The sequence below is a fragment of the Oncorhynchus kisutch genome, linkage group LG11 (genome assembly GCF_002021735.2).
Source record: "Oncorhynchus kisutch isolate 150728-3 linkage group LG11, Okis_V2, whole genome shotgun sequence".
Taxonomy (NCBI): Eukaryota; Metazoa; Chordata; class Actinopteri; order Salmoniformes; family Salmonidae; genus Oncorhynchus; species Oncorhynchus kisutch.
Window position 1 is genome coordinate 41124245 of NC_034184.2, and position 72089 is coordinate 41196333.

A 72089-nucleotide genomic window follows, 5' to 3' on the forward strand; every position below is an offset into this window, starting at 1 on the left:
TTCCGTGGCCTCCAATTGCTCTTAAATACAAGTAAAACTAAATGCATGCTCTTCAACCGATCGCTACCTGCACCTACCCGCCTGTCCAACATCACTACTCTGGACGGCTCTGACTTAGAATACGTGGACAACTACAAATACTTAGGTGTCTGGTTAGACTGTAAACTCTCCTTCCAGACCCATATCAAACATCTCCAATCCAAAGTTAAATCTAGAATTGGCTTCCTATTTCGCAACAAAGCATCCTTCACTCATGCTGCCAAACATACCCTTGTAAAACTGACCATCCTACCAATCCTCGACTTTGGCGATGTCATTTACAAAATAGCCTCCAATACCCTACTCAACAAATTGGATGCAGTCTATCACAGTGCAATCCGTTTTATCACCAAAGCCCCATATACTACCCACCATTGCGACCTGTACGCTCTCGTTGGCTGGCCCTCGCTTCATACTCGTCGCCAAACCCACTGGCTCCATGTCATCTACAAGACCCTGCTAGGTAAAGTCCCCCCTTATCTCAGCTCGCTGGTCACCATAGCATCTCCCACCTGTAGCACACGCTCCAGCAGGTATATCTCTCTAGTCACCCCCAAAACCAATTCTTTCTTTGGCCGCCTCTCCTTCCAGTTCTCTGCTGCCAATGACTGGAACGAACTACAAAAATCTCTGAAACTGGAAACACTTATCTCCCTCACTAGCTTTAAGCACCAACTGTCAGAGCAGCTCACAGATTACTGCACCTGTACATAGCCCACCTATAATTTAGCCCAAACAACTACCTCTTTCCCAACTGTATTTAATTTTAATTTATTTATTTATTTTGCTCCTTTGCACCCCATTATTTTTTATTTCTACTTTGCACATTCTTCCATTGCAAAACTACCATTCCAGTATTTTACTTGCTATATTGTATTTACTTTGCCATCATGGCCTTTTTTGCCTTTACCTCCCTTCTCACCTCACATTGTATATAGACTTGTTTATACTGCATTATTGACTGTATGTTTGTTTTTACTCCATGTGTAACTCTGTGTCGTTTTATCTGTCGAACTGCTTTGCTTTATCTTGGCCAGGTCGCAATTGTAAATGAGAACTTGTTCTCAACTTGCCTACCTGGTTAAATAAAGGTAAAATAAATAAATAAATAAATTACCACGTGCCCGTCCTCCCCAATTAAGGTGCCACCAATCTCCTGTGACATGAATGTGTCTACAACATTGTTGTATATATTCTGAGAACATGGTAACCACCTTCTGGGTATGTTCTGTTTGACATTAAAGGGAATGTTCTAACTCCAATGGCAAAATACACTAAAAAGGTTCTCAGAAGGTTTTTGCTAACATAGATAGAATGTTCCCCTATCTATCTAATGGGAAAATTGGGCACTCAAACATTAGGGGAACATCACGGGTAACATTACAAAAATGTTCTTTCTGCCTCTTTCTGTTAGTTGGGTTTCTGACTGTCTGCCTGTAGGGCTCCTGCTCTGTAATAGCTTACAGCTGGAAAGAAAGAGAGGGGGAGGAAGGGAAAATGAGATAGGGAAAGTGAGCAAGGCAGTGAGAAAGGAGGGGGAGGGTGAAAGCAGAACTATGGTGCAGACAGCGAATCACATGAGCTGGGATATGTTTACAAACTGAGCTGAGGAGGTGTGCTCACTAGCCCCATTGTGAGGAAGAGGGACAGAGAGCAGAGCGAGAGAAAAAGATACGAGAGGGACGAGAGGAGAGCGGCTTCCTGGGTTAAAATGATCAGTGTTAGGCTAATTTTCGCTGTCTCCTTTTTCACCCCCTCTTTGTCCGTTTTGGAAAAAGGGGAGCAGATGGTTGGGCCTGACAGAGCAGACAGCACAACGCAAGTGCAGGCAAAATAGCTGCTTTTACAGGAACACTGGGCACTGCAGGGAACCATTCAAGTTCTTCCTTCGTTTCCCATAATTAGCAGGTTTTCACAGCAAGAGAGGAAATCTATGTCGAGACGAGTATTCAAGGAAGGCGGAGGCAGAGAGAGAGAGAGAGAGAGGGAGAGGAAAACAGGACTTCAGGGGAGGGAGGGATAAGCCCTGTGACAATGTTTTGAAGGGGAGACAAAGCAAAGCAGCGACTGCACTCAGCTGGATAGATTGAGTTAGCTGCATGGGAGTTCTCTCTCCATTTGGAATATTAACAATAACATTGATGTGTCTTTAACCTGCGAGGGTATGATGTTTATCCCATAATATAAACACGGCTATGCTCTGGAAATCCCTTTGTTTATTTGAAGAGAGGAGCCATTGCAATACGGATATATTTGATTCTGTTGCCTTTAGTACCGTTTCACACTTTTTAGCATAATTTTGGATTTTAAAAGTAGCTATCAATTCCTGATGATATTGTTGCTTGATTATTCACATAATGACAAATCATCACAAAGAAGAGTGTGGATTTCAACAATGAGTGAGTTGTTTTTGTCATGTTTTACTGGAAAACAGAGCCTCATCCATAGGAGACCTTCTTGGGGAACTGAGAATGTTTATCACAATGGGATTGACTCATAGCCTACAAATAAACGTCATTTTCATTGGGGACACAGAAGAGGTTGGACTCACATCATTGTCTGGAAGACAGTGACTTTTTTGGGGGACAAGGTTGTGAACCCAGACACAGTGACTAGAGGCTGTGAGTAACTTCAGACGTTTTTGACCCCCATCCACTGATTCCCTGGGTCCCTCTGGCTTTCTTGAGGCTGATTTCACCCAGTCCAGTGGTGTCATGGTGAGTACCTTCTTCCTATGTGTAGTGTTGTAATAATGACCTTTGTGTTTGTGGTGTAACAATGTGTTGTCTCGTTACAAATTGATTTGCATTTGAGTGGGTATGACTTGTATGGTCCTGTCTGTTTTGTTGTGTGCCTTTCCCTTCGATGCTAGGCCCTAGACACTCTCCCAGACAGCATGTGTTCACAGTGGCCTACCTCTTAGACCTCGACTGTCAATGATTCACTAACATCCTACTAAGATTACAGATGCCCATTCCCTCACCCAAACCCAGCACCCCACCCCCCTCAGAGACAGATCTGGTGGAATGGCCCTTCTGGCCAGACCCGCACACAGGCAGAAGTTTCCTTTGACCCAGGAAGTACTCTACTTATTGTGAGACTATGGGTGGCATTAGACGTTAAGGTTGATCACCATTCTCTCCATAGGCAGTGCTGCTGGTAATGGTCTGAAACGGCTGCATTGACTGAAAGGACCAAATTCCAATTCCCCATCTCCCACTCACGCCCACAAAACGACACACACACACACACACACACACACACACACACACACACACACACACACACACACACACACACACACACACACACACACACATACACACACACATCCCCAGGCCGACAAACAAGCGTAACACATTCAAGTACAACAATATACTGCATATTATACTACAGTGGTATTCAAAATCGGGATTAGGAGCAACACATTTAAGAGTACAAATTATGGTATGGGACAACATACAAACGTTTAAAAATATATATTTCATTGAGTAAATGTATTTATTGGTTTCTTTTCATTTTGGTAAGAGATTAACATGCAATGAATTGAAGGTTATTTGTTAATGTAAAAATCCAAATGTACCGATTTTAAGGTTTTGTCATTAGATTTCTTGTTGTCATTGTGGAGTGCCTCATTGCTGGGGTGGCCTTTAGATATGGTACTCACGCACACCTGTCAAACACACACGCACAGGCCTTACTGGGGGAGCTGGTCCAACAACCACTCCCACTGAGAGCTCACTTTTCAGTAGAAGTAACGCAGTATATTTTGAAAAGTTCATGCAGCTCAATGAAGTTCAACAATGGAAGTAGTGTTACATTGATACAGTACGTAAAACAAGAAGCTGCTGTGCTGAGTGGCTAACAGTATGCAATATGCATGTCCACCCTGCCTTAGGCACGCACACGCAATGAGATGAGCCCAGAGACCAGTACCGGCCAGACATACGATGCACAGCCCACTTCACAGTAAATAACGCATTTATGCTAATAGGACATTCCAAATTTCATTTGATTTAGTCTGCTTCATATGTAAAACATATTCTGTGCACTTAGTAGATGAACACGCAGAGATACAGCACAATGTTTTGAAATGCCACATACCAATTTCTTGAATGTAAAACATCCTCCCTACATTGTAAATGAAACACACACGTCACTGAAACGTGCTTCAGAATCCATTATTGAGGATGACGTACATACTGAATCCCTTTTTGTCTTTTGCCTGTGATGACAGACGGGCCTGTAGAGTTTGGTCAAGTAAACTCAAGGCTCTCTGTCTTCCTCCTCTCAGGATGTCTGTGCGGTTTAGGGTCGCAGAGCTCAGACCCATACTGCAAGATGACATCGGAAGACATCTACCACCTGCCCCTCAACATGTACGTCATCATTCTGGGCATCGGCCTCTTCATCTTCATGCTCAGCCTGATCTTCTGCTGCTACATGTTCAGGTGAGGCTTAGGGGAGAGTGGGGTAAGTTTAGCCATTTTTTTTACATTCAGAAACACTCCGTCAAGGGAGCTATAGTATTCTTTCTAACAAAGATATCAACATATATTTCATGATGTTGTTTATCCCTGGAAATAATCAGAATTCATGTAAACATGACATCGCAGCGCTAGCTGTGCCACCAGAGACTCTGGGTTCGCGCCCAGGCTCTGTCGCAGCCGGCCGCGACCGGGAGGTCCGTGGAGCGATGCACAATTGGCCTAGCGTCGTCCGGGTTAGGGGGGGCTTGGCCGGTAGGGATATCCTTGTCTCATCGCGCACCAGCGACTCCTGTGGCGGGCCGGGTGAAGTGCACGCTAACCAAGGTCGCCAGGTGCACAGTGTTTCCTCTGACACATTGGTGTGGCTGGCTTCCGGGTTGGATGCACGCTGTGTTAAGAAGCAGTGCGGTTTGGTTGGGTTGTGTTTCGGAGGACGCATGACTTTTGACCTTCGTCTCTCCCGAGCCCGTACGGGAGTTGTAGCGATGAGACAAGATAGTAATTACTAACAATTGGATACCACGAAGAAGGGGGTAAAATAAAAATAAAAATAAATATACTTTGGTTTAGATACAAGCATTATGAAACCTCTAACACCTTTCAATTGGGGAACCCTGCTGCGCTAGGTGATCGCTGCTGTGCAGTAGGGGAGAGTGGTGTAAGTTTTGCCAAAGGGGTAAATTGACTTGGTGAAAATCTGTTTTTTGGACCTAACTTGCTTAGCACTTTTTCCATGAGGTTTCTTCCTTCACAGACTCCTACACTACCAGTCAAAAATTTTAGAACACCTACTCATTCAAGGGTCTTTCATAATTTTTTTAAAACGATTTTCTACATTGTAGAATAATAGTAAAGACATCAAAACTATGAAATAACACATATGGAATCATGTAGTAACCAAAAAAGTGTATTTGAGATTCTTCAAATAGCCATAATTTGCCTTGATAACAGGTCAAATATTACATTTTGTGTATGGTTTCCTAGAAAGGTGACTCAACTTACCCCTTACCCAAAATGTATACCACTCTCCCCTACTGCACAGCAGCGGTCACCTAGCGCAGCAGGGTTCCCCAACTGAAAGGTGATTTTATTTGGCCCCCAAGTTTTTTGAGCAAGAATATAATAATGTTATTGTATACAAATGTAAGCAAGTTTTGAAATTATTTTCTATTCAAATATTATACTGAACAAAAATATAAATGCAACATGTAAAGTGTTTGTCCCATGTTTCATGAGCTGAAATAAAATTTTAGAAAATATTCCAAATTCTCTAAAATGTGTGCTCCAGGTGGGTTTACACCTGTTAGTCAACATTTCTCCTTTGTCAAGATAATCCATCCACCTGACAGGTGTGACATATCAAGAAGCTGATTAAACAGCATGATTACTCAGGTGCACCTTGTGCTGGGGACAATAGCCACTCTAAAATGTGCAGTTTTGTCACACAACACAATGCCACAAATGTCTCAAATTTTGAGGGTATGTGTAATTGTCATGCTGACTGCAGGAATGTCCACCAGAGCTGTAGCCAGAGAATTTCAGGTTAATTTCTCGACCATAAGCCGCCTCCAACGTCGTATTAGAGAATTTGGCAGTGCGTCCAACCGGCCTCACAACCACAGACCACGCACCACGCCAGCCCAGGACCTCCACATCCAGCTATTTTACCTGCAGGATCATTTATATTTTTGTTCAGTATATATCTGTTTGGGTTTTTTGTCAAATTGAAGTTTTGTTTGTAATTATTCCGGCCCCCTGACCATCCGCACAAGAATCTAGTTGATGATCAAGGAGTTATGGGCTTGTTAATCACAATAACCCATAGTCAGCTATAGCATTCTTTATAGATCAGGGCCTGGTTTCTCAAAAGCATCTTTAAGCTAAGTTCATCATTAGAACCTTTGTAGGAGCATCGTTAATTGTCAGAGCTGTTTTCTGGCCAAATCTGAGGCGTCTTCTTTTAGACTGACTTGTTGTCGAGAACCAAAAAAACATACTCAAATCTGCTCCTGATGAGGTGTTTTGCAGCTGTAGCACAGCCAAGTGTAGGCACATTGTGACTTGCATTTGGCATACTGTTCATGGGTTGCATGTTTCGTCACAATACTGTTTTGAACGTTCACATTGGACTGATGCCCGACTGAGCGTTCCACTCAATGCATCGTCAATGAGCGCTGATGAAGATTTCATCAAATGTGCATTATAGTAGGATGGAAATACAATGCATTCTAAATAAAAAATAATTATCAGGAAAACCTTTTGTCATGATTTTGATGTCGCCAGATTGACTTTAGACTTTAGATTGAGGGGAGGCCACCGGATTTTAGCTAGCTAACGTTAGCATTGCTAGCTATTTTTGACAAACTTTGCGAGCTAATGACAACATTGCTATCCGTCTAAAGTAAATTTGATGACATGATAATGCTGTCAAAGTTGTTTCCTATGAAATATTTGAATACTTTAGCAATGTCATCTTATTTCCAGGAACTATAGTGGAATTTAGACGAAACAGTAGTTAGCCTCCATCCAGAATGACTGTGCTTCTTCTTCTCTAAAGTTTTATGGCAGACTACACCGAGTGGTGGCAATACTCGGGGGGGTCCCGAGATAATAGAAAAATAAATCAAACAACCATCCCACTCTTTCAGTCACATTCAAATCAATCCCTACACAGGCTCAGGTGTCTGTGATGACGAGCATTCATCGACAGGATTCCTCGTCTCTGCAGAAAAGTCGCACTCACGATGATGCCTATTTACTCCGATTTCCTCTCCGTTTGCGCTGTGCAATTGATAACCAAAGCAATTAACGTTACAAAGTCCACCTTCTTAACGTGCAACATGTCAGGGTCCCTCTGCTGTCAAGGAACATCATCTTGTGTCTCTACTCCTACTACCATTACCTCATCAACTTCCCTCCTTTCTTCCACACTTCTCAATGCCTCCGGATAGGAGACATTCTGGACAGACTTCATTCTTGCCACCTGTCTCCTTCACCCTAACAGGACACTTCAGAAATTCGGGTGAATGTTCACCACCACAATTGCCGCATTTAGGCTCAGTTGACATAATACTCCTCCCGTCTACATACACTTGACACATTTATCACACTGCATGGGTTTGGGCACGGAGGCTCTCACAGGGAATCTCATGTAACCTAAATACAAGTGAGAAGGGAGAGACACTTCATCAAAAAACAATAGAATGGATGGAGTGGGCTTCCGCACTCCATCTACCGTAAAGGTCAGTCGTTGTGCACCAACCACTTGATCCTATTCTTCACATATATCCTTTTCATTTACTTCTAAAGCCATCCCAGGGATAACACCCTTGATAGGTGCCCTGCTTCAAAGATCCAGACACACGACACATTCCAATCCGACATCTTGAGGCGCAAAGCACGCTGCTTCTTTTCCGTAGAACACAAAAAAACAAAGCCCACTTCTCGTTATTCTCATCGACGCCATCAACGCATCCACAATTTAAATAGAGACTCCCAGAACGGATCTCCCAGGTAACAAAATTGATCCAAAACCCTTATTCCAACCAAAAAATACTCAGACCTAGGTTTGGATTTACTAGTTTTCACTACCACTTTACTTCTCGTTTCCTTTTACATTCGCCACTGTAATCCAATTCTACTCATTCTCGTCTCCACTCGACAAGCCATCTAATTCAAACAGAACATCTGCTTCCATGACTGTGCTTATCACCACTTCAGGGCACCACTATACCGGCACCGCCGGTAGAGGGCGGCTTGAACGTTCATACCAATGGCATGACGTGACCGTGTGACGGAGGTGCAACCTATGAATAGTGGTCTCCATGACAACACATCAGGCATGATGGGACATATGATCGAAAGATGAAAAGTAATGGGACAAGCATTCATAACATAACAATATGGAATTATGAAGTGTCAACTATAAACAGATTGTGTATATCAGTCAATGTTAATCATTTTTGAATATGCCTTTTTTCAGGTTAAGGCGACAAGGCACAAGGGAGCAATATGGATATAATGAGGTAATTTCGTATTAATACAAAATCTCTCAAACGTGGTAAATTTCACAATTGATAGATAAGTGACTGATTTGTTTCTTGATATCTTTGGATTGCCAGTTGTTGTTCCTAAAATCGATCTCTATTATATTAATTTAAAAAGGTGTTATTTTGCTGCACTTTTATGGTAGAAAAGATTTCCCTCTGTCATAAATTCATCTTTGTCTCTAGGTTGTTTTGAAAGGAGCAGGAAAGAAACTGAGTCTTCTTGGAGTAAGTTGATTTTGTTGTTCCAGCTATGCTCTTTGCAAATAAAAAATTTTCTGCAGGGGAATAGAATTTAGGCCTCAGCATCAGAGGTTTAGGGTGGGGAGTGAGAGATTTCTTTCCTTCCAAGGATAGTGTTAACGTGATCTCTTTCCCATCCTACAGCAGACCTGTGCCGTGTGCTTAGAAGAGTTCAAAAGCAGAGACGAGCTTGGAGTGTGTCCCTGCTCACATGCCTTCCACAAGAAGTAAGGCCCCTCCCACAGTTCTGGCTTTGATGGCGTGAAGTGAACAGCTGAAGGCATACACAGGGAAGAAGCGATCAAAAGCATTTAAAAAAAAAACAGAGACAAAAGCCTTGACAAAGCCCTCTAGGTCTAGTATGAAAGTGACAGGCATTTAGGGTCTGTGTGACTTTCAGTCATTTGACTATACGCACCGGTTTACCCCTAAGGAAAGACCCCTATGACACTGTTTGCAGACTGTTTGCTTGAGATGATAGACTACCATCTGTTTCTCCCTGGACCAGGGTAGAATAGTATAACGACCTCTCCCACAGGATATGTTTGGCATGTTAGTAGCCAATGGGCGTATATAGTAATATACAGGGCAGTGTGTACTGTTGAACCTTCCCTGAATTGCGTCTTTCTCTCTCATGCATCCTTGCTCACTCTGTATGCCTGTCTGCCTCTCTCTCTCTCTCTCTCTCTCTCTCTCTCTCTCTCTCTCTCTCTCTTTCCCACTTTCTCTCGCTCTCCTACTCATCTCTCCTTTTCTTCTACACATCTCCATGTCTGTCTGTAATATAATATGTTCCCCTCTCTACCCCTACCCAGGTGTCTGTTAAAATGGCTGGAGATCCGCAGTGTCTGCCCCATGTGTAACAAACCCATCTGCCGTTTGCAGCCAGACCCCACACAGGGAGCAGAGAGGCCCCAGAGCCCAATGGAGGTGTGAGATGAGCGAGGGCACACATTACAGCACCTCAACACCCCTAATTACAGTTCCAACCTGCCTCATCCCACTCCACTCCGCCGGACCCCTAAAAATCACACCCTGGTCCAGTTGAAATGAATCAGGTATCCCATCCTGACGTCTTCCATATACCCCCATCCTAGAGTTCTGACAAACTCTACTCTAGTTTTGAAGGTGTTAGACGCCTAAAGGTGTGTGTGAGATGAGACTTTGAAGTGGAACTCATAGAACAATATTGGAGAACAAACTGAATGGTTTTTTTTAAATCTAAAAGGCAGGGGATGGATGAAAAGACCCTGTCCCATGACCACCGGCCAACCCCTACAGAAGAAATAGTGGGTACTGAAAAAGAGTTAGGATGCTGTGCATTGGGCCCTACTTTCCCAAATCATAGTCAATAACACGCCATCCCATGTTGACAAGTAAAGATAGGGTGTCCTGATTGGTCGATGAGTAACATGGGGCCTGGATGGAGGGAACACACACATACCATGCCCACAGCTACCATCATGGGCCTATGAGGTATTCAGCTATGACATAGGGTGCAGGGACCCTGTCACTAAATAACACGTCAGGGTCATTCTTAACTTATTGCCATTTGGGCATGGTATTTTGGAAGAAATTAACTTCATTTTTGTTTGTTTTTATTTAAATGTACAGTATATGGGTACACCTTACTATTCAAAATAAACTTTTATTGCAGCTTAATGACTTTAAATATCAAGGATGGTAATGACTCATTTTAGGTAATTGAGTATTTTCTTAAATGGAGAGCACAGATGCTCAAATGTACTTAACCCTAAAGGGATATGATTAATCTTTTAATCACAATGTAATTTCCCTTACATTTTTAAATTGAGTAATACCAATGACAATTTTTATTTAGACACCAAGTCATCAATGGAATCCTCAAAATGATGACATGTTAAAAGGGTGTGATTAGCTAAGAGCTTTCTTTAATATAGACCCATCCCCTGATAACAGTTTGCAGCTGGAGGGGATGCTCAAGGTCCTTGTATATTTTTTGTGTAATGAGTCATTTCAAAAATCTGGGGTAATTGCATCAGATGCCCGATTAGCTTCTGGGGGAAGATGTATGAGAAAAGACACTTTAAACAATGCATTAAATATACAGTTTTGCAGTAGAAATTGATTTATCTATATTTTATCAATGATAAAAAGTACAATATAAACAAAAACATGTATGATGTGTAACTATTTGTTATTTTAAAGTGTTTTTCATTGTTGTAAAGCCAGGGGATGCACATGACATTGCAATTCAAGAATGACCCATCCAATTAAATATATAGTCTAAATTATTTCTAAGATTGTTTTGTATTATAACTGGCTTTCAATAAAGTGTATTGTTTCAGTGATATGTGACATGATGTTATTCATTCTGAAACATTAACCATGCAAATGTTATTCAGTTGGGGCATAGTTATAACCCTTTCAAGTATCTGCATTTACATAGAAAAAAACATTATTTAACTAGGCAAATCAGTTAAGAACAAATCCTTATTTACAAAGACGGCCAAACCCGGGGGACGCTGGGCCAATTGAGCGCCGCCCTATGGGACTCCCAATCACTGCTGGATGTGATATAGCCTTAGTGACTCTCTTGCACTGAGATGCAGTGCCTTAGACTGCTGCACCACTCGGGAGTCCATTTGCATGCACCATTTCGGAAAAGAATAGTTAGCAATGGATGAGCCACCAGTCAAGAAGATTTTAAAAAATGAGGAAATTGAGGAAATTTCCAAATTGAGTGCAAAGGATTTTAATTAAGGTTCTTTGCAACTGCCCAAGCTCCACCCCTGGCAAAGTAGCTGGAAAATGTGAGTGCTTTCAGCTTAGATGTCTTTAACTTCATCACAGTAATTATGGGTCATGAAGGTGTATTCCATGTGTTAAGACTTTGTTTGGTGCTATCATGATCATGGCAGTAGAGTAGAGTGACAGCTGTAAACAGACAGGCAAAGAGAGAGAGAGAGAGAGAAAGCGGCCAGAAACAAAGCCAATATTGTGAACAGCAAAAATAGCCAATGCAGCCGCATGGCTACATTTATGAACTCCACTGGGGCAATCACATGTGGTAGAGAGAATCCCCTGGTCACCTATAGAGACCTGCCAAGAGGGAGGATGTTAAGTGCCACATGAATTTCAATTCATGACTTTGAACACCTTGAAATGCATTGGTTGTAAGAAATGTAGTATATAAATCAAGTTTGATTTGATGGATGACATTACAGCTGTAGAATAATTAATCAACTGAAATTGAGCAATTAAATTGATTAAATATTGTGCAATTTTTCCATACTTTTAATTGATAATTTGGGATTTTATCACTTGACATATCATTTAGTGGGAAGGATCATATAAATCAAGTCTGTGTGAATACATGTACCACCCAGCATAAATAAATACTGTTCCTTTGAAGATTTGTCTCTGGTCATGCAACTACACAGGCTGGATGTCTAAGCCATGTCAATTCTGATTGTCAATAGAGTCATTCTCCTCAATGACAACATTATATAACTGAGATATCACTCATCGAAGTATGGTATCTGGGGTAATCTGGTTAATGATTATATCATTAACTAAGTGGCTCTTTTCTTGTAGAATGTTGATAGCTGTATAGAACATTGCATTGCTACAATGCTCAAACTTAACTTAATAGCTACACTCACCGACACAGGATAAACTGTATCCCTCATGCTGGCACTGACCAAACCAGTAAGTTGCCCCTCACTATGGCTGCACATCTCCACATGGCCAGACTTATAGTGGTCTTCTTCCCTTTTAATGAGTTTATGCTCATCCTTGAAAAATGCCATAAGGTGTGAAATAGACACAAGTCGACATACTGTAGGCTAAGTAAAACTAAAGATTTTTTGATCTGCTGCTCTGCTATCTAGATAACTAAAGTGTAGTCAATGGCTAGCTAAAATAGAGAATGGAGACAGAAGACCTTTGTGGTTTGGACACGGGTCTCTGATCATGCTGGTGAACAGTAGTTGACAGTGGCGCCTAGAGATGATGTGCAGGAGCTTCCTGCAGGAATTTGTAGTCTTGCTGAGATTTTCTCTGTTACTGATTAGCATTTAACATTTTTGAAAGGCTCATTTAATGATAGAACTCACCTTGTCTGAGAGAGTCTTACAATGCTTTCAAAACGTCACGCCAACACGAAACACAGACAGTATATCAAGTAGTTCTAAAATCTCAAATGCAAAAAAGAAGAAGAAAGGGGTGGAACCATTACCAGGTTTTACTGCTAGATTTAATGGGTATTATGACGCGTCCACTGTGCCTGCCTTTAAAATGTCTTCAGCGTAGGCAACCTGCATCGCAGAAACCCCACCCCCAAACTACTTCCCGCAGCTATGTAATTGTATAAAGTGGAGATTGATTCATTTAATTTGGACTTTTCATGCCAACTTTTTTTTTAATTAACAAAGTTTTTAACTGTGTATGTTACTGGTTATTATTACAGTATAATAACTGTATTATAAATTGCAAATATTACGTTAAGTTACAAACCACCCAGCTAGCACAGCTTCCAAGGAACATTTACTTCCTTGGAAGCTGTGGAAACGTGCGTTTTTGGTTTCCCATTGATTCTGGGAACGAAGCCATACATTCCCTGACTGGTAAAACTGAAAGTTTAAAAAAAATGTTCTGATAAAAAGAAGTGAAAATTTTGCCTGTTCTGGGAACGTTCATTTTTAGGTTGCAGGGAGGTTCTGAGAAGCTTTTTGAATAACTTCCTTAAAACTTTAATTGAATGTTTCAATAAGACAATAAGTACACCAACTACAGTACAATACCTCTCTTGCCAATTGGCCTGGACCCGATCCATCACGACTGGTCTGCTGACGTAATTCGGCCGCTGTGCTCTCAATCGGCCTCTGCTTCGTGGACGTTGGTGATGATCCATCTGCTCTCCCCGGCCCGCTAGCTTCCTGAACGCCGTGTCTCCCTCTCGCCTAGCGTAGTAATTGACTACCGAACGGCTCCCTGTTTGATCAATTGCTGCTCATTGGACCCTATGAACAATCGACTACACAGCTGATGCCTGCCTGACTGTTCATTAACAGTTCATTTTGTTTATCTGTCGGCCCCAGCCTCGAACTCAGTGTGTAGCTAACTGACCCTCTCTGCCCATTCATCGCCATTTACCCGTTGTTGTTGTCCTAGCTGTTTACCCGTTGTTGTCTCACCCGCTCTCCCAATACTGTTGTTAAGGGCAGCTCTCATTGTTTTATTTTACTGCAGAGCCCCTAGTCCTGCTCAACATGCCTCAGATAGCTTCCAAAATCTGGTTTCCGAGCTGGTCATGGGTGCACCTCAGCCACACTCAAGATCCTAAACGATATAACCGCCATCGATAAAAGAAAATGAATGTGGCTTCACAACATTTTCAGATTTGAAGAAAATGACGGAAAACATGCAGCCGAAGGCGGAAGAGAGCGGATACAAATTCATTGGTTTAGCTATGACAATTGTTAAGAAAATGTTGAGCAATGAAATAAAGTAATGACTTTCAAATAAGTTACATTACACGTTATATTGGCTGACATTTTGTTAGCTATGCTAGCCTTACGAACCGCATAGCATATCATTACAGTAGTTGCTTGTATGTACCGGTGTGTTATCTTGCTATCGAACTTGCCAGTATATTAACTATATGCTATCTAACTAACTACCCAACGTTTATTGACTTGATTATTCACATAATTCGTAGCTTAGCAGAGATCAGCACAGCAAGGCTGCTGGCAAACATGTGGCGAGCTGGCATATCCCCCAACAATTTTGATTCGGTTTGATAAAAAATATTGACACAAAAGCATTGAAAATAGGGACAAAGTACTGTTGTTTAAAGTACTGTTGATTTGCCTCATGATTTGTCAACTCATGCACAATGAATCTGTTCTTAAGTCTGATCAACTGTAGCCTACTGATAACAACCACAGCTGCAGGTATCCTAGCGAAGCCTATGCAGCCCTGTTGTGCTGATCTCTGCAACATGGGTAGATGGAAATTGCCACATAATGCTACAAATGAAGAAACATCTCCTATATGTATGTTCTACTATCTCGAAATTTCAAGATACTATCTTACATTTTTTTAGTTAGTATCTTAACATTTTAACATAGTATCTTAAAATGTCAACATAGTATCTAAAAATGTTGAGATAGTATACCACACATAAAAGCAATTAGAATTTTTTTGTTGTTGAATTTTTACCCCTTTTTCTCCCCAATTTCGTGGTATCCAATTGTTGTAGTAGCTACTATCTTGTCTCATCGCTACAACTCCCGTACGGGCTCGGGAGAGACGAAGGTTGAAAGTCATGCGTCCTCCGATACACAACCCAACCAAGCCGCACTGCTTCTTAACACAGCGTGCATCCAACCCGGAAGCCAGCCGCACCAATGCACCGGAGGAAACACCGTGCACCTGGCCACCTTGGTTAGCGCACACTGCACCCAGGCCGCCACAGGAGTCGCTGGTGCACGATGAGACAAGGACACCCCTACCGACCAAGCCCTCCCTAACCCGGGCGACGCTAGGCCAATTGTGCGTCGCCCCACGGACCTCCCGGTCGCGGCCGGTTCCGACAGAGCCTGGGCGCGAACCCAGGGACTCTGATGGCACAGCTGGCGCTGCAGTACAGCGCCCTTAACCACTGCGCCACCCGGGAGGCCCCTCATAAAAGCAATTTTCAATATGAATCAACAAGAACAAATAGAATAGCTGATAGGCAGTGGACAGGCCAGGTGCATCACTGTGCATGAAAGAACAGTGAAGATATGAAACAAACACACAGCTCAAAAAACTACTCTATTGATCTTGTTTAAGGACAATACAATTATCCTACCTAGACTATAGTAACCTACAACACCACATGCAATTAATTAGTAAAACATTATACTCTAGGCTGCAGTGAAAATGTCATTTGAATAACGATGCAAAAGCCCTGTGACTTGAATGTTTCATTCGATTTAGATCAGTTGTGGGTCTACACTCGACAGTTTATAATGTCTATAAAGGCACAGTAGCAGGCCAGTCTGGCTGTATTTGTTCTTCTGATACTGAATCGGCTGTCTGTTTCAGATCATCATTCTTCCAAGTCTTCCAATAATAATGTGGCCACATACACTCCTGGCAGAAACGTTGATTAATGTGCACTGTCCCTGTAAAAATAAAATAAACTCAAACTCAACCCAGTTATTCAGGAAATTGTAGCCTGCCAAATTGTCAGGGAGAGGCTGTATATCAGCCTACACTCCAAATGTTCTGCTTCAAAACCATTATCACACTGTGTGTGACTGAGAACTAGAGAGGAGCCTTGGCCTAGGCTACTGTTGATTACCAAGATGGAGGCCTTTTTCATTCAAGTAAAACAAAAGTTAGAGGAAAGAGTAGGTGTATACCTACAGTGAAAAGCCTACAAGAGGAATGTGCTCCATGTGGACACGTTTTAATATTGTAGTGGACTAAGATGAGAAGAACTTTGACTACTGGCTACTGTTGGCACCTTTTTAAAAAATATTTATTTTTATTTTTTATTAACAACAAATCAATACATAAAGCACATGAGGGAACACAAGCATACATAGATTACAAACAATGGACAATCGCGCTAGGGGGTACAATATCACATTACAATTACACAAGGACCTTAAGGGACATGCATATACTTACAATTCTAACAGCTTTTTTGTTAGTAGAGCATTTAACCGTCTTAAAATACAGTTCAATTTATTTTTGTAGGGTACGAAAATGTGGTTTTCTGTTTGTAAATTTACATTTGTGTATATGAAATTTGGCCAAAAGAATAATGAAATTAATTACATAAAAATGATTCCTCTTATTTCTATTGTATGTAAAGAATCCAAACAGTACATCTCTCCACAATAGTGTAAAATCTTCATAAATGTGTTCAATTATAAACCTACTGATGTCTTGCCACAGTTTTCTTACATGCATACAATGCCAAAAAATATGCACAACTGTTTCTGGGTGGTCATTACAAAAGGAGCAATTTGAGTTGATGTTTTCCTTAAACTTCTTCATATAGTGGTTGGCAGGATAATATTTATGAATAATTTTAAAGGAAACTTCCTTAATTTTGTTAACAAGTAGGTATGTGTGTGGCAACATCCAAACTTTTTTCCAACAGACATGATCAATAAATCCATTCCAATAAGGCATGACATAAGGTATAGATACAACATCCTGCTGAAACAAGGATCGTATCGCTCTGTTGTTGAATGGACCAAAAGAGAAACAAATCTTTCCTACTGATGAGTCAACAGGGTCAATAGAAGGTAGGCTCTGAGGGTCAGGTCTTGACATGTTCCTGAATAACATAGCAACACCTGAGGGAATGGCATCTAAAACAATTGCAAAATCTTTAGGTGTTACAGGGACCTTGTAAAGTGATAAGAATTCTTTATAACTGAGTAAAAGACCCTCTGCATTTACCAGTTGGCTCACCAATAGGATATTATTTCTGAACCAATATTCTAAAAACAGAGAGGTATTTTTATACAATATATCCCGATTATTCCATATATAATATCTGTGTGGAGAAAAATTGTGTTTATAAATTAAGGACCATGACAAGAAAACCTGCCGATGAAAAGCAGAAAGTTTCACTGGAACTTTGTCAATATTATAATTGCAAAACAACATGAAGTTAAGGCCACCAAAAGTAGAGAAGACATGATGAGGAATAAAATTCCAGATAGAAGTGGGTCTTCTTAGGAATTGTTTTATCCAATTGATCTTGAAAGTATTATTTAAAGTAGTAAAATCCAGAAAATTCAGTCCACCATTCTCATAAGTGTTCATTACAACAGTTTTTGGGTTGTGCCATGGCGGAGATCTTTGTGGGCTATACTCGGCCCTGTCTCAGGAATGTAAGTTGGTGGTTGAAGATATCCCTCTGTGCTTTGGCAAAGTGGGTGGGGTTATATCCTTCCTGTTTGGCCCTGTCCGGGGGTGTCCTCGGATGGGTCCACAGTGTCTCCTGACCCCTCCTGTCTCAGCCTCCAGTATTTATGCTGCAGTAGTTTATGTGTCAGGGGGCTAGGGTCAGTTTGTTATATCTGGAGTACTTCTCCTGTCCTATTCGGTGTCCTATGTGAATCTAAGTGTGCGTTCTCTAATTCTCTCCTTCTCTCTCTCGGAGGACCTGAGCCCTAGGACCATGCCCCAGGATTACCTGACATGATGACTCCTTGCTGTCCCCAGTCCACCTGGCCGTGCTGCTGCTCCAGTTTCAACTGTTCTGCCTTCTTATTATTCGAACATGCTGATCATTTATGAACATTTGAACATCTTGGCCATGTTCTGTTTTAATCTCCACCCGGCACAGCCAGAAGAGGACTGGCCACCCCACATATGCTCTCTCTAATTCTCTCTTTTTTTCTCTCTCTCGGAGGACCTGAGCCCTAGGACCATGCCCCAGGACTACCTGACATGATGACTCCTTGCTGTCCCCAGTCCACCTGGCCGTGCTGCTGCTCCAGTTTCAACTGTTCTGCCTTCTTATTATTCGAACATGCTGATCATTTATGAACATTTGAACATCTTGGCCATGTTCTGTTATAATCTCCACCCGGCACAGCCAGAAGAGGACTGGCCACCCCACATAGCCTGGTTCCTCTCTAGGTTTCTTCCTAGGTTTTGGCCTTTCTAGGGAGTTTTTCCTAGCCACCGTGCTTCTACACCTGCATTGCTTGCTGTTTGGGGTTTTAGGCTGGGTTTCTGTACAGCACTTTGAGATATCAGCTGATGTACGAAGGGCTATATAAATACATTTGATTTGATTTTCCTAATGTAATGGGTACGGTTTCTCCAAAGAAAGTTGAAAAGCATCTGGTCTATCTCCTTGCTTATTTTACGGTCAAGATATAAAGATAGAGCACCATATGTTAGCCTTCCACAAGCTTCCCACAATAAGTTGGTTGAATTTTGGCCCATTCCTCCTGACAGAGCTGGTGTAACTGAGTCAGGTTTTTAGGCCTCCTTGCTCACACGCTTTTTCAGTTCTGCCCACAGATTATCTATGGGATTAAGGTCAGGGCTTTGTGATGGCCACTTCAATACCTTGACTTTGTTGTCCTTAAGCCATTTTGCCACAATTTTGGAAGTATGCTTGGGGTCATTGACCATTTGGAAGACCCATTTGTGACCAAGCTTTAACTGCTTTAATTGGCCTTTCTAGGGAGTTTTTCCTAGCCACCGTGCTTCTACACCTGCATTGCTTGCTGTTTGGGGTTTTAGGCTGGGTTTCTGTACAGCACTTTGAGATATCAGCTGATGTACGAAGGGCTATATAAATACATTTGATTTGATTTTCCTAATGTAATGGGTACGGTTTCTCCAAAGAAAGTTGAAAAGCATCTGGTCTATCTCCTTGCTTATTTTACGGTCAAGATATAAAGATAGAGCACCATATGTTAGTCTAGAAATACCTTCAGCCTTGGTTATTAGGACTCTACCTTTTAAAGATAAGTCCCTCTGTAGCCATTGATTTAGTTTCTTCTGTGTTTTTTTAATAAGAGGGTTAAAATTTAGTAAGCCTCTAGACTTCTGATCCTTTGTAATGGTTATGCCTAAATATGTAAGTTCTTCTTTTACTGGAATACCATAATATGAAGGTGTCACACAATCTTTGACAGCCATGAGTTCACATTTCTTAATGTTAAGATATAGACCAGACGCTTTGGAAAAGGATTGTATCACATTGATCGATATGGGAATTTGGTTAGCGTCTTTCAGAAAAAGTGTAATATCGTCAGCCAGCTGGCTTATAATAATTTCTTTACCAGCTATGGAAATACCTTGTACAGAACTATTATTTAAAGAATTTGCAAGAAGTTGGGTGATTAATAAAAACAGGTACGGAGAGATAGGACAACCTTGCCTAATTCCTCTCTTTAACTCAAATCTAGGTGAGGTGCCATATTTCAATTTGATAGAGCTGTTACCATTTGCATAGAGAGTCTTAATAGCCTTACAGAAAAAATCCCCAAAGCCAAGTCTCTCAAGGGAGTGGAAGAGAAACTGATGCTCTACTGTGTCAAATGCTTTATAAAAATCAAAAAATAATATGAAGCTATCCTCAGTTATTAGGTCTGAGTAGTCAAGTATGTCTAATACTAGTCTGTTACTACATTGTTAGAAATGTTCCTCATGAAGCCAGACTGTGTTTCATCAATGATTGCATCCAGGACTTCTTTAATTATTTTTGCAAGTAGTGAGGCTAATATCTTATAGTCATTATTAAGAAGACAAATTGGACGCCAGTTATCGATGAGCAGCACTTCTTTTTTAGGCTTAGGTATCAGTGTTATTAACCCCTGACTCATTGTAGGAGGGAGAACATTGTTTTAATACTCTCTAAAAAGACTTCAAATGGGAAGGGAGCTACTTATTCAGAAAATAATTTGTAAAATTCTGATGTAATTCCATCAACACCTGGTGATTTATTGTTCTTTAGATGTTTGATAGACTCTATAATCTCTTCAACTTTGATGGGTTCATCAAAGTGAACATTATTCAGTGAGTTAAAAAACGTATCTGTGGATTCCTGACAGTACGTAGAGCTATACAATTTTCTGTAAAAATTGCTGCAGTATTTAGCGATTAATTTTTGGTCATCTGTAATAACACCATCAATGTTTACTTATGGATAGTGTTATTTTTAGAGTGAAATTTCTCAAGTCTAAAGAAATAGGATGAATTCTGTTCTCCCTCCTCAATCCATTTTTTCCTAGATCTAATAAAGGCTCCTTCTGCTTTTAATTTATATATATTATCCAGTTTATTTTGTAACTCAATTAGTTCCATCTTCTCCTCCCCCAAGAGGTCAGCTGGGGACCTCTGAGAAAGGGAAGTTATCTTAATGATCACCTTTTCCTCCGCAGCTCTTCTGGTCTTAGCAAGATTACTACCATATTTTCTAAGATATTTGGACACCTCAAATTTAAAGAGCTCCCAGTTCTTGCAATAAGATTTTTCTTCACAAGCCCTTTCCCAAAAGTGTGAGAGCAGATCTTTAACCTCAAATGTAACTATATCATTATTTAATAATGAGCTATTTAGCTTCCAGTAGGATGCTCTACCAAGGTTCGTATCAGGGGTAAATATTTTGATATCAATGTAAATAGCCTTATGGTCTGTGAGGGGAGTAGTACAAATATTTGTAGTAACACACTCACTATCAATACATTTGGATATAAGCCAAATATCTATTCTGGATTGTCTGGAGCCTGTTTTGTTACTCCAAGTGAATGATCTTTCGGCCGGACACCTCTCTCTCCATATATCAGTAAGATCAAACTTTTCCATAAAAAGTATTAAACCCAAATTCTGATTGGTTGGCCTACCTGGGGGCCATCTATCAGTTGAATTATCTATTGTAATGTTAAAGTCCCCTCCTATCAATAATAACGAATTGGGAAATTTAGATAACCAATGAAGTATATGTTTCTCTATAGATTCAAGCAACTCATCATTCTCATGTTTGGTGTTATACCCGTAGAAGTTTACAGTAATGAGTGTAATGTCATTGTAACTGATCACAAGACAAATAAAGTGACCATACATACTGTTGGCACCTACGGTATACTCCCTCTCCGGCCTCTAGGTCATCAGGCTGCTAATTATCCCACACACCTGTCACCATCATCTTGCGCACCTGCGCCTCATGACACTCACTTGGACTCCATCACCTCCTTAATTATCTTCCCTATATCTGTCACTCCCCTTGGTTCTTTCCTCTGGTGTTATTGACTGGCAAATCAGGTATGATGCAATTTTATCTATTTGAATTGATTTTTTTTTTTAACACTTAAATGCATTTTTTTGTATTTATATGTAACGTCTGTCGTAGGAAGAAGGTGAGGACCAAAGTGCAGAGTGGTAAGTGTTCATCTTATTTAATGAGAACTGAACAACAAACAAACAACCGACACAGTTCTGTCTTGTGCAGACACACAAAGACTGAAAATAACCACCCACAAAACACAATGGAAAACAGGCTACCTAAATATAGTTCTCAATCAGGGACAACGATTGACAGCTGCCTCTGATTGAGAACCATACCAGGCCAAACACAGAAATAGAAAATCATAGACAAACTAACATAGACAACCCACCCAACTCACACCCTGACCATACTAAAACAAAGACATAACAAAGGAACTAAGGTCAGAACATGACATTATAATCAGTTTTATTATTGTAGCCTTATTAATCAAAACCAGTTCTGTATGAATGTGAAATGTCAGAATAATAATTTCCATTCACCGCATTCCCAGTGGGTCAGAATTTTACATACACTCAATTGGTATTTGGTAGCATTACCTTTAAATTGTTTAACTTGGGTCAAATGTTTTGGCTAGCCTTCCACAAGCTTCCCACAATAAGTTGGTTGAATTTTGGCCCATTCCTCCTGACAGAGCTGGTGTAACTGAGTCAGGTTTTTAGGCCTCCTTGCTCACACGCTTTTTCAGTTCTGCCCACAGATTATCTATGGGATTAAGGTCAGGGCTTTGTGATGGCCACTTCAATACCTTGACTTTGTTGTCCTTAAGCCATTTTGCCACAATTTTGGAAGTATGCTTGGGGTCATTGACCATTTGGAAGACCCATTTGTGACCAAGCTTTAACTGCTTGGAAGACTGATGTCTTGAGATGTTGCTTCAATATATCCACATAATTTCCCCTCATGATTCCATCTATTTTGAAGTGCACCAGTCCCTCCTGCAGCAAAGCACCCCCACAACATGATGCTGCCACCCCTGTGCTTCAAGGTTGGGATGGTGTTCTTCAGTTTGCAAGCGTCCCCCTTTTGCCTCCAAACAAAACGATGGTCATTATGGCCAAACAGTTCTATTTTTGTTTCATCAGACCAGAGGACTTTTCTCCAAAAAGTGATTTCTGTCCTCATGTGCAGTTGCAAACCGTAGTCTGGATTCATGGCGGTTTTGGCGCAATGGCTTCTTCCTTGCTGAGCAGCCTTTCAGGCTGTCGATATAGGACTCGTTTTGTGGATATAGATACTTCAGGAGAGCAGGATGAGGTGAGCTTGCTAAAGACTCACCCCGCTCCTGTACAAGGGACTGAAGACAGCCTTTTAACAAAGTGGCTTTTTAACATGTTTTTCATGTCTTAAAAATGTTTTACCTTTGTTAGATCATTAGTACACATTTTAAATGGCTTTTACAGATTTGATGTTTTTACAAGGAAAGTACTTTTATTCATGGTTGTTTTCATTGGTTTTAACAACATGTACTTTTTAACCAATTTAAATGTAACTTTCAAATGCTGTGTTTTATGCTTTGTTGCCGTTTTTATGTGTATAAATGATGTAAAAAATGTATGAGCTGTTTTTAAAGGAATTGTGTCAATAAAACTTTTCCAAAAGAAAAAATAGATACTTTTGTACCCGTTTCCTCCAGCATCTTCACAAGGTTCTGTTCTGGGATTGATTTGCACTTTTCGCACCAAAGGACGTTCATGTTTGTACAGATGACCGTGGTACCTTCAGACGTTTGGAAATTGCTCCCAAGGATGAACCAGACTTGTGGAGGTCTACAATGTTTTTTCTGAGGTCTTTGCTGATTTCTTTTCATTTTCCCATGATGTCAAGCAAAGAGGCACTTAGTTTGAAGGTAGGCCTTGAAATACATCCACAGGTACACCTCCAATGCTGCTAATTAGCCCATCAGAAGCTTCTAAAGCCATGACATTTTCAAAGCTGTTTAAAGGCAGTCAACTTACTGTATGTAAACTTCTGATCCACTTGGAATTGTGAAATAATCTGTCTAAACAATTGTTGGAAAAATTACTTCTGTCATGCACAATGTAGATGTCCTAACTGACTTGAGAGTGGTTGAATTCTTTTTTTAATGACTACAACCTAAGTGTATGTGAACTTCCTACTTCAACTGTGGTATGTTGGTCTGACGTTTCATCGTTTGACGTAAAAGATCCCAGAAATGTTCCATTAAGCACAAAAGCTTATTTCTCTCTAATTTGCAGAAATTCGTTTACATTCTGGTTAGTGAGCGTTTCTCCTTTGCCAAGATAATCCATCCACCTGACAGGTGTGGCATATCAAGAAGCTGATTAAACATCATGGTCATTACTCAGGTGCACCTGGTGCTGGGGACAATAGCCGCTCTAAAATGTGTGGTTTTGTCACAACACAATGCCACAGATGTCTCAAGTTTAGGGAGTGTGCAATTGTCATGCTGACTGCAGGAATGTCCACCAGAGCTGTTGCCAGAGATATTGTTAATTTCTCTACCATAAGCCCCCTCTAGTGTCATTTTAGAGAATTTGGGAGTATGTCCAACCGGCCTCACAACAGCAGACCACGTGCAACAATGCCAGCCCAGGACTTCCACATCCGGTTTCTTCACCTGCGGGATCATCTGAGACCAGCCACCCGGACAGCTGATAACTGAGTGTTTGTCTGTAATAAAGCCCTTTGGTGGTGGGGGGTGGGGGTGGGGGTGGGTGGGGGGGGGGGAATAATTCTGATTGGCTGGGTCTGGCTCCCAAGGCAATGGGCCTATGGCTGCGCCCCTGCCCAGTCATGGGAAATCCATAGATTATTTAAATTGACTGATTTCCTTAAGAATGAATCAAATCAAATGTATTTATATAGCCCTTCGTACATCAGCTGATATCTCAAAGTGCTGTACAGAAACCCAGCCTAAAACCCCTAACAGCAAGCAATGCAGGTGTAGAAGCACGGTGGCTAGGAAAAACTCCCTAGTAAGGCCGAAACCTAGAGAGGAACCAGGCTATGTGGGTTGGCCAGTCCTCTTCTGGCTGTGCCGGGTGGAGATTATAACAGAACATGGCCAAGATGTTCAAATGTTCATAAATGACCAGCATGGTTCAATAATAATAAGGCAGAACAGTTGAAACTGGAGCAGCAGCACGGCCAGGTGGACTGGGGACAGCAAGGAGTCATCATGTCAGGTAGTCCTGAGGCATGGTCCTAGGGCTCAGGTCCTCTGAGAGAAAGAAAGAGAGAATTAGAGAGCACACTTAAATTCACACAGGACACCGAATAGGACAGGGGAAGTACTCCAGATATAACAAACTGACCCTAGCCCCCCGACACAAACTACTGCAGCATAAATACTGGAGGCTGAGACAGGAGGGGTCAGGAGACACTGTGGCCCCATCCGAGGACACCCCAGGACAGGGCCAAACAGGAAGGATATAACCCCACCCACTTAGCCAAAGCACAGCCTACACCACTAGAGGGATATCTTCAACCACCAACTTACCATCCTGAGATAAGGCTGAGTATAGCCCACAAAGATCTCCGCCACGGCACAACCCAAGGGGGGGGGGGGGCGCCAACCCAGACAGGATGATCACATCAGTGACTCAACCCACTCAGGTGACGCACCCCTCCCAGGGACGGTATGAGAGAGCCCCAGTAAGCCAGTGACTCAGCCCCTGTAATAGGGTTAGAGGCAGAGAATCCCAGTGGAAAGAGGGGAACCGGCCAGGCAGAGACAGCAAGGGCGGTTCGTTGCTCCAGAGCCTTTCCGTTCACCTTCCCACTCCTGGGCCAGACTACACTCAATCATATGACCCACTGAAGAGATGAGTCTTCAGTAAAGACTTAAAGGTTGAGACCGAGTTTGTTCTGCCTACCCATGTCAGAGACGCATTCTATAAAAATTGAGCTCTATAGGAGACAGCCCTGCCTCCAGCTGTTTGCTTAGAAATTCTAGGGACAATTAGGAGGCCTGCGTCTTGTGACCGTAGCGTACATGTAGGTATGTACGGCAGGACCAAATCAGAGAGATAGGTAGGAGCAAGCCCATGTAATGCTTTGTAGGTTAGCAGTAAAACCTTGAAATCAGCCCTTGCTTTGACAGGAAGCCAGTGTAGGGAGGCTAGCACTGGAGTAATATGTTAACATTTTTTGGTTCTAGTCAGGATTCTAGCAGCCGTATTTAGCACTAACTGAAGTTTATTTAGTGCTTTATTAGCCGGAAAGTAGAGCATTGCAGTAGTCTAACCTAGAAGTGACAAAAGCATGGATTAATTTTTCTGCATCATCATTTTTGGACAGAAAGTTTCTGATTTTTGCAATGTTACGTAGATGGAAAAAAGCTGTCCTTGAAATGGTCTTGATATGTTCTTCAAAAGAGAGATCAGGGTCCAGAGTAACGCCGAGGTCCTTCACAGTTTTATTTGAGACGACTGTACAACCATTAAGGTTAATTGTCAGATTCAACAGAAGATCTCTTTGTTTCTTGGGACATAGAACAAGCATCTCTGTTTTGTCCGAGTTTAAAAGTAGAAAGTTTGCAGCCATCCACTTCCATATGTCTGAAACGCATGCTTCTAGCGAGGGCAATTTTGGGGCTTCACCATGTTTCATTGAAATGTACAGCTGTGTGTCATCCGCATAGCAGTGAAAGTTAACATTATGTTTTCGAATGACATCCCCAAGAGGTAAAATATATAGTGAAAACAATAGTGGTCCTAAAACGGAACCTTGAGGAACACCGTAATTTACAGTTGATTTGTCAGAGGACAAACCATTCACAGAGACAAAGTGATATCTTTCCGACAGATAAGATCTAAACCAGGCCAGAACTTGTCCGTGTAGACCAATTTGGGTTTCCAATCTCTCCAAAAGAAAGTGGTGATCGATGGTATCAAAAGCAGCACTAAGGTCTAGGAGCACGAGGACAGATGCAGAGCCTCGGTCTGATGCCATTAAAAGGTAATTTACCACCTTCACAAGTGCAGTCTCAGTGGTATGATGGGGTCTAAAACCAGACTGTAGCATTTCGTATACATTGTTTGTCTTCAGGAAGGCAGTGAGTTGCTGCGCAACAGCCTTTTCTAAAAATGTTGAGAGGAATGGAAGATTCGATATAGGACGATAGTTATTAACTCAGTAAAGTCTTTGAAATGGTTGAATTTCTTTTTTTTCACTAAATATTATCATACAGATATAACAGAGACTTTGAGTCAACGCAGGTGAACCATTTAATAAAACAAGACAACATTTATAGTGGTGTCTACGCATGAACACAGGAACAATACTGACTGAGGAAAGAACTTAAGGGAGTGCCAGATATAGGGGAGGTAATAAGTAAGGTAATGGAGTCCAGGTGTGCCTCATGATGATGTGCAGGTGCACTTAATAATTGACGCCAGGCGTGGGTCATGATGAATCCCAGGACCGGTGGTTAGTATACCGGTGATGTTGAACCCCGGAGGGGAGGAGCGGGAGTAGACATGACAACAGTGGATGCTTAAGCCTATAGGACTATGCATGCAATACCCTGATGCATTTAGTGCTGAACCGTGGGGTAGACAACTAAAAAACACATTGTTTTTGTTATAAGCTGTTTTTAAGGACACCTAAATGTGGCTCATTTGGCCAATGTCCCTTGTTTATTGATGGCACTGGCTGCGCCAGGTCAGATCTGAATGCATATGGATGTCCGGTAAATTTCTGAAACGTCCTTTAAATTCAATTCTGCCGGTTACGTGGTCCGGTGCAGAATTTCCCTAGCATTCACACACTGGCAATGACTTTCTGGCAGGCAGACATTGGAATAAGTTTCTCTGACAGAGTGAGTGCTTTGTATAGTTGCTTTGTTTTGCCTTTCTTGTGGGAATGGAAGAAAACTAAATGCCCAGAATGTAAAATAACTGTAACCAGTTCTCATGATTTTAAAATAATGGTTCTGTTCTGGAACAGCATGGATCACTTTCGTTCTGATTCTGTTCTGCAAAAATGCCATTTTCTATTTGTTCTTTTCCCTGAACCTGTTCCAACCCCTGGTTCACATACAGTACCAGTCAAAAGCTTGGACACCTACTCATTTCAGGGTTTTTCTTTATTTTTACTATTTTCTACATTGTAGAGTAGTGAAGACATCAAAATTATGAAATAACACATATGGAATCATGTAGTAACCAACAAGTGTCAAACAAATTATTAGTTTATTTCAAAATAGCCACTCTTTGCCTTGACAGCTTTGCACATGCTTGGCATTCTCTCAACCAGCTTCACCTTGGAATGCTTTTCCAACATTCTTGGAGTTCCCACATGCTGAGCACTTGTTGGCTGCTTTTCCTTCACTCTGCGGTCCAACTCATCCCAAACCATCTTAATTGGGTTGAGGTTGGGTGATTGTGGAGGCCAGGTCATCAGATGCAGCACTCCATCACTCTCCTTGGTCAAATAGCCCTTACACCAGCGGTGGGCAATTCCAGTCCTCGAGGGCCTGATTGGTGTCAGTTGTTCCCCAGCTAACACACCTAATTCCAATAATTACCGAATCATGATCTTCAGTTCAGAATGCAATTTGATTAGTCAGCTGTGTTTGCCAGGGATGGAGAAAGTGTGACACCAATCAGGCCCTCAGACTGGAGTTGCCCACCCCTGCCTTACATAGCCTGGAGGTGTGTTGGTTCATTGTCCTGTTGAAAAACAAATGATAGTTCCACTAAGCTCAAACCAGCATGGCTACCACAGCATTCTGCAGCGACGCGCCATCAAACCTGGTTAAGGTTGCCTTGAATTCTAAATAAATCACTGACAGTGTCTCCAGCAAAGCACCATCACACCACTTCCATGCTTCACAGTGGGAACCACACATGTGAAGATCCTCTGTTCACCTACTCTGCGTCTCACAACGACACAGCGGTTGGAACTAAAAATCTAATTTGGACTCATCAGACCAAATAACAGATCTCCACCGGTCTAATGTCCATGGCACATATTTCTTGGCCAAAGCAAGTCTCTTCCTTATTGGTGTCCTTTTAGTAGGGGTTTCTTTGCAGCAAATCAACCACGAAGGCCTGCTTCACGCAGTCTCCTCTGAACAGTTGATGTTGAGATGTCTGTTACTTGAACTCTGTGAAGCATTTACTTGGGCTGCAATTTCTGAGGCTGGTAACTCTAATGAACATAACCTTTGCAGCAGAGGTGACTCTGGGTCTTCCTTTCTGGTCCTCGTGAGAGCTAGTTTCATCATAGTGCTTGATGGGTTCTTGCGACTGCACTTGAAGAAACTTTCAAAGTTCTTGAAATGTTCCGAATTGACTGACCTTCATGTCTTAAAGTAATGATTTGCTCTCATTTCTCTTTGCATATTTAAGCTGTTCTTGCCATAATATGGACTTGATCTTTAACCAAATAGCCCTATCTTCTGTAAACCATCTGTACCTTGTTTCAACACAACTGATTGGCTCAAACATATTAAGAAGGATAGAAATTCCACAAATTAACTTTTAACAAGGCACACCTGTTAATTGAAATGCAACCAGGTGACTACCCAATGAAGCTGGTTGAGAGAATGCCAAGCGTGTGCAAAGCTGTCATCATGGCCAAGGGTGGCTACTTTGAAGAATCTCAAATATAACACTTTTGGTTACTACATGATTCCATATGTGTTCTTTCATAGTTTTGATGTCTTCACTATTATTCTACAATGTAGAATGAGTAGGTGTGTCCAAAATTGCCTGATACTGTATCTGCACATATGTGACTCGATACACTTTGTACAGTAGAGCTACTTTCAGAACTACTGGCTAAAAAGTAGGCGTTTACAAAGTACAGGATAATCCCTTTAATGAATACTTCCATTGAAATGGGGTCTGTTTTGAATAGACTAAAATAACCAGCTTTATATGTATAAAAAACACGACATGCTAGCTCCATCCTGGTGGTGCAGTGGACTAATTCAATGGATACAAAACAGAAGATCATAGGTTTAAATCTCACTGATGCCATGTCAACATACAGAAGAAATGTGTTTGCATGAATAATGCCGACGGAAATTAAGTTTGTGCTTGGAATTTAAAATAATAAGCTAATAGTGTAATTAAAAGTCCCATTGAAACATTCAGTGAAAGTTTTTCATAAACCTCCACCTAGATTTTTTATTTCACCTTTATTTAACCAGGTAGGCAAGTTAGGAACAAGTTCTCATTTACAACTGCGACCTGGCCAAGATAAAGCAAAGCAGTTCGACACATAACAACACCGATTTACACATGGAGTAAAACAAACATACCGTAGAAAAATAAGTGTATATATACAATGTAAGCAAATGAGGTGAGATAAGGGAGGTAAAGCCAATAAATAGGCCATGGTGGCGAAGTAAATACAATATAGCAATTAAAACACTGGAATGGTAGATTTGACAGATGAGTGTGCAAAGTAGAAATACTGGGGTGCAAAGGAGCTAAATAAATACAGTAGGGGAAGTGGTAGTTGTTTGGGCTATTTATAGATGGGCTATGTACAGGTGCAGTGATCTGTGAGCTACTCTGACAGCTGGTGGATCAAGCTAGTGAGGGAGATAAGTGTTTCCAGTCTCAGAGATTTTTGTAGTTCGTTCCAGTCAATGGCAGATAAGATATAAGGATCCTTCATACAACCTAAAAATAAACTTTCCCAGAAAAGGTGAAATGTTCACTTTGTTTCTCAGAACCTTTCAAAAACATTCAGTTTTACCGGTCAGGAAACACATGGCTTAGTTCCCACAACCAATGTGTTTTTGGTTTCACACGTTCCCACAACTTCCAAAGAGCCAAATGTGATGGCATATTAAACCACGAGGACTTTCAGGGCTCTGTTCTGTGCTCCGATGCCGGATTCCTCATGTTTGACTGTTCCTTGTATCTTGCATTGTCAAATTAATAGTTAGAGATTTTAATGTCCACATCTGGAGGCATCCGATCCAGATTTCTATAATTAGGCAGAACCTATAACTATCAATAATATCCATATTTGGGAGATACTGAACTCTAAGTCATTTTTAAATGTATTTTTATGACAGGTTAAATATTTTAAATTCTTCATTAATATCATATGAATCCATATTCGTCCTAGAGAAGCAAGATAAGGCAAAGCAACTGTGGTCCAGTCTTGAAATTCTATTTCTAGTGGACTCTGCTCTGTTATGATTTAATTGGCTCGTTTCATTGCCATAGTGCCAGGAAGTTGCTGAAACTTGAGCGACAACAGTAACGTTAGCTAGCAACTGTTACAGTTGGTTTTGTTTTTTATATATTTGGGGTTAGCGATAACATTTAAGCAATAGTTAGTGGTTAAATCACATGGGGTTTATTGGTAACGTTAGTCCGTTAAAGTAGAGGTTGAACTGTTGTCGTTGTGTGTTCTTTTGTATTTATTGAGCTAACCAGCACGTTTGCTAATAATGCTAGGTTCAGGTGAATATCAAATTATTGATTAATTGAAGAATTTATTGGCGCGGAAATCAACCCAATTTGCAGTACTATGGAGGACAGCACCACGGAACTCGAAGGACCCGGTTGTTTGAGTGTCGGTCAGCAGTCAGAAGAGGCGACACCAACCGATATTAGCCACCAGAACAGTGTCGACAACGATGGTTCGAAAGACCACAATGGGACATCTAATAATGTTGACTCGGATTCAGGGGATGAGGTACAGTATTGCAGACTTGGACAATATCTAGTGTTTTTCTAATTTTGCTGGAGTGACAGGAATAATGAATGTACTGTTATATGATATCTGCTACACTTGTTGGTATTCTCTTGTAACTGATGCACTCCAGTTCTATAATGTGGAATGACGTGAATGTTTTGTGTTTTGTTTTGTTTTCACAGCCTGAACTCCCTCTTAATCAATTTTACCCTTACATCCGCTGTACTCTCTGCTGCGGAATCCTAATTGATTCCACCACCATCACAGAGTGTCTGCACACTTGTGAGTTACAATGATTTGAGATAAACAATCCTGAAATATGACTGCTATCCCTTCAGTCTCATTCCATCAGTCATACTTCCTTTGTAATCTGTTCTCTCTTCCCCAGTTTGTAAAAGCTGCATAGTGAAACACTTCTTCTACAGCAACAGGTGTCCCAATTGCAGCATTGTAGTCCATCAGACACAACCATTGTACAACATAAAGTAAGCATGCCTGCGTGAAATCTACGAGCACACAGACTCTTGTCTTGTTTTACATTTGAAGACATCGGTTCATGTTTTTCTACTTGGCATCATGTTATTTAAAGAGGACATCCCGTGAGTGTCTGTTTCTATGGTTACCCTCTCCCTGCTGGGGAGTTACCTGGAACACAAAGTCCTGGTGTGACGCACGGATACTGATGTCTCTCTGTAGACACCACTGTTATTCATGTCCAAGCACACTCGTCGTCTATTGCAGAATTCTGCTTTCAGCACAGGCCAAAGGGATGCAAATGTAAATATTACTGTTGTGCCAACTCAATGAAAACGTTGCCACGATAAACTGAGATGTTCACTGAAACAACGTCAGCTTTGAAGTTGATTACTATACCTCTCACATTGACCTGTTATCAATTAATACAATGAGCTATAGGTTAATACTCACTTATACAGTGGTATGTAGATACTTACTGTATGGTGTGTGTTTTTGCATCTCCACAGACCTGACAGACAGTTGCAAGATATTGTTTACAAGATGCTGCCACATCTGGAAGAAAGTAAGTATCCACAAGCCTTCCATTTCTCTGATTTTCCCCAAATGCCTCTTGGCAATATTTTGTTTTGCAGTTAAAATTAGTATTGTCTTTACTCTTTGTCTTTGCAGTGGAGAGAGCAAGGATGATTGATTTTTACAAACAGAGAGGACTGGAGGTGCCTAAACCAGGTATACAAGACCAATGTCGTTGTCGTTGCTGCTAATTGTGCTTTTTTGGTAGAGATTTGGTGCAGCTTTGTTTATATGAAATAGTGTGGGTATTTGAAGACCCTCTGATTTTAGCCATGTCTCTGTCTGTCTCAGTGCTGGGTGTGGGACATTCCCCTAATGCTTCTGTAAACGCTCGTCTTTCTCTGTGACCACAGTGATGGCGTCCCCTGCGGTCCCTGTACAGAAGAACCAGAAGCAGAGGAGGTCATTGCTGCCCCAGTCTGTCTTCGCCATCCCTCCTGAACTGGACGTGTCACTGCAGCTGGAGTTTTTGGGGTGAGTCTCTCCCTAGCATTTTCTATTTGAGGGATGGAAGGGTATTCCCTGAGAAATTTTGAAATTAGATTGTTTGTCTCTGGTCATTCTTGGCTACACCAGTAGATGGTGCTGGAGTGCTACTGTGCTTCCTTTGAGTGCATATGGCAGCATTTCCCTAACTTGGTCCTGGGGACTGCCAGGGGTACTCCTTTTTGGTTTTTGCCCTAGCACTACACAGCTGATTTAAAATGGTCAAAGATTGATGAATAGTTGATTATTTTAATCAGATGTGTAGTGCTATGGCAAATAACTAAATGTGCACCCCTTGGGGTCCCCATGACAGAGTTTGGGAAACCCTGGACTAGGGAGAACATTTCAAGTTACAAGACTGATGGTTAACTGTATAAGATTGGTTGCAAGGATTAAGAAAGTTCAATGTAAAGTTGTTTGTTTCCAGAGCGGAAGAAGGCATAGACGGCTATAAGGTAATTACTGCTGTCACTCTCTTTTCTCATAATGACTTGTATGAGACTGTTAAAATTAAATAACAGCATAATGCTGCTATCCAGCCACTATATAGTAATGGTCATGCATAAAGCAATGTTGATATTGTGAATTTGAGTTATATTGGTAAAATAAATAAGGGATTGCATGCTCTAACACCCGTGTCCCTGGCCAGCCTTTGGAGAGGCGGTATGTGCGAGTTTCGGGGGATGCCACTGTCCACCATGTGGCGCTCTTCATCAGGAGGAAGATGGAGCTGACCCCCTCCTGCCAGGTCAGTGGGAGGGGTTACACATTGACTTTACCAGGATGTCTAATGCGGTTATGAACTAATTCTCAGAGGGAGACCTGGCAAGGGGAAATGCATAAATATGTACATATCTGCTCGTTATGTGAGAGAGCTCTCTGCTTTAAGAAATCGTTATGTTGAACCCATCTCAATTTCATCCCCTGTAAAATACTTTAGAGGCCTAAGTAACCAGGTGAGAGGTAGATGCAGAGCCTAATGCTCACACAAGGACAGAGGGGGAAGAGTGTTCGTGTCTTATGTAAAACTGCAGAGCGCAACCACACAGCCCTACCTGTATGTAGGGTGTTTAGCAGTAACAGGGATTTATTTCTTGGCACTCACCAGAGTGGGTAATAGGTGCACTATCTAGATTTATTAGCTGGGTGCTCTGCCATTTACAGTGCATTCGGAAAGTATTCAGACCCCTTGACGTTTTTCATACTTTGTTGCGTTACAACCTTATTCGGAAATGGATTACATCATGTATGTCCCCCCAAATCTACACACAATACTCCACTACAAAGCAAAAACTGTTTTTTAGAAAACGGATATCACATTTACATAATTATTCAGACCATAGTTTTGATATCTTCACTATTATTCCACAATGTAGAAAATAGTAATAAATTAAGAGAAACCCTGGAATGAGTAGGTGTCAACTTTTGACTGGTACAGTATGTCTCATCCCAATGCTCTCTCGGAGATCTACGGACAGTTCCTTGGACTTCATTGTATAGTTTCTGCTTTTACATGCACTGTCAACCATTGACCCTTACACAGGTGTTTCTTTCTAAAATGATCTACATTTCTAAACACGTTTTAATTTTCTCCTCACCTACCTACACACAATACCCCATAATGACAAAGTTATCTATTTAATCCATTTTGAATTCAGGCTGTAACTCAACACAATGTGGAATAGGTCAAGGGGTATGAATACTTTTTGAAGGCACTGTATACAAATATTCAGATCAGCAGAATAAACTTGACAAATAGCATTTAGGTGGAAGTAGGAAATTTGAGATATTCTGCTGTAATAGTTACTTCCTAGTACAAAGAAAATGGATGCTTTGGGGTATGAAAAGTAGACATCTGGATAGAAAGATTGATTGAATGTAGGGAAAATATATATATATATATATATGAGCATACAAATGGCAGTGCAGCCATATAGTCTACAACAGTGGTCACCGACCAGTCGATCTCCAAGGCATTCCTAGTCGATCGTGAAAACATTCTTTATAAAAACAACAACGATAATGCCTCGCATTCCTACTTTTTTCTGTCTCGCCCTGTTAGCAGTAAATGCACTTGTTTCAGCTGCCTTGTGTGCCAGTTAGGCAAAGTGTTCCCATTTTGAACCATTTCATGTGTCAAGGTACAAAATCAAGAACTCCTATAGGCCTACCGATTTGCTCAGATGGCTGTCTGCAACTTACTTGTTGATACTGTGATTTCAAAATGTCTAAACATTAGAGAATGTCAATGAATACAACAGTGAGTTCTTGTTCAGCACTGTCAACATTTTATTTGTATTATTATAAGCCATGACATGCGCTGCAATCAGCACTGCAGATTCAATGAATAACTACCAAAGTGTATCGCTTCCATTTTTATTTAAAAAAAATATATATAATATATATATCAAGGAATATTTCACTTTCTCCGGTAATGGGAGTAACAACATGAATCTGTGCATGAGGCAAAAATAATACGGTGTGACTCGAGTTTCTCCATCAGCTCAAAAACGGTGTTCCCTTTTTGGTTAGTCTTAGCCAAGGGGGGATAGCTGAGGGACAATCCGAGTGTGACCCTCTAATGCTCCCCATCCGCTGAGACTGACCATCAGATGCAGGCACCATCAGTCCAGTAAAATAAAGTAAGCAAATTATGAACATTTACAGTGCATTCGGAAAGTATTCAGACACATTCCCCTTTTCCACATTTTGTTACGTTACAGCTTTACTCTAAAATTGATCAGGAAAATAATTGAATCAATCTACACACAATACCCCGTAATGACAAAGCGAAAACAGGTTTTTAGTTTTCACATCCTTTTGCTATGAGACTCAAGTGCATCCAGTTTCCCTTGCTCATCCTTGATGTTTCTACAACTTGATTGGAGTCCACCTGTGGTGAATTGATTTGGAATGGCACACACCAGTCTATATTCGGTCCCACAGTTGACAGTGCATGTCAAAGCAAAAACCAAGCCATGAGGTCGACGGAATTGTCCGTAGAGCTCAGAGACCGCTTTGTGTCGAGGAACAGATCTGGGGAAGGGTACAGAAGAAATGCTGCAGCATTGAAGGTCCCCAAGGACACAGTGGCCTCTATTCTTAAATGGAAGAAGTTTAGAACCACCAAGACCCTTCCTAAAGCTGTCCACCTGGCCAAAATGAACAATAGGGGGATAAGGGCGTTGGCCAGGGAGGTGACCAAGAACCCAATGGTCTCTCTTGTGGCAATGGGAGAACCTTCCAGAAGGACAACCATCTCTGCAGCACTCCACCAATCAGGCCTTTATGCTAGTGGCCAGACGGAAGACACTCTTCAGTAAAAGGCACATGACAACCTGCTTTGAGTTTACCAAAAGGCACATAAAGGATTCTCAGACCATGAGAAACAATATTGTCTGGTCTGATGAAACCAAGATTGAACTCTTTGGCCTGAATGCCGAGTGTCACATCGGATGGAAGCCTGGCACCATCCCTACAGGGAAGAATGGTGGCAGCATCATGCTGTGGGGCTGTTTTTTTTTTTCAGCAGCAGGTACTGGGAAACTAGTGACGATTGAAGGGAAAGATGAACGGCGCAAAATACAGAGATCCTTGGATGAAAACCTACTCAGGACCTCAGACTGGAGCAAAGGTTCACCTTTCGACAGGACAATGCAGGAATGGCTTCGGGACAAGTCTCTGAATGTCCTTGAGTTGCCCAGCCAGAGCTCAAACCCGATCGAACATCTCTGGAGAGACGCTCCCCATCCAACCAGACAGAGCTTGAGCATCTGCAGAGAAGAATGGGAGAAACTCCAAATACAGGTGTGCTAAGTTTGTAGCTTCATACCAAAGAATACTCTAGTCTGTAATCACTGACAAATGTGCCTTACTCAATACTTTGTTTAAAGGATCTGAATACTTATGTAAATGTTATTTCAGTTTGTATTTGTAATTTGCAAGTGTTTTCTAAACCTGATTTTGCTGCTTTGTCATATGAGCTATTACTGGTGTGATCATATACCAAGTTTTGAAATATTATATTCAAATGGTTTTAGAAGAACATTGGCAGGGTAATTCAAGCATAGCCAATATTCAGTGATAATGTATTGGGCCTATAGTCTACTGCACAAACCTCCATTGCTACAGAACTGTTTTTAAAGGGTAGGAAGCATGAGTTTTTACTCAGCAATGTAACACTGTGGTCAGAGTTAGTAACTTAGTTGTTGTCACGATCTGGTTACATATATGTACAAACAGTTATGTTTTTGTGTTATTGCATATTTATTGACTTATTTCTGGATATCTTCTAAAGTCTAAACTACCCACAATGCACTATTTATTAAAGTCATATGGAGGATCTACTCTGTGTTAGAGTTCATATGCTAGCTCAAACTGGCTAATGTTAGCCACTAGCCATGCTAGCATGTAATTACATTCCAGACCAAGTGTTGGTGTTGGTGAGTTACAATCCACTAATCATGAGGAAGTGTGATGTAAACAAGGGCATAGTGCTAGCGCACTAGCTGTCATCGGTAGGTCTCAGCATGCATTTGGACTCAAAGTGATTTTGATTCAGAAAAGTTTGGAGATGAATGGTCTGAATGAGATCATGATTTTAGACCTTGACTGCATGGTGTTAGATTAAACACTCGAAAACGTCTCTTGTTGTGAGAACGTTTTAGGGAGGTTACCACCTCCTGATGGATAGAAGTTCTTGAATATTTTGATCCAGGAAGTTGATACTGTTGGTCACTTAACAGTGAACAGAAGGAAAGTCGTTGTGGTTTTCAGATAACGGACAAAGTCATCAGGATTTTGTTTAGATGAACCCCAAAATATAATTGTCCTCATTGTAGTGTTTCCAAAACTTAATATGGGGTAGAAAATCTCCAACGACAAGGTTTGCGTAAATCGTGGCTACTGCTGTGCATTTGGTTTGAAGGTAGAATTTGTCATACCTGAAATAGTTATTTGCAAGTACCAATTTCAAGACCTCCAACAAAGTCATTAGGGGGATTCACCAATCTTTCCTCACGTGACTTTAGGAATTTGGAAATCGATTTGTAGGCCTTCAGCATGGGGAATGCAGATGTACTGATTAGAGTTCTTATGCACTTTCGGAAGGGGATAGATACCTGGGGTGACTGGATAGGTGATTCTTAGGAACTCGTGATCCAGTTTTGGTCAGACACGCTGTAACAAGCTATCAATTTCAGATTTTCTAGAGGCAAGGGTCTATAGGAACAAGACAGGTTCAGGTGTTTTTCAGAACTCATGCCCATAACTCTTGCCACACCTTTTTCTGTGGGTTTTATGACAATGTCCGTATTCTCCTGGAGTTCATTTAGTACTCGTCTTTCAGCTGGAGGAAGACTGATATTGGGGTCCCTTGTCATTTTTGAATTTAGTTTCCAATTATTTTTCAACCAGTCTGACAAATGTGGTGACAACTGGACTTTGTGTGTTTGTATATATAATTTAATTAATTGTTGGTTGACTGTTTTGAATAGCACTTTGCACCACCCTCTGGGCAATTGTAATTATCACCTAGGCACTTGCATTAAAAAAAATGGCTTTGGCAGATCTCTTGATGCTCTGATGAACGCATAACTGCCCAAATGGATTGACCTGCCCAGCCAAAAATAAAAGGTGACAACTTTTAATTTTTTAAAATTATTATTGAACTTGGGATTTAATTTCTAATCAGGAATACAATTTCTGTATCTTATTGAAATGGATCTGTAGCATTTATTACGGTTTTCATTTTCACATCTCAAACTGCACCTACCAGTTTTCGTTCACAGGTATTCCCTCCCTCAGGTGACTCCATGTATGTTGTAATTCAGTATGTCACTCTCAATTGATTTCATGCAGTCTGTCGCAGTGGTATGATGTCATGTTGTGGTGCAGGTGGATGTTGTGTGTGGAGACCACCTCCTGGACCGTTACCAGTCGCTACGAGAGGTTCAGCGCTCCATGGGAGATGACGCTCTACAGGTGAGTCCACTCAAAGGTCCTATGAATTTGTAGTTACTCTCTGGTCTGGAAATAGTTCTGATATCGTTAGCTTCCATTTGAGTTTTATGTGTGCTTATTTTCTTGTTTATTTATTCCCAGGATGGTCTTTTGATTCTCCACTTTGGGCTGGTGCTGGCTGCTCACACGTGAGCAGGGGGAAGGAAGTGGGATGGATGGGATCCTGATATTAACCCTGACCCTCAGGGAACCACTGTCTTCATTCTGCTACTAATGCCTAACAGAATCACGTCTTCTACTCTCTGCCACTTATACCTATACTCTCTGCCACTTAGACAGTTAACAGTGAATTGCTGAATCCAGCGTCCCGACACCTTCTGGTTAGGATTAGGTTATAGTTTATCTCCAAGACTGATTTCAGAGGTCTGAAAGACTACAAGGACCTGTCATGCTACTGATGCCAAAAGCTCATGTTTTTGCTACACTTTGAGTTGAATGTACACTGTGTTCTTTTAAATTTTTTTGTGACCAACTTTTGTAGCAGTCCCCCTCCCATCCATCTCCCGAGTCTCTATTTAGACCAAAGTATAAATACATATACAGTGCCTTCGGAGAGTATTCAGACCCCTTGACGTTTCCACATTTTGTTACGTCACAGCCTTATTCTGAAATGGATTAAATAGATACAAATCCTCAGCAATCTACACACAATACCCCATAATGACAAAGTGCAAACAGGTTTTTTTTTTATGTAAAAAAATATATCTTATTTACATTGATATTCAGACCCTTTGCTATGAGACTCGAAATTGAGCTCCGGTGCATCTTGTTTCCATTGATCATCCTTGAGATGCTTCTATAATTTGATTGGAGTCCACCTGTGGTAAATTCAATTGATTGGACATGATTTGGAAAGGCACACCTGTCTATATAAGGTCCCACTAGTGCCAGTGCATGTCAGAGCAAAAAGCTAGAGCTCCGATACAGCATTGTGTCAAGGCACAGATCTGGGAAGGGTGCCAAAACATTTCTGCAGCATTGAAGGTCCCCAAGAACAGTGGCCTCCATCATTCTTAAATAGAAGAAGTTTGGAACCATCAAGACACTTCCTAGAGTTGGTCGCTCGGCCAAACTGAGCAATCAGGGAGAAGGATCTTGGTCAGGGAGGTGACCAAGAGCCCGATGGTCACTCTGACAGAGCTCCAGAGTTCCTCTGTGGAGATGGGAGAACTTTCCAGAAGGACAACCATCTCTGCAGCACTCCACCAATCAGGCCTTTGGGGTAGAGGGGCCAGACCAAAGCCACTCTTCAGTAAAAGGCAGACTAGTCAGGATTGAGGGAAAGATGAACGGAGCAAAGTACAGAGAGATCCTTGATGAAACCCTGCTCAGGAACTCAGACTGGAGCGTAGGTTCACCTTCTAACAGGACAACGCAGGAATGGCTTCGGGACAAGGCTCTGAATGTCCTTGAGTGGCCCAGCCAGAGCCTGGACTTGAACCCGATCGAACATCTCTGGAGAGACCTGAAAATAGCTGTGCAGCAACGCTCCCCATCCAACCTGACAGAGCTTGAGAGGATCGGCAGAGAGAAATGGGATAAACTCACCAAATACAGGTGTGCCAAGCTTGTAGCGTCATACCCAAGAAGACTCAAGGCTGTTATTGCTGCCAAAGTTGCTTTAACAAAGTACTGAGTGAAGGGTCTGAAAACATATGTAAATGTGATATTTTAATACATTTGCAAAAAAATCAAAAATCCTGTTTTCGCTTTGTCATTGTGGTATTGCGTGTAGATTGACGAGAAAAAAAAACATTTAATCAATTTTAGAATAAGGGATCTGAATACTTACCGAAAGCACTGTGTCTTATGCAACCGTGAGATCCTGTCATTGGTGTCAAGTTCCACTTTAAACTCTGATCTGAATGGGGAGAGGTCAGATGGACCTTGAACAAGGCCTTAAAATAATGTTCCAGTAGGCCTATTATTATAACAACGTCTGTATATGGGCTGGTAATTTTATGTATTACATTTCTATCTTCCTATTCTGCACCAAACTTCAAGGCTTTGTACATGCTCTGTGAATCATTAGCACCCCACTCAATTTTGCGACGAGGTAGCCTGCCTTGTCCTCGATGCTAGCGTAAATAGTAGCCTAATAATAAACATAAACCTTATTTAAATATCTTGGTTATTCTGTCCTAATGTTTAGCAAAATACAGTCTTTGGTGTGGACTAAGAGTCGTCTGCACTATGCAGTAGCTGACCGGCTTGCTTTTAGCTTAGCTAGCTAGTTGATTGGGGGACAGAAAGTCATGTTCCGCTAGCTGTCAAAATAGCTCTACCTAGCAAACGTTAGCTGACTTGCTATTGTTGTCTGTTAGCTAGCTATCTCTAGAAAGAGTGGGAATCTCCAGTTGTCATGTGACAAGGAGTTGTCATGATAGCACAAACAGATCTGGCACCAGGCTACATTGGTAGCTAACTAACAAATGTGCGTAACCGCGACATTCAAACGAGGCTACAAAGAAAACTAATGGGACTGTGTTGATGTCAAAATCGGGGGTGTGAACTAGGTTTCTATTAAAGTGTTGATCGACATGGTAATGGCCCTATAGTATTGGAGAAAAGTTGAAAAAAAACTGACCCTCCGTTACATCTTGACGTGTCATGTCGTAACGTCCAGCACGCATAAAGCTACTATTTATGTCTTACAATCTCTCTCCACCAGGTGTAGAACTTCTCTCATCGTTTAAAAACAAGAAATGGACAGTGACGGGGGTAAGGGGGGAATACCTAGTCATTTTATTCGTCATCATTGCATGCGATTCATTCTCAAAGCCGCTGTTTACTTCTAAGATCCCTTTAGCACCGCCCTAAAAACTTGATTCAAATTTGACACAAACTTTCAAATAGGTATGTAATGACACATCATATAAACTCTTTATAGTGTTTTATTTACATTTTAGAGGTGATAAGTTGTACAGATCGAGTGAAAAAAGCCATTTTCCCACACGACATCTGTCCTTCTCACTATCACGCATTAGTTTCGCTTCCCCACCCGCCATTTTTAAAAAGACCCGACGGGGCTCAATGCCTGCTTGAATTATGCAGAAACGGGCAGTGTTTAGGTCATGTAATTGATTTTTTTGGAAAGGGGAGAAATGGTGCTTTAGAATGGTATTGACATTACAGTTGATCTGGAAGTATTTTGGGCGCTAAAATAAGGGCAATTGTACGGACCAAGACGATTTACGAGTTTACGTGAGTGTTAGCTTGCCCAAGAAAGCTTGTATACAGAACCTCCATAGCCAGCTATTAAAATGTGATTTATTTTGACAAGTGCTGTGTTCGAATACGCATACTACATAATTTTAAAAACCTTTTATTTATATTTATTTATAATGAGTATATAGTATTAGTTCATTAGAGTATACTGTAAACGAACGGTAACCTTTCAGTTGTGTACTTGCGCTTTGCTTGTCTACCGGAAGTTGATGCTGTTGCAATACAACTTCTTGCTAGCTTGTTAGCTTAACAAATTACTAGCTAGACATCTTAAGACTTCATTAAAAATGTCCGTTGAGAACACACAATGACTCTAACACTTAGCTAAGCTAAGAATAACGTGAATAATCAAGTCAATAAGTGTTTTCCTCCATCTGTATTTAATGATTCATTATTTGTGTCCATTCCTATGTTAAACTATATACCACACACAACTTAATTACCATTGCCTCTGGCGGCAACTCGCCACAACTTGTAGTCAGCGCTGTCTCTCTGTAGCCATGTATTTTGTTTTCATGCCAGCTGTATATGTTGTGCTGGTGTTAATGATCAGCTACAATCAGTTGGCTGTTCAGAGGACCGATGCTGGAAGGAGGAGGTGAAGACAGGAGGCTGGTTAAAGGAGGGTGTTGTATTCTCCTCGACCAAAAGGCAAAAGCAGGCCACATGTAAGTCAATTATTACTGGTCTGTATGTAGCAAATTTCATTCACAATTTGATACATCCACTTGGACTATATTAGAACATGTATGCCTGTCATAGCAAGTATAATTTAGTGTACCTTAAAGCCTACATTCAATAATGTACATATGTCAGAATAGGCCTACATATCAAATAATGTGAAAGCTATTTATTTAGTTTCAATTTGGTAAAGTTGCCTTTTCTCATCAGACTGGTGGCAGAGGACCCTACTGTGTGCTAAGTCCCAATGTGACCAACCTGAGGGTGTATTTGGACTACCTGGAACTCAAGCCCCACTTCGGAATGACCCAACCCTCTTTTGACAGCCTGTTAGAGGTCTTGCACCAAGAAGACCAGGATCATGGCTGGGGCAAGACCTTGGAAAGCCTCATGTTTTTCTACTGGATGGCTAGTGCCACTTCGTATAGTGTCCGAGGCATTTGATGTCATCCCCAGGGTCAGTGGTGTGCTCATGAAGAGGGTCATCTGCATTTCATCTTGTGATGGAAAATGGGAGGTTGGTGAGCAATTCACTCAAAAATCACAGTTCCCTGCAATTCAAAAGGTTGCTGGCGCTATTGCTGGATGCCACATCAGGATTAAGCTCCCTGCTGTAACAGCCCTGTGTATGTTCAGAGCCTGTAACCACCCCAAGGTTGGTGTCTCTTCGGGGATGGTGGGTATCCCTGCCTGGTGGAGCCCATCTGTCTGACACCCTACAGGCAACCAGTGAGGGGTGCAGTGGAGGCCACCTACGATGCAAAGCATTCCAAGGTGAGGAATGTGGCATTCCATCTTCATGAAGGCCCTGGAGGTGAAGCCTAGCTTTGTGCCTAAGGTGGTTGCACTCTGTGCTGCACAACGTCTGCCTCAGCAACGAGGACATTGTGGAGCCTGAGGCCTCGTGAGAGGATGATGATGGAGACCTGGACCAACCGCCGCAGCAGAATGTGGATCAACTGCGGGACCAGCTCACAGCATCAGGAGTGGGCAATGTTGCAGCACCAGCTAACCCCATCCCAGGTGACCAACTACTGGAATCCCCCCCCAGTAGAAAACCCTTACACACACCCTGTTTAAAATGTAATTGTTGATTCCTAAATCAATCTATCACCCGTGTTCACATATTACATTTTTGTAATATTCAAAATCTTAAATTCTATTCTGTTGTTCGTGTGTACTGGAGCTCTTTTAAGAGCTTTGTGGCATAAAACGTGATGTTTTTGTTTAATACAATTTTCTAGAATATCAAGCTGTGTGGAGCTTCCATTTCTATATAAAAAAAACATCCACTTAATGCCACTTTTTAATCATTTAATTTCAAAAAACGTTTTTATATTACCGCTGGCAAATATTAAAGTAAATCAATAATCCCAGTGGATAAAAAAACTAAAACAAACTTTTTGTTATATAAAGGCCTCCAATCAAACTTATTTTATGAAGCCCTTCTTACATCAGCTGATGTCACAAAGTGCTGTACAGAAACCCAGCCTAAAACTCCAAACAGCAAGCAATGCAGGTGTAGAAGCACGGTGGCTAGGAAAAACTCCCTAGAAAGGCCAGAACCTAGGAAGAAACCTGGAGAGGAACCAGGCTATGAGGGGTGGCCAGTCCTCTTCTGGCTGTGCCGGGTGGAGATTATAACAGAACATGCCCAAGATGTTCAAATGTTCATAGATGACCAGCAGGGTAAAATAATAATAATCACAGAGGTCAGCACCTCAGGAGTAAATGTCAGCTGGCTTTCATAGCCGATCATTCAGAGTATCTCTGCCGCTCCTGCTGTCTCTAGAGAGTTGAAAACAGCAGGTCTGGGACAGGTAGCACGTCTGGTGAACAGGTCAGGGTTCCATAGCCGCAGGCAGAACAGTTGAAACTGGAGCAGCAGCATGGCCAGGTGGACAGGGGACAGCAAGGAGTCATCAGGCCAGGTAGTCCTGAGGCATGGTCCTATGGCTCAGGTCCTCTGAGAGAGAAATAAAGAGAATTAGAGCGAGCATAATTCAATTCTAACAGGACACTGGATAAGACCAGGAGAAACACTCCAGATATAACAAACTGACCCTAGCCCCCAGACACATAAACTGGAGGCTGAGACCAGAGGGCTCGGGAGATACTGTGGCCTTGTCCGACGATACCACCAGACAGGGCCAAACAGGCAGGCTATAACCCCACCCACTTTGCCAAAGCACAGCCCCCAACACCCTCAACAGTCTATCCTCCCTGTCTATTCTCGTCTTCTCCACATCTATTTTCCTCATCCATCATTCTCCTGTACTCATCTTTCTTTTTTCCTTTTCTCTCTTCTCTTTTTATCGCCTCTTCCCCTCTCTTCTCATCGAGAGTGCTGGCCTGCCTTTCTCTTCATCTCTGTCCTGCATCTCTGAGTAGTGTGACCCACTCTGACTCTCTCCTCATTTTGGGAGTTCTCTCCTCTTTCACCCTCTCCCTCTTCTCCTGCACTTTTCTGGAAAACACCACTACCTCCTGGCTGGATGAGGCAACTATAACAGGTGGTGTAATTGCAGGCCTGCTGCCAATTGCCTCATATATGGCATGTACCATTACCAGGAGGCAGTGTTGCTCTCCCCTCCCTCTGTATTCACCCCAGTTTGGGGGCACTTCAAATCCTTAAAGAAACAGTTTGGGCACAAACAGCCAAAAAATGCTGCACTCACCATACAACCGGGACATGATGTAGATATTGAGACATTTTAGATGCCTTTGAGGTTCTCCCATTTTTTTTTCTTTATCCAGGCTGCAGCCACCTTCCCCTCCAGACAGTACTCCTGCACAGAACCAGATCATAAAAGCTGCAGTAATTTAACTGTCTTGACATAACCATCAGTCTGTTTGCATGTGATTGTTAATGTTAGATAACGTTCCCAGAAATTCAGCTACTTACGCAAGCCCCTTCACGGCCGTATGCCTCTTTCCTGTGAACCGGAATTCGTTATTTGAAAAGTCACACATTTTTATTACATTGCTTAACATTTTATATTTAGTTCATTGTTATTTCGATTTTGTACTTACATTTTTATCTGCTCTCATTGGACTTATTTTCTGCCATTTTCTTCAAATGTGAAAATGTTGTGAAGTCACGCCCATTTTCTGAAGAATTGCATTATGGGCCCTAGAAGTACAGAAATAGTGTCCACTGCGTGTATACTTTGTATTTTGGAGAATTTAATATGACATCTGGGAACTTTGGCATACTAAATATATCCATACTGTCATGACTCTCCTGTGAGGATCCAAAGATCAGGTTACAATGGATCAGCGTCTACAGAGCCCTCTCACCCGCAGAGGGGAGGGGGGATAGGTGTGGGGGTTTTATGACACCTCACGTCAATCGTAAATTGTAGCAGCAGACGACTCCTTTTGGTCTCTAGTATTGGTGAATGGAATCACTTTGTTACAGAAGGTTTTGCTGCCCCAAAACTCTTAACATCCAACAGTGAACACTGGGACCATATATTTCAGTAGCCAAATGTGGGGAATGATGAGAGATGGAATATGAGAAATTAATTTTGTGATGTCATTAAATGGTATGAAGTGATACAATGAAAATATTTTAACTTGAAGAGCTTTCACACTGTGTATATCAGTTTTACATTATTTACGCTGTGTAGGACATATCAAGGATGAAGATAATATTTTTGTTAAGATAGGAATGTGATTTTAGATTTCTAATGAGATCATCGTTTTTTATTATGTTTTGCCCCGTAACTAGCCACGCCTGAGGGACCACAGAGAGCATGTCCAGGTCGCAATTGTAAATGAGAACTTGTTCTCAACTTGCCTACCTGGTTAAATAAAGGTAAAATAAATAAAATAAATAAATGTCAGCATGACAAAACGCCCCTTTTTACCCAAGTGTATAAAAGACTGAGTTAAGAATTAACATACTAGACTAGAAGGACCACAAGCTGCAGCTACTTCTCCATTGGTCACGATCCTGAACATCAACGAGTTGAAGATTACAAAGTAGCCTCTAACAATCAATGTTACGGTTGAGTAGCTGTTGTAAGTACCGTATCTAAGAAAGTGAATTTAAGTAGGACCATCCGGTTATTCTGTTCAAATCACCATCGTCGACTACACTGCTCTCATCACAACTCTGGGGATCATCGATACGGCTGATATGCTGTCCTCAGAATACCACTGTTCCAGAACAATTGAAAGTAAACACAGACAACTAAGGAGAAGGACGTTGTCCACAAGTGGTCACAATCAGAGCCTTACGAACTATGGAATAGGCCCAATCGAGCCCTTTTCACAAAGCGGAACACATTTCACGAAAACCTGTGTCCAAGACCTTCAACAAGTAAATACATGCATTACTTATTTCGTGGAAAATTGCAAGATTATGTTATAGTGCTTGAAAGATTATATTATAATCAGTGTATTGCATTAGAATGGTTGTTTTATTCGACAGAATAGAATCTGTCGACTATTGTGTGTTCCACTGAGGATGGGCCTCAGAGAGCACTGACAGAGGAGATTTATGTCTTTGGCCAATAAAGCCTAAAGAGCATTCCAGATAGTGAGGTAATGTTTTTGTACTATGAAGTACCAGGAACGAGATTAGAACCTCGTTTTAGAGACCAAACTGAACAATAATTTATAGCTAATGCTATCTGGCTATGGGATACTCCTCTCTCTCTCTCAAGTAAAAGTCTTTCTTTGTGAACTGTTCCTAAGATCTGTGGTTTGTCATGTCGACTAGGGGGGTGTATCTTGGCTATAAAAGATCTTGGTATTCTTTTGGAGGGACTCTCGGAATTCATTATAGACACTGAATTGATCTGAGAGGCAAAGGGCTATTGTGAAGCTCATATTATTAAAGATGAAGTTTAAGTATAACTCTGGTGTGTGTGGTTTGTAACTCTCCTCATTTGGTAATACAGGAAATTGCCACAACACTTCTTACCCACTTCTTACCCAAACAGGCGGCAGTTCGGGTATTAGGATTACTGTAAGCGTGGTTCCTAAATGTATCCAAGTGTTGTCTCTCTTTAACTCACCATCTTTTGTAACAAGTGTCATATTGCTGTTTTTATCGTATTATGTTTCTAATCAATAACCTATACAGTGTGTGTATCCTGTTATTTAATTTGTTGTACTTTTTCTTTCAATATTATCAATTGACTGCAATTTTAGAACAATAGAACACATGCAATTGATTTGCTGTACATCACAAATATATACATACACACATAAAATAGGCTACATCACATGTATAAGACCCATGTTAAGGGTTACCTCAGTAGTTGGTTGAGTGAAAATGTCCCTTCTGCTCCTTGACTGAATTCATTCTAAATGTTTAGTCTGTTGTTGCTCTCCTCGTGAGGCAATCCAGGTGTGCATTTGTCAGTCTGTTACTCTGTTTTGGTTTCACAATGTTGACTGTTGAAAATGTTGCTTCCCATCAGTAAGTGCTTACAAAAAATGTCACCATTTGCACACACTGCTTCAGAAGTGGATACTCTGTGTCTGACAAGGCTCCAGGAATGGGTAACACCCAGTGGCAACCCGTCATTCAGGGCATGTACTTTCTTAGGTTAAAAAAAGGGGTGTTATCCAGTGGGGGGGGGGGGGGGGCTTGTCTGTTTTGCTTGTTATTTTGGCATCAATACATGTCACATATCAGTTGGCAAACAATGTAAAAACAAATACATATAATTGAGTTAATAAAGCCACCTACGAACATGGTCTCTTTTTTTGTTTTCTTGAGTAAGGCAGCTCCAAAATGCAGGCGTTTCAGCCTAGTTCAGTGCCTTCTGTGGTGGTGGGGCTAACCAGCAGAAATGAGAATGAGCTACGAGTATGACTGGGAAAATACGTTTTGAACGGTTATTCAACTTGGATTTGTAAATCCGGCTTCTTTCTCTTTGATGACAAAATCTGCCCACGAAGGACCGCCGCGCCACTTTCCTGTTCAAGCACATCACAACAATGTGAGTCCAATAATGTCTTATGCTGCTTTATATATTATGTAGGATGCCATAGAAATATGTATACTGTAACTAATAAACTAATACTAAGTGTATGTGCCTCACCCTAATAATTTGGTCTATTTTCACTAACGTGGTATTGTAAACACATCGTTCGTGGCTGGTGTGCTTGTTTGCCTATAACCTGTTTTAGAACAATGTAATTATTGAATATAAGCTATGTTAGCTAACTGCATTTCCCCGCCACCATCTTCCGGATTTTCCTGGTTCTCCGGTGGTTGTTCGTTCCCAGCTGTCATGTTGTTCTCCAGGTCTTCCCCCTCATTTACATTGTCAATAGATTCACGTTTCTTTTTTACAATAAATCGATCCATGTCAAATAGACTACAAAATTAGCTAGTAGCAAACTGACATGTATTGGTCGCTGTACCTGAGCAGTTGAGCTCTATTTCGGCCTTTCTGTTCAACAGCTGCGCTATACTGCCATCTATCTGCCGTCCAGGGAACAATAGATAAACTCAGCAAAAAAAAGAAACGGCCCTTTTTCAGGACCCTGTCTTTCAAAGATAATTTGTAAAAATCCAAATAACTTCACAGATCTTCATTGTAAAGGGTTTAAACACTGTTTCCCATGCTTGTTCAATGAACCATAAACAATTCATGAACATGCACCTGTGGAACGGTCGTTAAGACACTAACAGCTTAGACGGTAGGCAATTAAGGTCACAGTTATGAAAACTTAGGACACTAAAGAGGCCTTTCTACTGACTGAAAAACACCAAAAGAAAGATGCCCAGGGTCCCTGCTCATCTGCGTGACTGTGCCTTAGGCCAGCTGCAAGGAGGCATGAGGACTGCAGATGTGGCCAGGGTAATAAATTGCAATGTCTGTACTGTGAGACGCCTAAGACAGCGCTACAGGAAGACAGGACGGACAGATGATCATCCTCGCAGTTGCAGATCACATGTAACAACACCTGCACAGGACCGGTACATCCGAACATCACGCATGCGAGACAGGTGCAGGATGGCAACAAAAACTGCCCGAGTTACACCAGGAACGCACAATTCCTCCATCAGTGCTCAGACTGTCCGCGATAGGCTGAGAGAGGCTGGACTGAGGGCTTGTAGGCCTGTTGTAAGGCAGATCCTCATCAGACATCACCGGCAGCAACATCAGCTATGGGCACAAACCCACCGTCGCTGGACCAGACAGGACTGGAAAAAAGTGCTCTTCACTGACGAGTCGCGATTTTGTCTCACTAGGGGTGATGGTCGGATTCGCGTTTATCGTCAAAGAAATGAGTGTTACACTGAGGCCTGTACTCTGGAGCGGGATCGATTTGGAGGTGGAGGGTCCGTCATGGTCTTGGGTGATGTGTCACAGTATCATCGGACTGTTGTTATTGTAGGACATCTCAATGCTGTGTGTTACATGTAAAACATCCTCCTCCCTCATGTGGTACCCTTCCTGCAGGCTCATCCTGACATGACCCTCCAGAATGACAACGCCACCAGCTATTCTGTTTGTTCTGTGGGTGATTTCCTGCAAGACAAGAATGTCATGGCCAGCGAAGTGTTTTGTGTTCTGCCATGGCCAGCGAAGAGCCCGAACCTCAACCCCATTGAGCACGTCTGGGACCTGTTGGATCGGAGGGTGAGGGCTAAGGCCATTCCCCCCAGAAATGTCCGGGAACTTGCAGGTGCCTTGGTGGAAGAGTGGGGTAACATCTCACAGCAAGAACTGCCAAATCTGGTGCTGTCCATGAGGAGGAGATGCACTGCAGTACTTAATGCAGCTGGTACTGGTACACCAGATACTGACTGTTACTTTTGATTTTGACCCTCCCCGCTTTGTTCAGGGACACATTATTCCATTTCTGTTACTCACATGTCTGTGGAACTTGTTCAGTTTATGTCTCAGTTGTTGAATCTTGTTATGTTCATACAAATATTTACACATGTTAAGTTTGCTGACAGACGCTTTCTTTTTTTGCTGAGTTTATATTCATTGAAGTGATTCAGGCCTGCATTAAACACATTGAATTGAAATTGTATCATTGTTATGTATTAAGAATGTAAAATAGGAAAATCAGGGCTCGCGGACCGGACCACGCAATGAGTACCACTGGGCTAGAGCGAAGAGAGGTGGGGAAAGGGTTGCAAGTGATGGGTGCACACATATGTAGCAGCCGGTAGAGGTGGAACTGCTGAGAGGAAGTAGACTGCAGAGCAGCACAGCTGAGCTCAACCGAGCAAGCACACGCAATCAGGCAAGTCGCTAAACCAACCAGAAGTCACTGGGGCAGCCTTAAAAAGTAGCTACATTTGTCGCTATTCTCTTACCAATAAAAGTTGCTGGAGGGGTCTGAAAACTCACTAAATGGCAACACTGAGGTCAGTTCAGTTTCAGTTCGATTATTAAAAAATAATCACGGTTTTCGCTTTTAAATATATTTTTTTTACATTAAATATATGCATTATGTGAGTTGAATGCTGCAACAACACAGAATAAAACAACTCATAAAGGTCCCATGTTGGTAGTGACTACCCATTACTGCTTATCACTTATTACCACCTGGCCATGCTGCTGCTCCAGTTTCAACTTCCACCTGACTGCTGCTGCTCCAGTTTCAACTGTTCTGCCTTATTATTATTCGACCATGCTGGTCATTTATGAACATTTGAACATCTTGGCCATGTTCTGTTATAATCTCCACCCGGCACAGCCAGAAGAGGACTGGCCACCCCACATAGCCTGGTTCCTCTCTAGGTTTCTTCCTAGGTTTTGGCCTTTCTAGGGAGTTTTTCCTAGCCACCGTGCTTCTACACCTGCATTGCTTGCTGTTTGGGGTTTTAGGCTGGTTTCTGTACAGCACTTTGAGATATCAGCTGATGTACGAAGGGCTATATAAATACATTTGATTTGATTTTGATTTGATTTGATTAACCATTGATGACTTTAATCAAATATTTTAGTTATTCAATTAGTTTTATTTGATGACTTTATTATTTCATTCCAAGTTGTCATCATCATCATCTCTATGGAGCTGCTGTTTCGTCGGGTTCTTCTTGACGTTTCACTGCCCTTGTGCAGCGTTGTGTGGATGTTTAAGGGGGGGCCAGTAGCACATGCCATCCTGGACCCATGGCCCAGGGTGAAGGCACAACTTTGGTCTCCTTCTTCTCCACGGGTGTAAAGTCCACAATGTGAAACATGCTGTGTAAATTGAGAATGAATATGCATCATTTATAGTATTGAAAGTAAGACTCTCATAAGAGGACTAGCTCTGCTGACCAGCCAAACGCAGGCTGTGGTTGGTGTTGATTGTAACCGCTGACCCTTACTGACTGAATGTTCCACATTTAACCCACTAGATCGTGTATTTGTTTCATGGTTATTTCTTTAGACATGGTTTACTTACTCATGCTAGTTGGTGACTTATGTATGATCACAGGTTTGTAGTATATATGTGTATTACTTAATATTTCAACATGATATGAATGATGTAGTGCTCATTACTTAAGACATATTTGTATTTAGAATAGTTACATTTATTTCACACTTTTTATCCAAGAATTTACATACTGGTGTTACAAAAAAACATTTCTCAGCTCTGGCATCCAACCAAAATGCAGCAGTTTGATATATTATGTTTGTGAAATACAATCAAGTATCTGGCAATATCTGTTAGATTACAGATTGCAGCTGTTAACCTTCAACCAAATGAAGAAGCCGCATACCCACATATTTGTTTTTACATGGCAAGAGCACATACTTTAGAAGGCTTTCATCTACCTTGACAAATTTCAGATTCAAAGACATATCTGACAGAAGGAAGACTCCCAACTGTGATGATTTAACTGGATTGTCAACAAAGTCTGTGACAGAAATGAACTCATTATATACAACACATGTATAATCAAAATTACATTTCTAACTAAACCTATACTGTCTTTGCTTTTGATGCATTTGTCACCACTGACAACCTTGATGCAGAATTTGGCTAGATATATTTCCTTGTATTCACTGACTGGACAGGTAACAATGTGGAATAGGACAATCATTGTGATATTTTTTTCAATACGGTAAGAAATGTCACTACAACCATCAGAGATCATGTGTTCCAACTCCAATATCCGTCTTATAACTTGTGCCACAGGAAAGTGTGGACTTCTAACCATTTTTTTAAAATTTGACCTAAGAAGTTTTCAAAAGGAAAACCCAAGATAGTATTAAGGTGACCGTGCTGTTTCACATCATCAATTCTTATCCCCATAGAGCTGGCTAAAGTGCTCTACAAAAGACACCAGCAAAGTTTTAGCAAAGTCACACATCCGAACACATAGGGAAGGATTAGCAAGAATTGATATTGCAACTGAAACGATTATGAAATTATTGTACACTGGTGCACTCAAAACATTGTACAGCACAACTCGCCCAATGTATAACAAAAACTGTCTGAATTCAGTAGCCTTCCACCTGGGTCTTTCAGCAACAGCCCTAGGCTTTCTTGCAAACTCAGAGGGAGTATAGCTTTTTAGAGAACGTAGATTCTGAGACAACTGCGTAAACCTCTGAGATGATAACCGGCATTGAAGTGACCTAGTGCTGCCACTCCATGGCTCTAACAGTTTTCTTGTCACTCCAAGACATAAAAGGTGCATGTCGTAATGGAGAAATGCTGTTACCATACCAAAACTACGTTTTCTAAGTGGGGAGGTCTCCTTGTGATGTTCCTCATCTGACTGCATTAAAGCTCCTATCCGTTCTTAGGACACATTTAGTCTCAGGAAAGGTAATCCTACCTTGAAAATGCAAACCATATGCTGTACATTTATCACACCCAGCATATCCCGTGTGTGACTTGATGCCTTTGATGAAAGCCTGTGCAGGGGCATCACACATTACTGAACTAATTGTAGTGAAGAGTTGTTTCCCTTTAAACGTAAATCCAGAGTGTAATTGTTTTGCTTCTTCAACTAACTCTTTTAGATACGCTGCCAATGAATTTGGTTTAGATGTTCCACCAAAAGTGCAATCAGAAAGGGTTTCTTAATGTTAAATCCTTGCATCAGTCCCAATATGGGCCATAGCTCCAACAAATACCTATTTGGGAGTTTCTGCCAAAGTTTGTCAAGCGTGCCAGATAGAGAACTTAGAATATTAAAGTAAAAGAAAGTGCCTCCAGCACTGTCAACTCTGTAGTCTCAGTTGATAATAAGGAGGGTCCTTGAATCTTTTGGCAAGGTTGGATGTTGATAACCTCAGAATCGAAAGCAGGGCTGTTAACACAACTAATGTTGTTCCACATTCAAGAGCCCAATTCACCAAGTAGTCTTTGAAATGGTCCGTTGGACTTTCAGCCTCATCCTCAACCATCTCCTCGTCATCATCACCCTCATCATCAACGTTCTCCTCAGCATCATCAACCTCACCCTGACCTCCACCTTCTCCTACACCTGAGGTAATTGATTTTTTTTTAAAGGGAATTTTGGCGGGGGGGGCGGAAAACTCCTGGTATAATCGTTGTAAATTATATGATACATATGACTGGTGGAGTTATGTCGCACATGCAGCTAACAAAAACATGGAAATGTCTACTAATAATTACAACCAACAAATTGCAGCATTACCTCAAAAATGGAAGAGGCAATTGGAAGTGGGAGAAAGTAAGGAACTTGTCTCTCGGCTCTGCATTAAAGACCAAAATTGGTTAAAGAATATTTTCATAAATAAAAAAGTATACGAGTTTCATTTAAGGACCAAAATATTGACAGCTGTGCCATGCAAAATAGATGGGAAGAGATTTTCGATGTACCGATTCCATGTCACATGGTTAAACACAAAACAACAATGGATTCAGAACAGTTTTTTAATTATTTTAAAATTATTATAAAATATATTTCAACCAATAGAATGTTATAAACTCAACAAAAAAAGAAATGTCCTCTCACTGTCAACTGCGTTTATTTTCAGCAAACCTAACATTTGTAAATATTGTATGAACATAACAAGTTTCAACAACTGAAACATAAACTGAACAAGTTCCACAGACATGTGACTAACAGAAATGGAATAATGTGTCCCTGAACAAAGGGGGGAGGGTCAAAATCAAAAGTAACAGTCAGTATCTGGTGTGGCCACCAGCTGCATTAAGTACTGCAGTGCATCTCCTCATGGACAGCACCAGATTTGGCAGTTCTTGCTGTGAGATGTTACCCCACTCTTCCACCAAGGCACCTGCAAGTTCCCGGACATTTCTGGGGGGAATGGCCCTAGCCCTCACCTTCCGATCCAACAGGTCCCAGATGTGCTCAATGGGATTGAGATCCAGGCTCTTCGCTGGCCATAGCAGAACACTGACATTCCTGTCTTGCAGGAAATCACGCACAGAATGAGCAGTATGGCTGGTGGCATTGTCATAATGGAGGGTCATGTCAGGATGAGCCTGCAGGAAAAGTACCAAATGAGGGAGGAGGATGTCTTCCCTGTAACGCACAGAGTTGAGATTGCCTGCAATGACAACAAGCTCAGTCCGATGATGCTGTGTGTGACACACTGCCCCAGACCATGACGGACCCTCCACCTCCAAATTGATCCCACTCCAGAGTACAGGCCTCGGGGTAATACTCATTCCTTCGACCATAAACGTGAATCCGACCATCACCCCTGGTGAGACAAAACCGCGACTCGTCAGTGAAGAGTACTTTTCTAGTCCTGTCTGGTCCAGCGACGGTGTGTTTGTGCCCATAGCTGACGTTGTTGCCGGTGATGTTTGGTGAGGACCTACCTTACAACAGGCCTACAAGCCCTCAGTCCAGGCTCTCTCAGCTTATTGTGGACAGTCTGAGCACTGATGGAGGGAATCTGCAACAACAACTCGGGCAGTTGTTGTTGCTATCCTGTACCTGTCCCGCAGGTGGGATGTTCGGATGTACCGATCCTGTGCAGGTGTTGTTACACGTGGTCTGCCACTGTGAGGGTGATCAGCTGTCTGTCTTGTCTCCCTGTAGCTCTGTCTTAGGCGTCTCACAGTACGGACATTGGAATTTATTGGCCTGGCCACATCTGCAGTCCTCGTCTCTCCTTGCTGCATGCCTAAGGCATGTTCACGCAGATGAGCAGGGACCCTGGACATCTTTCTTTTGGTGTTTTCCAGAGTCAGTAGAAAGGCCTCTTTAGTGTCCTAAGTTTTCAGAACGGTGACCTTAATTACCTACTGTCTGTAAGCTGTTAGTGTCTTAACGACCTTTCCACAGGTGCATGTTCATGAATTGTTTATGGTTCATTGAACAAGCATGGGAAACAGTGTTTAAACCCTTTACAATGAAGATCTGTGAAGTTATTTGTATTTTTACTAATTATCTTTGAAAGACAGGGTTCTGAAAAAGGGACATTTCTTTTTTTGCTGAGTTTATATATGGGAGATACATTTGGTTGCAAAGGGTCGGAAACTTTCCGGTAAATTCCTGGAATTTTTCCTGGAATTATTCCATTAAGCGGATTTGACCATATTAATGACCAAAAGCTCGTATTTCTGTGTGTTTATTATAATTAAGTCTATGATTTGATATTTGATAGAGCAGCCTGACTGAGCGGTGATAGGCAGCAGCAGGCTCGTAAGCATTCATTCAAACAGCACTTTACTGAGTTTGCGAGCAGCACTTAGAAATGCTTGGCGCATAGCACTGTTTATGACTTCAAGCCTATCAACTCCCGAGATTAGGCTGGCAAAGGTATATCAAAGGTATATGAAATACAAATGGTATAGAGAGAAATAGTTGACGCGTCATAATTCCTATAATAACTACAACCTAAAACTTCTTAACTGGGAATATTGAAGAACGGGGAATATTGAACCACCAGCTTTCATATGTTCTCATGTTCTGAGCAAGGAACTTAAATGTTAGCTTTTTTACGTGGCACATATTGCACTTTTACTTTCTTCTCCAACACTTTGTTTTTGCATAATTTAAACCAAATTTAACATGTTTCATTATTTATTTGAGACTAAATAGATCTTATTTATGTATTATTTATTTATTTATTTATTATATTAAGTTAAATAAAAGGGTTCATTGTTCATTCAGTATTGTTATAATTGTCATGATTACAAATACATATAAAAAATGTCAGTTTAATCGGTGTCGGCTTTTTTTGGTCCTCCCAATAATCAGTATCGGTATTGGCGTTGAAAAATCAGAATTGTTTCGACCTCTACAAAATAGTTGTTTATTATTACTGCTTTACTATTTATCTGTACATGGAATTGTATTTGGGTTTTTTTGTACTCCTTTTTTTCAAATCTTTACAGCAGTGGTCACCAACCTTTTCTGAGTCAAGATCATTTTCTGAATCAAAATGCATGCCGAGATCTACCGCTCAGACTGTTTTCATTAACATGACTTAAAAAATGTAAGCCTATGCAACATTAACCAATTAAAAACAGTACTGTAGCAATGAGGTTTGTGCAGTATGCTATAGGCCCATGAATAGCCTTCATTTCTCAGAACAAGAATAGACTGACGAGTTTCAGAAGAAAGTTCTTTGTATCTAGCCATTTTGAGCCTGTAATCGAACCCACAAATGTCTAAGGCCAGTTTTATTGCTTCTTTAATCAGAACAACCGTTTTCAGCTGTGTTAACATGATTGAGAAAGGGTTTTCGAATGATCAATTAGCCTTTTAAAATGATAAACTTGGATTATCTAACACAACGTGTCATTGGAAGACAGGAGTGATGGTTGCTGATAATGGGCCTCTGTACGCCTGTGTAGATATTACATTAAAAAAACTGCAGTTTCCAGCTACAATAGTCATTTACAACATTAACAATGTCTGCACTGTATTTCTGATCAATTTGATGTTATTTTAATGGACAAAACATGTGATATTCTTTCAAAAACAAGTACATTTCTAAGTGACCCCAAACTTTTGCATGGTAGTGTACATTTAAATAATTTGCTTTTTATTTTACTGGGCTGATGGTGCCAGCATCTGATAGTCAGTCTCAGCGGAGGGAGAGAGCAGCAGACTGAGGGTCCGTCTCTCAACATCCCTGCTCTCCCTTTCCTCCACTGACACTGACCAAAAAGGACACCGTCTTCCAGCTGATGGCGAAACTCGAGTCACACCGCATTATTTCTGCCTCATGCACAAATTCATGGTGTTACTCCTATGAACAGAGAAAGTGAAATATTCCTTGATATTAAAAAAGAACCAATCCACTAAAAATAACAATAACGCAAGCCTATAGATATACTTTCTTACTCGTTTTTTACTGCTGCACTGCTTGTTGTAGCGCTGAGTGGAAATAGGAAGAACGCACATTTTATGGCTTATAAAAGTGTTGACAGTGCTGAGTAAGAACTTAAACATGAACTCACTCATAAAAACAGCATACAGCTCTTTGCTGTATTCGTTGATAGTCTCCCTCTGGTTTTAAATGTTTTGAAATCTCACAGTATCAATTTTGCTGTAGCATTCTTTTATGCCTGCTATGTTACTACAGACTCAGTCAACTGAGCAATCTGATTGGCCAGTGGTAGCATAGTGCACTTGGTTTCCTCTCAAGGCCCACCGGGAAGGCAGAGTTTGTACCTTTAGACACATGAAATGGCAACAGTTTGCCTACCCGGCGCGCAGGGCAGTTGAATTGGCTGCACCTACCACCAACAGCCCAAGACTAATAAAAAAAATGGGATCTTTATCTTTGTTTTTTTTACAGAAATGCTAGACTAGAAATGCCTTGGAGTTCGACAAGTCGATCGCGATCGACAGGTTGGTGACCACTGCTTTACAGGAAAATGCCACAGGCACTATCTGATGTGTGGAGATATTTCACTGCAGCTAATGTAGAAGGAAAAGCTGTGCCAATTCATATATGAAGAATGCAACAAAGATGCAGAATCATCTGGCCAAGTGCATAAAGTTCCCTCAGCATTCACAACAAGCAACCTCTGACAAAAGTCACTCTACTTCTATTCGAGGTGAAAATGATGAATCAGACACCTTATTGATGTGGAGGAACGTAGTCAGAGAAATGCTGATGAATGTCTCGCTCGAGCTGTGTATGCAACTGGTTCACCTCTGATGCTCACAGGCAATGTGTATTGGAAGAGATTTCTGAATGTTCTTCACCCAGCATACACCCCTCCAACCAGACATGCTTTATCTACTAATTTGCTGGATGCAGAGTTCAGAGTTCAAGTGAAGGTCAAGTAAATCATAGAGAAAGCATACTGTATTGCAATCATCTCTGATGGGTGGTCGAATGTTTGTGGAAAATGAATAATTAACTACATCTCCACCACTCAACCAGTATTCTACAAGAGCACAGATACAAGGGACAACAAACACACCGGTCTTTACATTGCAGATGAGCTGAAGGCAGTCATCAATGACCTTGGACCACAGAAGGTATTTGCACTGGTGACAGACAATGCTGCGAACATGAGGGCTGCTTGGTCTAAAGTGGAGGAGTCCTACCCTCACATCACACCCATAGGATGTGCTCCTCATGCATTGAATCTGCTCCTCAAGGTCATGGCACTGAAAACAAGAGAGCCAAGGAAATGGTTAGGTATGTGAAGGGTCATCAAGTTATAGCGGCAATCTACCTCACCAAGCAAAGTAAGAAGAATAAGAGCACCACATTGAAGCTGCCCAGCAACACCAGTTGGGGTGGTGTTGTCATCATGTTTGACAGTCTCCTGGAGGGGAAGGAGTCTCTCCAAGAAATAGCCATACAACAGTCTGCCGATATGGACAGCCACATCAAGAGCAGCCTGAAACTCCTGAAACCTATAGCAGTAGCCATTGCACGGATTGAGGGAGACAATGCCATCCTGTCTGATGTTCAGAAGAAATACGTACTGCCCTGCCCACATCACTGTTGCTCCAAGCCGAGGAAACTGCAGTTCTGAAATGCATCAAAAAGTGGGAACACTTCTGCCTGAAGCCCAATACACAAGGATTTAATCATATCATAAATATATCCAATGCAAAAAAACACATCTACATTTAAATGACAATTATATGAATTTGCATATACGTCAACAAAACTAAGGAGATGATTGTGGACTTCAGGAAACAGCAGAGGGAACACCCCCAATCCACATCGATGGAACAGTAGTGGAGAGGGTAGCAAGTTTTAAGTTCCTCGGCATACACATCACAGACAAACTGAATTGGTCCACTCACACAGACAGCATCGTGAAGAAGGCGCAGCAGCGCCTCTTCAACCTCAGGAGGCTGAAGAAATTTGGCTTGTCACCAAAAGCACTCACAAACTTCTACAGATGCACAATCGAGAGCATCCTGGTGGGCTGTATCACCGCCTGGTACGGCAACTGCTCCGCCCTCAACCGTAAGGCTCTCCAGAGGGTAGTGAGGTCTGCACAACGCATCACCGGGGGCAAACTACCTGCCCTCCAGGACACCTACACCACCCGATGTTACAGGAAGGCCATAAAGATCATCAAGGACATCAACCACCCGAGCCACTGCCTGTTCACCCCGCTATCATCCAGAAGGCGAGGTCAGTACAGGTGCATCAAAGCTGGGACCGAGAGACTGAAAAACAGCTTCTATCTCAAGGCCATCAGACTGTTAAACAGCCAACACTAACATTGAGTGGCTGCTGCCAACACACTGACACTGACACTGACTCAACTCCAGCCACTTTAATAATGGGAATTGATGGGAAATGATGTAAATATATCACTAGCCACTTTAAACAATGCTACCTTATATAATGTTACTTACCCTACATTATTAATCTCATATGCATACGTATATACTGTACTCTATATCATCGACTGCATCCTTATGTAATACATGTATCACTAGCCACTTTAACTATGCCACTTTGTTTACATACTCATCTCATATGTATATACTGTACTCGATACCATCTACTGTATCTTGCCTATGCTGCTCTGTACCATCACTCATTCATATATCCTTATGTACATATTCTTTATCCCCTTACACTGTGTATAAGACAGTAGTTTTGGAATTGTTAGTTAGAATACTTGTTGGTTATTACTGCATTATCGGAACTAGAAGCACAAGCATTTCGCTACACTCGCATTAACATCTGCTAACCATGTGTATGTGACAAATAAAATTTGATTTGATTTGATTTGATATATTTCAGTTAATTCCCATATATTCCCGTTAATTCCCACGGAAAGTTTCCACCTCTGAATATTCCCCAAAATGTGCAACCCTAGAGATACAACCATCATTGGCTCACAGGTTCAGGAATGGCTGAAGAATTGCAACATTTACCTGTAGCTAACTCTGCAAATAGCACTGCTTGGTGATTTAAAAAGTAATAGTAAATCTATCAATAATATAATAATAATAACATAATAATATGTAGAATCTATGAGAATAGATAGGTTCAGAACTTTAACTGTGAAACAGCACAGTTAAAATATAGAAATAGAAATCAAAACTGGATGGTGTTCAGAGATAGATGGGAGGGGTTGAGTGGAGCTGGGACTAAAGGATGGGACTAAAAACAACAAAAAATATAACTTTTGTAAAATAAACTGTGTCCATAAAATGTGTAAAGTATGTACAGTTGAAGGCGGAAGTTTACATACACCTTAGCCAATTACATTTAAACTCAGTTTTTCATAATTCTTGACATTTAATCCTAGTAACAATTCCCTGTCTAAGGTCAGTTAGGATCACTACTTTATTTTAAGAATGTGAAATGTCAGAATAATAGTAGAGGTAATGATTTATTTCAGCTTTTATTTCTTTCATCACATTCCCAGTGGGTCAGAAGTTTACATACACTCAATTAGTATTTGGTAACATTGCCTTTAAATTGTTTAACTTGGGTCAAACGTTTCAGGTAGCCTTCCACAAGCTTCCCACAATAAATTGGGTGAATTTTGGCCCATTCCTCCTGACAGAGCTTGTGTAACTGAGTCAGGTTTTTAGTCTCCCTTGCTCGTACACGCTTTTTCAGTTCTGACCACACATTTTCTATAGGATTGAGGTCAGGGCTTTCTGATGGACACTCCAATACATTGACTTTGTTGTCCTTAAGTCATTTTGCCACAACTTTGGAAGTATGCTTGGGCTCATTGTCCATTTGGAAGACCCATTTACGACCAAGCTTTAACTTCCTGACTGATTTCTTGAGATGTTGCTTCAATATATCTACATCATTTTCTTTCCTCATGATGCCATGTATTTTGTGAAGTGCACCAGTCCCTCCTGCAGCAAAGCACCCCCACAACATGAAGCTGCCACCCCCGTGCTTCACGGTTGGGATGGGGTTCTTCGGCTTGCATAACAATGGTCATTATGGCCAACAGTTTTTGTTTCATCAGACCAGAGGACATTTCTCCAAAAAGTACGATCTTTGTCCACATGTGCAGTTGCAAACCGTAGTCTGGCTTTTTCCTTGCTGAGCAGCCTTTCAGGTTATGTCAATATAGGACTTTTTTTTACTGTGGATATAGATACTTTTGTACCTGTTTCCTCCAGCATCTACACAATGTCCTTTGCTGTTGTTCTGGGATTGATCTGCACTTTTCGCACCAAAGTACGTTCATCTCTAGGAGACAGAACGCATCTCCTTCCTGAGCGGTATGACGGCTGCGTGGTGTTTATACTTGCGTACTATTGTTTGTACAGATGAACATGGTACCTTCAGGCATTTGGAAATTGCTCCCAATGATGAACCAGACTTGTGGAGGTCTACAGTTTTTTTTCAGAGGTCTTGGCTGATTTCTTTTGATTTTCCCATGATGTCAAGCAAAGAGGCAATGAGTTTGAAGGTAGGCCTTGAAATACATCCACAGGTACACCTCCAATTGACTCAAATTATGTCAATTAGCCTTTCAGAAACTTCTAAAGCCATGAAATCATTTTCTGGAATTTTCCAAGCTGTTTAAAGGCACAGTCAACTTAGTGTACGTAAACTTCTGACCCACTGGAATAGTGATACAGGGAATAATAAGTTAAATAATCTGTCTGTAAACAATTGTTGGAAAAATGACTTTGTCATGCACAAAGTAGATGTCCTAACCGACTTGCCAAAACTATAGTTTGTTAAAACTTCTGAAGGCTGAAATCCCGTTATCGGGATCGATTTGACAACAGCCAGTGAAAGTGCAGGGCGCCAAATTCAAAACAACAGAAATCTCATAATTAGAATTCCTCAAACATAGAAGTATCTTATACCATTTTAAAGGTAATCTTGTTGTTAATCCCACCACAGTGTCCAATTTCAGATAGGCTTTACAGCGAAAGCACCACAAATGATTATGTTAGGTCAGAGCCAAGCCACAGAAAAACACAGCCATTTTTCCAGCCAAAGAGAGGAGTCACAAAAAGCAGAAATATAGATACACTTAATCACTAACCTTTGATGATCTTCATCAGATGACACTCATAGGACTTCATGTTGCACAATACATGTATGTTTTGTTTGATAAAGTTCATATTTATATCAAAACATCTCAGTATACATTGGCGAGTTATGTTCAGTAGTTCCAAAAATATCCAGTGATTTTGCAGAGAGCCACATCAATGTACAGAAATACTCAATATAAATGTTGATGAAAATACAAGTGGTATGCATGGAACGTTAGATACACTTCTGCTTAATGCAAACGCGGTGTCAGATTTTAAAAAAGCTTCCGGAAAAAGCAAACCATGCAATAATCTGAGTACGGCGCTCAGACAAACAAAAACTTATATCCTCCATGTTGGAGTCAACAGAAGTCAGAAATAACATTATAAATATTCACTTACCTTTGATGATCTTCATCAGAATGCACTCCCAGGAATCCCAGTTCCACAATAAATGTTTGATTTGTTCGATAATGTCCATCATTTATGCCCAAATAGCTACTTTTGTTAGCGCGTTTGGTAAACAAATCAAAACTCACAAAGCGCGTTCACTAGTTGCAGACGAAATGTCAAAAAGTTCTGTGACAGTCCGTAGAAACTTGTCAAACGATGTATGGAATCAATCTTTAGGACATAAATCTTTAGGACATCTTCAATCTCTGAACATAAATCTTCAATAATATTCCATCCGGGGGATTCCTTTGTCTTCAGAAAAGCCAAGGAACGGAAGATACCTCTCATGTGAAATACGCATGACCAGCGCGTGACTACTGGCAGACCTCTGACTCATTCCCATCTCATTCGGCCCCACTTCACAGTAGAAGCATCAAACAAGTACTAAAGAACCAGGAACTAAGGGGTTCTTGGCATGCCAACCGCTACAGGTCATCTGCTTCCATGGCAACAATTGACAGTGCAGTCAAAGCACTTTCCAGGCCTGGTTTTAGTGTGTTTGTGTGTCGTGTGTGTACTTGCACGGGTATGTTATCCACTTACCATATCCATACCAGTTTAATTTCAACTGTCCACAGAGGACACGTATAAATCCTTCCCCGTGTTCCAGTGTGTAGGCCCTTTTACTTGCTTTGTCAGTCTCACCACATAAATCTGTCTCCCTCTCTATGAACACTGAGAGACTGCACTGTAGCTCTGTCCCAGTGAGTATATTACTCTGTACTACAGTAACTGTATCTCTAGCCCTGCTTGCTGCAGTGCATAAATCACCTGAGTATGAGTTGCTGGGATTTGACCTGACCGTGGTACGTCTTGTCCACGTCGGTTACCCACAGGAGATGCTCAACTTTGTCTTTGACACTGCCTTCCCCACCATGTCTGCCTGGCTGACATCACAAGTTTACATCAGTTAGTAATTAGGTTTATGTTGTTCCAACTGGCTCATTAATCCCCGCTTCCTCTCCCTTGTAACTATTCCCCAGGTTGTTGTTGTAAAAGAAAATGTGTTCTCAGTCAACTTACCTGGTAAAATAAAATGATCATTCATACCTTTATATAGTTGTCTTTGACTCTATTTATAACTCTATTTATTTATGTTGTCTAACAGTATTTGGTTTGAGCTGAATTCATTTCACAGATATTATTTCTGGCCCCGGTTAAGAGTTATACATCTGTTAGTAGGTCCTTTTAGAGATGATGGCTGTCCCTCCTATCTCCCACACATACAGTATACAATGTTATGACAAGTTGTCCTACCACCCTCTGGTTCCAGGGACCTGGTGTTTGACACGATGCACAGGTATCTGCTCAAGGTTGTGACCCATATGACAACATCCTGGTTCTGTGCCTACGGCTTCAATTTCATGAGGGGGTAAGTTCTGAAACTCGTAATTATATCACACTCATATGCAACATTTACCATGTACTCATACTAAATACCCTCATATTGCAGGTACTTACACAGTATAGTCGTATCATACTCACTCACTCACTCACTCTCTGTTGTTCCTTTAGGCCTGAGATCAGGGAGATGCTACCCAATAAGTTTATCCAGCATGGAGACACTGACCGCTTCTACATTCTGATCACACTGTTCACAACCTCCATAGTGAGAGAGCAGACTTCACTGTAGCCCTTACAGTGACCTTCACTAAACTGTGTTCACAGTCTCTCTGACCCCGTCCACATTGTAGTTCTTCTTACATGTAAATAGTCCACTGTTTGTTAGTTTGTTTGTTTTCTTCAGAATGTACAGTACCAGTCAAAAGTTTGGACACACCTACTCATTCAAGGATTTTCTTAATTTTTTAATAATTATCTACATTGTAGAATAATAGTGAAGACATCAAAACTATAAAACAACACATATGGAATCGTGTATCAACCAAAAAAAGTGTTCAACAAATGAAAATATATATTAGATTATTCAAAGTAGCCACCCTTTGCCTTGATGACAGCTTTGCACACTCTTGGCATTCTCTCTTGTTATTAAAAGGCACATGAAAGTTCACATTTTCAACAAGGCATGTCTGAAAAAAAGTGTTAGTTCAAGTGCCTCATGTGAAGCGGTGCCTTGTGTCATACGGTCAGCCTTCTGTAACGGAATGTACCACAGAATGTTGAGACAAGTATAGATTAATATAGCTTGACTCAACCAAAGCCCAATTCAATAGAACGTTCTCAATGTCCACAGACATCTTGACAGCAGCAGCAACGAGAGACCTGATATCAATTCCCTCCAGCACAGAATCAAGGTACACACACACCAGGGTTTCCGTTAGCTGGTAATAGCCGGCTTTTGGCCAATGCAAAAAATGTAAAACAAATCAATAAAATTAGCGCTGGCCAATTGTCCGGGAGAAGAAAAAATATATATGTTTTTGGCTATTCATTGTTTGAAATACCAGTCGATAGTGCAAGAGCTGCTGCTACACTGTTCTAAATAACAGAGGTTCTAAATAACAGGGTAAAAACAGACGGACAACTATAAAAGCTCAAACCAAGTTTATTCACCCAATGGGTCAGACAGCTGAACAGACAAAGACATGTTCCCACCTGCACAAGTTTATATATACCCCTAATTTGGGTGAAGTCTCCTGCTTCCCTCTAAACATGACATATTCATTGCTAGGCAGGAAGTTAAGTGATGCGGGGAATAAACTGTTCATTCTCTCTTAATGTGACCTGACCTGACCTCGGCCCCCATTCCTCACTAATCTACAGCTCTCCACCCTTATTAGTGACCGCAACCATATACATTTCTCCTACAGATAACCTTTAACATCTGGTGTAGAAATCAGACTGTGGCCCTTCTCCTTTCCATAGGCTACCTGATGATTAACAATATTTCAAGTTTAGAAGTCAGAACCCATCACCACCAAGACTCTTCTTAGAGTTGCCTGCTCGGCCAAACTGAGCAATCAGGGGAGAAGGGCCTTAGTCAGGGCGGTGACCAAGAACCCGATGGTCACGCTGACAGAGCTCCAGAGTTCCTCTATGGAGATGGGAGAACCTTCCAGAAGGACAACCATCTATGCAGCACACTACCAATCAGGCCTTTATGGTAGAGTGGCCAGAGGGAAGCCACTCCTCAGTAAAAGGCACATGACAGCCCTACGGTGAAGCATGGTGGTTGCAGCATCATGCTGTGGGTATGTTTTTCAGCGGCAGGGACTGTGAGACTAGTCAGGATCAAGGGAAAGATGAACGGAGCAAAGTACAGATAGATCCTTGATGGAAACTTGCTCCAGAGTGCTCAAGACCTCAGACTGGGGCAAATGTTCACCTTCCAACAGGTACACAGCCAAGACAACGCAGGAGTGGCTTTGGGATAAGTCTCCTTGATGTCCTTCAGTGGCCCAGCTAGAACCTGGACTTGAACCTGATCGAACATCTCTGGAGAGACCTGGAAATATCTGTGTGTAACTTTTGAATAATGTTTGAAAGGGAGACAGTCCAGGTAAAAGTAGTCCTGCTGTTTGTCATTTGCTGTAAAAGGGTTCTGAAGGGGTGTGTTGATGTTGTATTTTATGTGCATTTCAAATGGCTGTGGTTCAATGACGTTGCATTAGTTCATGGCATGCTGCCTGAGTACCTACTGTATATCCAGAGACAATATCTGTCACGTTCTGACCTTTATTTCCTGTGTTTTGTATTTAGTTAGTATGGTCAGGGCGTGAGTTGGGTGGGTAGTCTATGTTTGATTTTCTATGATTTGGGTTTTTCTATGTTTCGGCCTAGTATGGTTCTCAATCAGAGGCAGGTGTCATTAGTTGTCTCTGATTGAGAATCATACTTAGGTAGCCTGGGTGTCACTGTGTGTTGGTGGGTGATTGTTCCTGTCTTTGTGTTTGCACCAGATGGGACTGTTTTAGGTTTTCTCACATTTGTTGTTTTTGTTAGTTATCTCATGTGTAGTTTCTTTATAAATTAAAGAATATGGATAACCACCACGCTGCGCTTTGGTCCGCCTCTCCTTCAGATGAAGAAAACCATTACAATATCATGCATATGCTTAAAACAAATGATTATTATTGTTATTGTTATTATAAAACTCATCAAATTGGAGGCATTATGTTGAGAGCTGGAAAAACATGGTATTGAAATGCATCTGCGCTTCCTCAAACCTGGCTTAACTACTGTAAGTATTCAGCTGCATTAATATCTTTTTCTAAGAGGTAATTCTGCACTGAAAGAATTGTTTTCTAATTCCTGCAATGGTATAGGATTCCTGAGTATATCCGGCATCTCTCTTTGGGCGTACAGTCGTACGAGTGTTTATGGTTGATGATGAGTCATCAACCATCAACCATAAAAACATAGCATGACTCAGAAACTGGTTCATGTTGCCCCAACCCATTTTCCCTCGAATGGTTTGTTCCCACACTTGGGACAAATAGCTCTTTGTTGACTGTTGCTGGGTGCTATCGTCCTCCATCAGCACCGGCCTGTACCCTACCTGCCCTAAGCTCTCTCCTGGCCCCTTACACTAAGTCTGAATTTGTCCTGCTAGGTGACCTAAACTGGGACATGCTTAAACCACCTGACCAAGTCCTAAAGCAATGGGACTCCCTAAATCTTTCTTAGATTGTCACTAATCCCACAAGGCATGCCTCTAAACACCCAGAAAAGGGTAGGGGGCACTATTTTAGGTTAGGGGGCATTATTTTCACCTCTGGATGAAAAGTGTGCCCGAAGTAAACTGCCTGCTACTCAGGCCCAGAAGCTAGGATATGCATATGATTGGTAGATATGGATAGAAAACACTCTAAAGTTTCCAAAACTGTTAAAATAATGTCTGTGAGTATAACAAGACTGATTTCGCAGGCGAACACCTGAGAAAAATCCATCCAGCCATTACAGTATCCATTGACTTAGGACTCAAATTGCAGTTCCTATGCCTTCCACTAGATGTCAACAGTCTTTAGAAACTGTTTCAGGCTTGTATTCTGAAAAATGAGGGAGAACCAGTCTGAATGACTGGACCCTAAAGTGGCACAATCCTTACAGCGCGCCTTTCTTGTTCACCTTTTATATTGACGTATTTATTGTACGGTTGAAATATTATCGATTATTTAGGCTACAAACAACCTGAGGATTGAATATAAACATCGCTTGACATGTTTCTATGAACTTTACAGATACAATTTAGATTTTTTTTCTGCCTGTTGTGACTGCATTTGAGCCTGTGGATTACTGAAGAAAATGAGCAAACAAGGTTTTTGGATATAAAGAGACTTTATTGAACAAAACAAACATTTATTGAGTAGATGAATGTCTTCTGAGTGCAACCATATGAAGATCATCAAAGGTAAGTGATGAATTTATCTCTATTTCTGACTTGTGTAACTTTTCTACTTGGCTGGTTACTGTTTGTAATGATTTGTCTGCTGGGCAATGTTCTCAAATAATCGCATGGTATGCTTTCGCCGTAAAGCTTTTTTTAAATCTGACCCCGTGGTTTGATTCACAAGAAGTTCATCTTTAAACCTATGTATAACACTTGTATGTTTTCTGATGAGTATTTCTGTTTTTGAATTTGACGCTCTGCAATTTCACTACCGTCCCACGTACCCTAGTTAAGGAGCAGTTCTCTCTCTGTGGGTCTAACCCCAAGAAGTTCTGGAAAACGGTTAAAGACCTGGAGAATAAACCCTCCTCCTCACAGCTGCCGATGTCCCTTAATATTGATGATGTGGTTGTTACTGACAAAAAGCACATGGCTGAGCTCTTTAATCAGCACTTAAGTAAGGATTCCTATTTGACTCAGCCATGCCTCCTTGCCCGTCCAACATGTCCTCATCTCCCACCCCTTCCAATGTGACTATCCCTGATGCTTCTCCCTCTTTTTCCCCTGCCCCGCTACAAATTTTCTCCCTGCAGGCAGTCACAGAGTCCGAGGTGCTAAAGGGGCTCCTTAAACTTGACCCCATCTGGGTCAGATGGTTTAGACCCTTCTTTAATGTTGCTGCCCCTATCATCGTCAAACCTATCTATAACCTTTTTAACCTGTCTCTCCTTTCTAGGGAGGTTCCCATTGCTTCGTCCTTCGTCCTCCAGTTCGTCCTTTATTTAAAGGGGGAGATCAAGCTGATCCTAACTGTTATAGGCCTATTTCTATTTTGCCCTGTTTATCAAGTGTTGGAAAAACTTGTCAACAATCAACTGACTTGCTTTCTTGATGTCAATTTATATTGTATTAATTAATTAATTTGAATCCCAGGCCCCCGTCCCCGCAGGAGGCCTTTTGCCTTTTGCCTTTTGTAGGACGGGGCTGCAGGGTAGCCTAGTGGTTAGAGCGTTGGACTAGTAACCGGAAGGTTGCAAGTTCAAACCCCCGAGCTGACAAGGTACAAATCTGTCGTTCTGCCACTGAACAGGCAGTTAACCCACTGTTCCCAGGCCATCAATGAAAATAAGTTCTTAACTGACTTGCCTGGTTAAATAAAGATATATTTTTTTAAAGGCGGTCATTGTAAATAAGAATTGCCTAGGTTAAATAAAAAAAATCGAATTAACTCCCTTAAGGTGTATCAAAGGTTGTGCAAAGGTCTTACTATGCAGAGTATGATATTTTTCCAAATTATTGGCTGTTTGTTTGTTTTCATAACTGTTACTGGACTCTTGTCCTACAACAGTGGTTCCCCAAAACATTTGGTTACTGTACCACCAACAGAATTTTGCTCTGTCCGGAGTTTCCCTCGTGCATTTTACCAGTAGGTCTCATGAGTCTTCTCAAGTTCCCCCTTTGGGGTGGAAACCACTGTCCTCCAGTATGGAACTGGACAGACTCCCTCTACTGGAAGTGTGAAGACTGCCATTGACTCAAATGTTTAAGTTCAGAGGTCCGAATACCTTGAGGCGGATTTAGCTGCTGTATAAAAGCACAGCTAACTGTGCCAATGAATGTAATGTTTTCCAAATTTAAGAATGATCATATTTTTTGAATGTTCTGAGTTTTTCAAAAGTTTGGAGACAGCTGTTTTTTTTTAATTAATTGTAGCATGTGATAGACTTCCTACAAAAGAAAACTGTGCCAAAGGATTTAATGCAATTTGTTTGTGCATGTTCTGCAGTTGTATTTTGATTCAGAGAATCTTTCAAGAGCACAAAACGTATGCATTTCTAGATAAGCCAGTCAGGTAAATAGTTTTTTTGTCTTAAAGGGGCAGTGTTGTATTTTGAGACAGGTTTGAATAAGATAATTGGCCAATAGGCAGAGGGTAGCATAATCTGTCTGATTATCTGTAATAATGTTATGGAAATAATGATGCATTTTATTTTGTAAAGTGGTTTCGTGCATCAAACAACACAACATTTTCAGTCACCTCCTTGTCTGAAGGACAAGTGGATAAACAGGTTAATGTCAAGCTCTGTTTGTTTTTTTCCAGAAGTCTCATGGAATGTAGGCTTACACTGAACAACACACATTGGCTGGTACTGTAGGCTGAACGATTGAACAGCTATTTCCATGTTAAAATGTTATGGGATGCATTTCCTCCATTGTTTTTGATGGTAGGCCACACTGGTAGGCCTACATTATGATCAAATAGCCACAGTAGCCTACCTGACTAATGTTAAAAATAATTTTAAATGGGTACAGCCTCAGTACTCACAGAAAACGTGCGCCGGAAGTTGCACAGAATTTTCACAATGTTCAAGTTTGCGCTCAGCAGACCTGAAATTTACTCAGTGACGAAAAATGTTTGACGGAACATTGGTTATATAGTATGTCACACCTTTTACTCCATTGAGTAGCTTACAATATCATATTAAACTCTGCCAAACAGCAGGACTAGTCCAGACCCTATTCAGGTACTGAGGTGACAGCAATCTCTGGGGTTGATTGTGGGAATGTGGCCAATTTATTAGGTACAACCATCTATTACTGTGTCAAACTCCCCTTTGTCTCCAGAACAGCCTGAATTCTTCAGGGCATGGTTTCAACAAGGTGTCAGAAATGTTCGTTGCTCAATTATTTTCAAAGGACCTACCATCTGCCAGGAAAACATTCCCCACACCAGTACACCATCACGACCAGCCTGTACCGTTGAAACCAGTCAGGATGGGTCCATGGACTCATGCTGCCTACGCCAAATGCTGACTCTGCCATCAACATGACGCAACAATAACGAGGGATTCATCGGACCAGGCAACATTTTTCTACTCCTCAATTGTCCAGTGTTGGTGATCGCATGCCCACTGGAGCCACTTCTTCTTGTTTTTAGCTGATATGAGTGGAACCCGTGTGGTAACCTGCCTAAATGATTACCGCCCCGTAGCACTCACATCGGTAGCCATGAAGTGGTTTGAAAGGCTGGTCATGGCTCACATCAACACCATATTCCAGAAACCCTAGACCAACTCCAATTCGCATACCACCCCAACAGATCCACAGATGACGCAATCTCAATTGCACTCCACACTTCCCTTACCCACCTGGACAAAAGGAACACCTATGTGAGAATGCTGTTCATTGACTACAGCTCAGCGTTCAACACCATAGTGCTCAGAAAGCTCATCACTAAGCTAAGGACCCTGGGACTAAACACCTC

At 41.4% G+C, this 72089-nt stretch overlaps 2 protein-coding genes and 1 long non-coding RNA gene across 3 annotated transcripts; 2 read left to right on the plus strand and 1 right to left on the minus strand.

The window, feature by feature from the left end:
* The first annotated feature begins 1580 nt into the window (after positions 1-1580).
* Positions 1581-11148, plus strand: LOC109899680 (RING finger protein 122). The gene is made up of 6 exons (XM_020495115.2): positions 1581-2756; positions 4334-4490; positions 8512-8554; positions 8762-8803; positions 8963-9045; positions 9634-11148. The coding sequence occupies exons 2-6, from the start codon at positions 4381-4383 to the stop codon at positions 9752-9754; spliced, it is 399 nt and encodes a 132-aa protein (XP_020350704.1). The 5' UTR covers positions 1581-2756; positions 4334-4380; the 3' UTR covers positions 9755-11148.
* A 19659-nt stretch (positions 11149-30807) lies between these two features.
* On the plus strand, positions 30808-39506 carry LOC109899092 (polycomb group RING finger protein 6-like). Its single transcript, XM_020494145.2, has 10 exons — positions 30808-31274; positions 31457-31556; positions 31663-31759; positions 32258-32313; positions 32421-32480; positions 32678-32798; positions 33238-33265; positions 33460-33558; positions 38706-38792; positions 38913-39506. Exons 1-10 carry the CDS (start codon positions 31107-31109, stop codon positions 38961-38963), a joined length of 867 nt encoding a protein of 288 aa, XP_020349734.1. The 5' UTR covers positions 30808-31106; the 3' UTR covers positions 38964-39506.
* Positions 39507-45423: 5917 nt separating this feature from the next.
* Positions 45424-45980, minus strand: LOC116376229 (uncharacterized). The gene is made up of 3 exons (XR_004211630.1): positions 45774-45980; positions 45646-45676; positions 45424-45529 (listed from the first exon to the last, which is right to left on the minus strand). It is a non-coding gene; the product is annotated as an uncharacterized LOC116376229 (long non-coding RNA).
* Between the last annotated feature and the right edge of the window lie 26109 nt (positions 45981-72089).

Excerpts from the sequence above, each read along its gene's own strand:
- LOC109899092 (XM_020494145.2), top strand. The coding sequence starts at position 31,107 with ATGGAGGACAGCACCACGGAACTCGAAGGACCCGGTTGTTTGAGTGTC. Across the intron at positions 31,557-31,662 it reads CACAGAGTGTCTGCACACTT|TTTGTAAAAGCTGCATAGTG; the intron begins GTGAGTTACAAT and ends TCTCTTCCCCAG. Across the intron at positions 33,559-38,705 it reads AGCTGACCCCCTCCTGCCAG|GTGGATGTTGTGTGTGGAGA; the intron begins GTCAGTGGGAGG and ends GTTGTGGTGCAG.
- LOC109899680 (XM_020495115.2), top strand. The coding sequence starts at position 4,381 with ATGACATCGGAAGACATCTACCACCTGCCCCTCAACATGTACGTCATC. Across the intron at positions 8,555-8,761 it reads AGCAATATGGATATAATGAG|GTTGTTTTGAAAGGAGCAGG; the intron begins GTAATTTCGTAT and ends CTTTGTCTCTAG. Across the intron at positions 9,046-9,633 it reads TCACATGCCTTCCACAAGAA|GTGTCTGTTAAAATGGCTGG; the intron begins GTAAGGCCCCTC and ends ACCCCTACCCAG.